Source organism: Miscanthus floridulus, chromosome 1, assembly GCF_019320115.1.
Source record: "Miscanthus floridulus cultivar M001 chromosome 1, ASM1932011v1, whole genome shotgun sequence".
Lineage (NCBI taxonomy): Eukaryota > Viridiplantae > Streptophyta > Magnoliopsida > Poales > Poaceae > Miscanthus > Miscanthus floridulus.
The window spans coordinates 171,083,122-171,155,210 of NC_089580.1; the positions used below are offsets into that span (position 1 = coordinate 171,083,122).

General features: G+C 43.3%; 2 pseudogenes; both read right to left on the reverse strand.

The window, feature by feature from the left end:
• Positions 1-2,847: 2,847 nt before the first annotated feature.
• LOC136467123 (uncharacterized) lies at positions 2,848-45,348 on the reverse strand (annotated as a pseudogene).
• Positions 45,349-47,517: 2,169 nt separating this feature from the next.
• LOC136502106 (uncharacterized) lies at positions 47,518-59,716 on the reverse strand (annotated as a pseudogene).
• Between the last annotated feature and the right edge of the window lie 12,373 nt (positions 59,717-72,089).

The following is a 72,089-nucleotide window of genomic DNA, read 5'->3' on the forward strand; positions in this document are numbered from 1 at the left end:
CTAGTTTAAGTATGTAATCCTTTTTAGGACTATAAATGCTGCTGTAATCTTTCAAACTCTGATGGGCCTTACGGCTTAGATCAATGAAATGAACTAACTAGGTGGGGAGTCTCCCACCCCCCCTCCCCCTTGACACTTAACAAAAACTAGTTTAAGTAGTGCAGATGGATGACATGCCAACAAATTGTGCCCTTTTCTAAATTTTCGTCTAGATACATGAAGCGTTTGTTTCTTCGATGAATGCTGCGTATGTTTGGGAACTTATATTTGAACGATGCAAAAATATGAACATGATGTGCGTGGACCTTTTTTTTCTCGAACATGCAGGAGAGCTGCGAGATTTATGTGGACTTTATGTTAAGAGAATGAACTGTGAACTTCCATGCTAAATGAACGCATTGTGTATTGAAATATAATGTGCTATATGCATGAAAACAATAATTTCAAAATTGTAATCTATAATTAGAATGTAACATGAATGTAATTTTAAAAATACAATCTGAATTTTACACTAACCCTCTATAATATGGCTCTAGCAAATACTCTTGGTTATTGAGAACAACTAGTAATAGTGTTCAAATAAAGCCCCACTGCCATTTTGTGCTAACAACTAAGACTGAAATACACTAGCTACCAATTAGGGAGACCCGGAGACCAATTGGGTGTGACAACTAGGGGCACCCAAACCCAGATATTGGATTGCCATCCCTACAATTGCTATCATTCAAGCATGCATACTACGGGTTCCTATTGAGTTGCATGGAGTTGCCAGTTCAGCCTAAAAGCTTAATCTAGTAAGGAAGGATGGTGGGTAATTCATTTATACTTCAACACTCTCCCTTGTATGCAGGTTCCTCAGGAAATAGAAGTCAGGCATAGTTAATTTTTTTAATGGTGCCTGCCAAGCTTCGAACTAAAGGCCCTAGCCCGAGTACCATTATATTGAGTTTGCATGCACTAACCATTCAAAGCTTAAGCTAGTAGGAAAGGTAAAACACTTCACTTGCACTTCAATAGTTCCAAAACTGATATTTAAGATAGTCACTACCGAAAACAGGATCTTTGCCGTGTGTTGAAGGCACACGGTGAAGCCTAAAAAACACTCGGCAAAGCCTTTGCCGAGTGTTACACTCAGCAAACGGCACACGACGTACACAGTGACGGCAACAATTTATTTGCCGAGTGTTTTTTATTGAGCACTCGGCAAAGACGTTACCGAGTGCTGAAACCAACGCTCGGCAAAAAAAAGTAACGTGACAGCGCGGAGATGGTTACGGCGTGTTTGCCGAGTGTCTAACGGCCTCGGCACTCGGCAAACATGACCTTGTTTGCCAAGTGCCCGAGCCCTAACACTCGGCAAATAATGCATGTTTGCCGAGTGTCCCGGCCTAGACACTCGGCAAATAATCCATGTTTGCCGAGTGTCACATCCCGGACACTCGGCAAAGACTGGCCATTCCAGACCCAGCTTTTGGTCTCTTTGCCGAGTGTCCAGGCACTGACACTCGGCAAACATGCCTTTTTTGCCGAGTGTCATAACGCAGACACTCGGTAAAAAAACCATTTTAGCCCCAGAATGCACAGATTTTTGTCACATGTCCGCTTTGCCGAGTGTATTTTTCATGGCACTCGGCAAATAGCCCTTTTGCTGAGTGTAACACTCGACAATGCTGCCACATATAACCAATTTATTTGGTTCGGTCACAGCCACGTACCACATTCAAATAAACTTCACATCCATCATAGATAGTTCACAATAGGCATCACAGGCAGTTCATATAGATATATCGACCACATCACAGATGCAAATAAACTTCCCAATCATAAATGCAAATAAACTTTAGAATCACAAGTAGGATCTTCACGTGCATTGCGAGCTGCCTCTTCTGACCATCACCAAAGTCTACCTCTAGGAACCTAGAGGATTTACACTTCACACAATACTTTGATTCCGCATGTTCTTTCACTACAAAAAATCCCCTTATACATGACGGTTTACTTTGGTCACAGACATGCGAAAATGTATCACAGTCAACTCATGATGACGATCGCGAAAAACGTCATGTATCCCATGTCATACATTTATTGAACCAAAATGGATCATCATAGGTTGGCTTTTTTATTTGTCATGGATGAACTGGTCATCAATAATAGCAAAAGGCAATAGTGATGAAATGAACCGTCATGATTATGTTACACATGGTTGCTATGTTGCCATGTCATCAGTAGGCTGTTTGTGGCCCATTGTTCATGAGGCCCATGTGTTGTGTAGTTTTTTAGTTTTAGTTAGGCCCATATTGTAGTAGGAGCTATTGGGCTAGCTCAATTACACAATAGAATTAGCTCATTGTGGGCCATCACAAATCAGCAGACATTCAAATTTAAATTGCACCAACTTCAAATTTAAATTGCATCAAATTCAAATTTAAATTGATAGTAAATTCAAACTTAAATTCACACCATTCAGGTAGTCACAGATCACCATAGATCATCATAGATTCATATAATATGCCATCGCATATAAATAGATATAGAGGTCACATCATCACAGATTCGCAGATACATCTAAATATATGCCAACATAGTAACTATCAGTTACATAAGAAGTTTGGCACACCATAGGCTAGGACATGCATCAGACCTTACATCAGTTCATCAGTTCATAGAACATGCATTGGTTCACAGAACTGCACAGGTCGAAGATCATGCATCAGTTCAAACAAAAGACCATGCATCCACCTGTTCATAGACTAACATTGTAGGAAGACAACTTGCCAAAATGCATCCATCACCAAAAGAAGCATCCAACAGCATCGGTGCGCCAGCCGATAACCCAAGACAACCTTACTATTTTGCTTGACATCCTAGAATCATGGACATCAAAGTCTTGATCAGTGCATCAGTGTCAGCTTGCCTTTTCTTCAATTCCTCTTCTTGCTTAACCCTCGTTGTTTCTGATTCCTAGAATTTCTTCATCATTTCTTCCATTTGCTGTTGTTGAGTCTTGATAACCTCCCAAAGATCACTTGATGTTTGTTTCTCCACCACCAGTTCCTCTTCTAGGTCACGCTCACTGACACAAGTACCTTTGCTTCTGGGCCCCACATTTACAAGAAATCTGTTCTTCATAGTTTTCTGAACAAGAGCCTCAGAGACCACATCCGTCGCATCCTTTAGTTCAAGACCATCATCTATAGGTTCATTTAGCTTCTCCACTTCAACCTAGCAGTGGAGGAGACATAGATAGCTAAATGATCATGATATGTGAACCTAATGTATCATCTGGTTATGAACTAAGTATGATTTTACTTACAATAAGAGATTGAACTACAAGAGCAAACCCTTTCTTTTTGCTATAGTGCATCTCTTTTAATAGTTCCAGTGCATTTGGTGGTTCATTTTTATACTTGTCCGCCTGAAAATGAATAGAAAAGGGCACTTTAAAAAACTGTTGTTGATTCTATGTATTTCTAACACAGATAAAAGGTAGTAAACAAACTAAAGTTATAGCATGTTCTAGTGAAAGTGCCATAGCTAATTTTATAGCCCCAAGTTTAGTATGTTGTGACATAATTTTGAAAACCAAGCAACCAGCAGCAGATTTTTGTCAACTATTACTAATCTATGTGGCATAGCTACATACAAAGCTCTCTTAAATATGGAGAGAAGAAAAGACCTGACAAACAAATGACAATACTTGGCATTCAACTTAAAGTTAGTTCATATACAATATCTTGCAATTGAAGCTCAAACAGCATGTTCTAGTGAAAAGTGCCAGTGAGTTGTACTCACCAAATTTACAATCTGCATTTCATAGCTGCAAGAACCAGTGGTCTAATGGAACTGCACTTTGCTTCTATTCTCTTTGTTCTTCTCACAAGTCACCTTTAGCAACACAGTTCTATTGTTAAGCACATATGACATCAACATGATGAGATGGGGAATAGTTGGATGAACTTACCATTTTTTGCTCATTTTTCTAGTGTTCCACAAGTTTATCCCATTGCTCATCAGTCATTGAGGTCACAGGAGATGTTTTGGGCACTAGATGTAGTGGCAAAGCATCAAAATACCTCTTTTTGAGCTTGTAGCACTGCTGGCGAATAGCTTTCTTCATCATAGCCACACATGTTTTTTCATAGGTGCTGCCTTTACATCTATATGAAACTTTGTCTGGTAATAGTAAACAACATTGCCAAATGTTATTGAATACACAATGTTAGTGTTGGAAATAAACAGTGGAAAGAGGCAAGTTTGAACACTTACACCAACTTTGTCTATGTAACCCTTGATGATCTTAGGATGTTTCTTGTACTCCTTCTAATGTGGAAATATCATAACATGGTTCCTTACTGCAATGTTGCACTCAGTTGCAAATTTTGCAGCAATCATCACTGAGTTTGGTCTTTTCTTCCCTGGTTCAATAACCAAAGGAAGTTTGCCTCTCCTTGAGCGAGTCATTGAATCAAGTTCTCTCCCAATATTAGGTCCCCTTATCCAGTCCTCCTCATCAAATGGGTCATCTACAAAGGATAAGCATAAACTTCTAAACTCTGATTCAAGAAATTCACCACTCAGTAATGCAGAAACACAAGTAGTAATAGATACTAGTTAAATATAATCCTATCAACTTATGAAAATTAAAGTTGTTGATTTAACAATAATATCAAAACTTGTGTTCAAGACTGAGCCATTTTTTATTTTATTATGAACAATGTATGAAGTACAGAATTTTAGTCATGCACTAGTGATTAAATTGTCTATCCATGAGTTATCTTAAGCATTGGAGTATTGTTTACACAAAAATTTGGAAGGAGTCTCGCAAAGACTTAAAAGCTCCTAAGATCATGTCATCAAGGAAGCAATTGCATGTAGATCGGAATTAGCTAATTTGAATGCAGCACCAAAATCGGCTTTCTTCAGGCAGCGCTGGCAGATAATGACAAAGGCTATGATCGACGCTAGGACGAAACATGATGGACTCTACAAAAGGGAAAAGATTAGGGTCCAAGTTATCTTAAATTAGGAATGTTTTCTTTTATGTCGGAAAATTGTAACAAATCGTGCTCGAGTAGGATTCATGTTTAGACTCCGGGTATAAATACCAAACCCCGGCTATTGTAAGGGACAACAATCAATCCAATATACAAGTCATTTACTTTTTCAGCTCCGGCCACCCCTTAGGAGTAGGAGTAGAGTAGATCTCAGCGAGTTCTTTAGCAAGTACGCCTGCATCGATCCGGTCGACCTTCACTGCTTGTTGTAAGTACTGTCATGGCTTGTACCTCTGTTCATACGGCTGCATCAATCCGGTCGACCTCCACTGTGGCTCTGGTATAAGTTAGTTATCGATTCTTGCCTAGTTCAAGTATGGCTGCATTGATCTGGTTGACCCCCACTGCATGAACTAGATCAAGGTCAAGTTATCGGCTCTACCTTAGAATGGCAGCCTTTGGTAGATTCATTAAGTTACCGATATTGCTTATTGCTTTTATTATTCATCTAAATTACAACAATATCACTCTGCCTGATTGGGATTGATCTAGATCAGCCTTATATCCTATTTAGCCCATTGTTTGTTAATCTAAAACTGATCTAATCTATACATTAAACGATGAGTTATGTTTTATCGGCTGCTTTACATCAATCTTGATCGTGCATAGCGTGCGGTTAAAGCATGTTGCGTCTTGAGTAGATTTATTGCCTAGCAAAAACTGTTCCATGACCTATTATCATGGCCTATATGATTCTGCCTCACACCCCACTATTAGCACCATGAAGTGGGGATCGTTATTCAGTAGATCTATTCCTGATAAGGCATGACTTTAATTATGCGCTATGCCTAAATTGGCTATTTTAGCTGATATCGAGTGCTTTCATGAGCAGTTCGCATCACGAGACCGTTGAAGTAAAGATAGGTTGATAGATGTGTTAGCCCCATGATCTTATTATTGTATTATGGCCTGCATGATTCTACCTCATGCCCCACTGATATTAGTAACGAGTTACGGTCATCGAGTCTATTGTTATTTCTACGGCCTACATGATTCTGCCTCATGCCCCACTGGTCATTGCGATAGATGACATCTAACATGTTCATTAGATTTATCTTTATTAAATGGTTAAATGGTGTTGAATTGTTTCTTTATATAAAAAAGGGGTTCGGTTGCTTGTAATCATTGGCTCAACATAAACCAATCATTGTTGACATCTTATTGCCATTGATTAATATTTACTCAAATAATGACATTTATCTTGAATGATAACTAATTCTTCTTATACAACCCAATGAGCTTTAACCTATTTATTCTCATGAATATGCTGGAATTGACTATTTAGTCGATCTACTTTCATATCGGCTCTTAGAGCCGCACATTCAGGACTGTTTGGCAACACCGGCAAGTTCTGCCCTTAATTACTGATAAGCTTTCTCTCCTTGTTAATTATAGGGTCAAATTGACTGGCATGTCTTAGGAGGAGTGCGTAGGATCGACCATCCCTACGCTGAAGCTAGGCGGATCTACAGCTCCATCGAGCAGACCCTTTCGGCTTGCTGCGTATGTCCTCAGCATGGGATGAAAATTCTACGTCGACAAGTATCAACCAACCATAATAAATATCCTAATATAATTGACTAATTGAGCCTAGCAGTACTAGGTTGACTTGAGCAGAAAATAACTATAACTTGAACTGATGCTCATGTAGAGAAGCAAAGCATGCACAATTTGACTACAAAGACAAGCTCAACTTGTGGTTCTTCTATGGTACTATGCACTTGCTGAACCATCAGGACAAGCTAAACATGCGAAGAACAAATACCAAGAGCATGACACACCTTTAGAAATGTTGGCACCCTCTATTTCTCCATTTTCATTGACATCATTCATTGTGGCAGCTTTAGAGAGGTTCAACTCAGATTGTATATGCTCATCTCCAGTCAGGCAGCCATTTTGCTCGCCTGCATCAGCTACAATGCAATATAGAATTAGTAATAGTACTTTGGAATGCTGGTTCTACAATTTGAGTTCAATTTGTTATAGGAATGTAGTCATTTAACCTTCCTCTATAGGCTAATTGTAGATTTCAGCTTGATTAGTCACTGCAGTAACATCAACTAGATGATTCTTCTATGACCTTGTGAAAACACTAGGTTGCATCTTAGGATGTGCCTTCTGAACACCTCTCTTGGTAACCTTTGTTGTTGTCTTCTTCTTCTACATAGAACCAATCAAATGTATAGATTGGGAGATAAACATTAAATGCAATGAGCAAGCAATCCACATATTATTGGCACTGATTAATATCTGCTTGTAATTATTTGGTTGCTTGTAATTATTGGCACTGATCATTCGGTTGCTTGTAATTATTGGCTCAGCATAAACCAATCATTGTTAACATCTTATTAGCACTGATTAATATCTGCTCAAATAACGACATTTATCTTGAATGATAACGATTTTTCTTATACAACCCAATGAGCTTTAACCAATTTATTCTCATGAATATGCTAGAATCGACTATTTAGTCGATCTGCTTTTATATTGGCTCTCAGAGCCACACATTCAGGACTGTCTGGCAACACCGGCAAGTTTCGCCCTAAATTACTGATAAGCTTTCTCTCCTTGTCAATTATAGGGTCAAATTGACTGGTACATCTTGGAAGGAGTGCGAATGATCGACCATCCTGGCGCTGAAGCTAGGCAGATCTACAGCTCCATTGAGCAAACCCTTCCCGCTTGTTGCGTGTGTCCTTGTCATGGGATGAAAATTCTATGTCAACACACATTTCTGGCATGCCCGGTGGGACCCCACAATCGTCATGGCGGTTCACAACAATAACGACATCCTTATGCTGCATTATAAAGATCTACCTGATAGGGATAAGGGTATCATCAGCAAAGCTACAGAAGAGTTTCAGAACAAATGTTTGTTGTCCTACACCAAAACACGTGACAACACAATTGTTTAGAATTTCAACTACCAAGAGTTCTGCTACACGGGCAAACAGATACAACTAAAGATGAAGATAGGCATTTCTTTAAGGAAGTTGTAGACAAATCTGTTCATGATGCCATATCAAGCCATAACGAAGCTTTCGTGGACATATTCCACGATGCCATGAGAGAGGTGATTCATGGATTTCTAGGTTGTCAAGGTAGACCATCTTATTACAACATTCTAGATTCATCGACCCAAGGGACTAATCAAGTAGGTACCAGCCATCAAGAAGCAGCATCAGCTGGTAATGGTGATGTTGAGACAGTTTAGGGTTCATCTGAATAGGCTCAAGGAACTACTACAAATTAGATACAATACAATCCTGGACCGTCAGTACAGCATGTGCAATAGCCGACGGGGCAAGGTCAGAACCAGGTGATCAATTTCGGTATATCAGGCCACATACCATCATCGGCTCAAAAAATAGCACCATCAATTCAAAAGATCCATAGAGATATAGATCCTTATGTCTACAATTAGATTTCAAGCAGCAAGCCAGCAAAGGGCCTAGCAGATCGAGATTCCACAAGGGTATCACTATGTCATGGATTATAACACCCTTCACATGATGCCAAATCTAGGATACCAAGGCACATGGGATTTCAATCCATAGATGGGTCAGCAGGTGCAAAGAAATCTAAATTCGCAAGCTGATGAATTACTATTGAGGGTGACTGAGATGATGAAGAATTAGTTCGGTCTAAAGCTAAAAGGGCTAACCTTTTCGTACAAATGCCCATATCCAGAATGGTATGATTTGGTTGCTCTTCCCACAAATTACAGGCTCCCAGAGTTTGCTAAGTTTACTGGCCATAGTACAAGCATGATAGAACATGTCAGTCGGTATCTTACACAATTGGATGAAGCATCAGTTGAGGATGCCCACCGAGTTCATTTCTTCTCCTTGTCCTTATCAGGGATAGCCTTCACTTGGTTTCCATTGCTAATTGGGCTAACCTGGAGAAGAAATTTCATACATATTTTTACACTAGGACTAGAGAAAAGAAGATTACCGATCTAACAACTATAAGATAGAAGACTAATAAATCAGGCACTAAATTTCTTCAGATGTTTCGAGAAATCAGGAACTTGTGCTTCTCCTTAAACTTGGCTGATGATCAACTAGCTGCTTTAGTTGTTCAAGGAATGCTGCCGATGTGAAAAGAAAAGTTGCTAGGACAAGAATTTGATAACTTGGGTGAATTGGCTCAACGAGTAGCAGCACTCAATAGCTAATTCTAGAGTATGCACAGAGATACCCGGTTCCAGAAGAGTACCATAGTAGCCAAAGCTTATGATCCATACTCAATCGATGATGGCTATGAAGATGAAGAAGAAGAGGTTGCTGTAGCTAAATGGAATTGGGGCAAGAAGACAATATTGGTGCCAAATCCTTGGGGAAGAGGAGTTGGGGAGAGCTATGACTTTGATGTCATCAAATTAGACAAGCTCTTTGATTTCTTACTTGAGAAAGGGTAGATCAAGTTGCCCCCTGATCAATTAAAGAATTAGAAATTCTACAAGTTCTGTAATGATACTTCTCATTCCACCAACGAATGTAGAATTTTTTGGCAGCATATATAGAGGTCTATTCAGTAGGGGAGGCTCAAATTTGATATGCCTTGAAAAATGAAAGTTGACGATAATCCTTTCCCAGGAGATCTAAACATGGTTGATGCTGGGCTATTCAAAGGAAAAACTAAGGTCCTAACATCAGCCAAATCAAAAGAAACTAGAGCAGTCGATCCCAAGATGCAAATATCAGCTGACGAGTATAGAGAGATTAGGAGATGTCGTGCCAAGCAAAAGAGCCGATACGAGCAGGGAGAGACATCAAAAGCAGAGATGACAAAGCCATGGGTTATATCTCAGATTCTATTGAATAAGTGGCAATGGTAGAAACAAAAGAATTATCAGTGTTGGTTAAGGGATCAAGCGTACCAGCATCAACTGAAAGAAGAGAGGTATGAAAGGAAACAAGCCGAATTACATTAGAATTGTTCTTTCTTCAGACATTGCTAGAATGAAGGTTTGAAGTTTCCTACCAGACATGACTGTCCAAAATGTAGCAATCAATATTGGGAGTATAGAAAGTCTCAAACCAACCACACGGTCTATCCATGCCCAAAATGCATATCATCATAATAACATAGATCGATGCTTAAAAAATAAAAGTATTCATGATTGGCTTAGGAAAAGAGTTATTCACCAAGACTGGGCTAATTATGAAGAAGGCAATGAAAGAAAGTATGTTTGGCAAGAAGGCCAATGGTGTCCAGGAGGTTTAACAAGGAGCCAGAAGAGAAGGGTGCATCGCCTAAGGAATAAAGAGATGGAACAGGCTCAAGCATCTGGTAAACCTCAAGTATGGCGTACCAAGCAAACAGCCGATAGAAAGCAACCATTTCCTAATATCCAAATAGCTTTTCTGTTGCCATCAGAATTCAGAGCTCCGGCAGATCAAGAAGTTCATTTAGATTTTGATGAATCAGAGTATGAGGAAATAGTTGCCAAGTTAACGGTTGTACAGCAAGCAATATTTGACAAACTAGTCAAACATCGGCACTTAAAAGCTTTATATATGAAAGGTCTTGTTGATGGGAAGTCAATGAACAAGATGTTGGTGGACGGATGTGCTTCTGTCAATCTTATGCCTTACACTACTTTTTGTAAACTTAGCAAAGGACTAGAAGATCTGATGGAGACTAACATGATGCATAAAGACTTTGGAGGTAATACGTCTAAGACCTAGGGGCCAATAAACGTCGAACTAACAATCGGAAGCAAGACTCTGCTCACAATATTTTTCATCATCGATGGAAAAGGGTCGTATAGTTTGCTCCTCGATCGTGATTGGATTCATGTGAACTATTGTATGCCATCGACCATGCATTAGTGTTTGATTCAATGGCATGGAGATAGTGTCGAACTAGTTCGTGCTAATGAGTCTATGAGCATCGCAACAGCCAATCTAGTCTTTTGGGATCTAGGAGACTTCGAATGTTTTTCTAGCAAGTCATGGGAAGAAGGCTTCATTAAGATCAACAATGAAAGCTAACAGCCGATGCAAGCGATCGGCTCTGAGAGTTTGTTTTAGTAGAAAAGTCATGGCTTCACATCGGCCATTGGATTAAAGGAAAAATAAACATTGAGTCTTGGAGATGGATTTAGGCCGACGTATATGAATGCTGAGTCAAAGTGCAAGCGTGATTCAAAGTTAATGGATTTCTTAAAGAAGTTCTGTTTCGCTTAAAAGGACGCTTGACCTGGGTTGATTAATCGTTTGACCTTTGATATGAAAAGTTCAGTGGGGTGTTATCCTAACATTTGATCAACACTAGATAGCTGATTTGTTCTCGGCTCTAATAGCCAATACCAGGAGGGTATCACCTCTAGTTCAAAAAATGAAAATCTTCAAAGACAATAAAAGTCAATACGATATGTATCGCCTATAGAGCAAAAACAAAAAGAAAAAAAGTCATACACATGGGCATTGCAATGAGGCGCATACATGAAAGAACCGGAGTCTTTGTTCATCAGATTACCCTAAGTACAGACTAATCAAAGACCTTGTTCACCACATCCTGAGCGGATGTGATGTCTACTATGGCCTCCGCTGCCATGATGAATTCTTTGAGTAGGTCCTCATGCTCCTCAGGGCCAACGCCCATTGGGAAACCAGTCTCCATGGCATGGAGCTCGTACCCAGTTTGGACTTATGCCACGGTCAGCGCCACCACCACACCATGACGAACGCCGTGGAGGGCAATCTCCCGAACGCAGACCGGGACGTCTTGGAGATGAGCATTGATAGGGGAACCCCATGCATTGATGGCATCCGTGGCTATGTTCGCCACCAGTTGGAGAGACTCTAATTGCACCATCTGAGCTGAAGATAAAGATAATGGAAATCGGAATGAGGCGTTCTTGGAATTTATCTTACCCGCCACCATGGTGTCAGACTCAGCCAGCCGTGCTTGGACAGCGCTGGCCTCCTCCTCAGCCACGTGAAGGGCAGCCTAAGAGACCCCAAGGTGAATCTCTAGTTGGCCGTTCTCCCAAGTCACCTCAGAATAACGATTCTGAGCCATCCTCCACTCATGAAGGTAGCGCCGAGCGTCGTCGCCATTGTAGCAGTCGCAAGAATCCAACGACAAGGTCGACATAGAAGATGTGGCGTTAGAAGGCCCACTGGGCCTAGGAAGAGGACAGAGGTTATCATTCACAACAAACCTGTAGGCAAGTCAGAACTGGTCATCATCATAAACAAAAAAAGTCAATCTCACCTCATGCATCAGAGACGCTGGTTCATCGGCATGTTCTCCTCTGGGATTTCCTCTGCCACGCGCTTGCCTCGGTTGTCTTCACCGGCCATGAGGGATGATTGGATCTACAAAAGGGAGAAGGAAAACTGCTATAGGGTTTCGAATAGGCGGAGAAAGAGCAAAGGAACAGTTGCGAGTGGAGATGTGTTCGAGGCCAAAGCTACCAGCTAGAATTTGAAGACCTAAAGCAAAGAGGCGGATGCCCTAGGACGCTGCAAAAGGCAACCAGCAATTAATGGAAGGTGAAGCGCCACTTCACTAATGTCGATGGGAATTCGGTGTTGAGCAACTGAAGGTAGGAAATCGAAGGGTTCTCTTAATAAAAGCCAGTGTTTTCAGACTTGATTGGATTAGAAGTCTAGGATCAGGCTGTATCAAATCAGCTCTTTAGCCGAAAAAAAAGAAGCGTAATTAAATAACGGAGAGTATGATCGATTCTTCACAAGATACGCGTTGACATGCAGATTTCAAGTCTAGAACGTCATGGGTCGCTCTCAAAATTTCTAAGCCAAATAGCATTAGCTCCCTTAATCTGTTTGACTTCTTCGGCTGATCTAGGGATGCTCTTGAAGATGTACTTATGACAGGTCAATGGCAATGAGACTCTAGAGAAAGCTAGGGATGGATTACCCTTGACAGCCAAAAGCGAGATAGCCGGTATGGTTGCTAATCTGGAGAAACCTTATCGGATCCAATGTTGTGCGCCTGGTAATATTTACATTTTTGGAAACACTGAGAGGAGAAGAGGAATTCAGCAGAGCAATCGAATGGGGAATATTTAAAGGAATATTACCCTAACATTTGGAGTAATACTTGATAGCCAATTTGCTCAGCTGTCAGTTCTAATAACCGATACCAGAAAGGTATCGCTTCTAGTGTGAAGATAAACTCAGAAGGGTAAAAGCCGATACGATACGTGTCTCTCACAGGAGCAAGGCAAACACGAATAAAAGTGGTGCATGAAGTAAAAGGAAAATCATTGGAGACTGATGGAATTGTTTGCTTGATGTCACTTATTACAAGCTATAGACCAGAAAACACTTTATTCACTATATCATTGGACTGGAAGGTTGGGACTATAGAGTTAGCGGTGTCAGAGAAATCCTCGACCAGGCACTCATAATCTTCAGGGTATCCGGTGGCTAGAGCTCCATGGGGAAGAATCCGAAGATCATGGCCGGAGTGAACTTGTGCAGCAGCCAGTGCCATGGCAGCGCCATGACGAACGCCATGAAGAGCAACTTCTTTGACATGGTTTGGGATGTCATACAAGCGAACTATCGAAATGGTGCCCCTGGCATTGACGAATCCCGCTGCATGGTTGTCGATAGAATATCATCGGCAGTCCACCGAGGGGTATCCCATGATGGTAGATTTGTCGGTGGAGGTGCGCGTAATTAGGAACCGGATGGTGACACAAGGCACAGAGACAGCGATTTAAACAGCTGCAGGCCATCTGATCGATGTAATACCCTATGTCCTATATCTTTGGTGTATTGTATTGATCTAGATGACCAAGTAGCTTGATGTAGCCTATCCGCTAGGAGACCCCTACCTCTCCTTATATACTCTGGAGGAGGTAGGGTTACAAGGTAAGTATCCTATTTGGTACTATATAATGTCTTGCGATGCATGCCGAGCGGCGCCATGCACGCCTTGATCTTGTGGGCTGGGCCACCTTCAATGGTGCAGCCCATGTCTTGGGGGCCATACCCCCATAGCTAGTCCCTGAGCCTGATAGTAGGTGACATAGTCATGTGGTGTCAGGGTCATAAAGTAGAAGACTAGCCGAGCAGGCAGCCAGTCCCTAGATGTAGCCTCGAGATGAGAACAAGCACATTCACCGCAAGGTGAAGTGTGCCCACTTAGTCCTTGAGCCTACTGGAAGATGAAGAATGAATCTTGTAGCAGGGTTAAAGAAGTCTAAAAGCTTGACGACATCATCTAACATGCACGTATCAAGACCCTAGACGTGCTGCCCAAGATCAGCACCCTGATCCGAATAGCATGGAGCAGCTTGATAGCACACCGACGAGACGTAGCAAGATCCGAGCACTAAGGAGTCCCCGGCGTAGCCGGCGATGTCCGATCACCTAGGGAGTCCCCGGTGTAGCTAGCGATGATCAAGCGCCGAGGAGCGAGGAGCAAGGAGTCCCCGGCATAGGCAGTGATGACTGAGCACCGAGGAGCGAGGAGTCCCTGGCATCGCTGGCGATGACCGAGCACCGAGGAGCGATGAGCGAGGAGTCCTCGGTGTAGGCAATGATGACCGAGCACCGAGGAGCGAGGGGCGAGGAGTCCCTAGCGTAGGTGGCGATGACCGAGCATCGAGGAGCAAGGAGTCCCCGACATAGGCAGCGATGATAGAGCACCGAGGAGTGAGGAGTGAGGAGTCCCCAGCGTAGGTGGCGATAACCGAGCATCGAGGAGCAAGGAGCGAGGAGTCCCCGGTGTAGGCAGCGATGACCGAGCACCGAGGAGCGAGGAATCCTAGGCGTCGCTAGCGATGACCGAGCACCGAGGAGCAAGGAGCGAGGAGTCCCCGGCATAGGCGATGATGACCGAGCACCAAGGAGCAAGGAGCGAGGAGTCCCTAGCGTAGGTGGCGATGACCGAGCATCGAGGAGCGAGGAGCGAGGAGTCCTCGACATAGGCGGTGATGACCAAGCACCGAAGAGCGAGGAGTCCCCGGTGTCACTAGCGATGACCGAGCACCGAGGAGCGAGGAGTCCCTGGCGTCGCTAGCGATGACGGCATAGGCAGCAATGTCCGAGCACCGAGGAGTGAGGAGTCCCTAGTGTAGGCGGTGATGTTCGAGCATCGAGGAGCGAGGAGTCCCCGACATCACTAGCGATGATGGCATAGGCGGCAATGTCCGAGCACCGAGGAGTGAGGAGTCCCCGGCGTCGCTGGCGATGTCAAGCATTGAGGAGCAAGGAGTGAGGAGTCCCCGACATAGGCAGTGATGACCGAGCATTAAGGAGTGAGGAGTCCCCGACATAGGTGACGATGACTGAGTGTCGAGGAGCGAGGAGCGAGGAGTCCCCAGCGTAGGCGGCGATGACCGAGCACCGAGGTGCGAGGAGTCCCCGGTGTCACTAGCGATGACCGAGCATTGAGGAGCAAGGAGCGAGGAGTCCCTGGCATAGGTGACAATGACCGAGCGCTGAGGAGCGGGGAGCGAGGAGTCCCTAGCATAGGTGGCGATGATCGAGCATCGAGGAGCGAGGAGTCTCTGACATAGGCGGCGATGATCGAGCACCGAGGAGTGAGGAGTCCCCAGCATCGCTGGCGATGACCGAGCACCAAGGAGCGAGGAGTCCCCAGCATCACTGGTGATGACGGCATAGGCGGAATGTCTGAGCACCGAGGAGTGAGGAGTCCCTGGTGTAGGCGGTGATATCTGAGCACCGAGGAGTGAGGAGTCCCCGACGTCGCTGGCGATGACAAGCACCGAGGAGCAAGGAGTCCCCGGTGTAGCTGGCGATGACTCAGCACCGAGGAGCAAGGAGTCCCCGGCATCGCTGGCGATGACCAAACACAAAGGAGCGAGGAGTCCCCAGCATAGGTGGTGATGTCCGAGCACCGAGGAGCGATGAGTCCTCGGCGTAGGTGGCGATGTCCGAGCACCGAGGAGCGAGGAGTCCCCGATGTCGCTGGCGATGTCTGAGCACCAAGGAGCGAGGAGTCCCCAGCGTCACTAGCGATGTCCGAGCACTGAGGAGCGAGGAGTCCCTAGCGTCACTGGTGATGACTGAGCACCGAGGGGCGAGGAGTCCCCGATGTAGGCGGTGAGGTCCGAGCACCGAGGAGTCCTTGGCGTAGGCGGCGAGGTCCGAGCACTGAGGAGTGCTCAGCATAGGCGGCGAGGTCTAAGCACCGATGTAGCTGATGACATCCATGTGGTGAAGTATGCCCACTTAGTCCTCAAGCACGAAGAATCCGAGGGCCAAGGAGTAACTGGCGTAGCTAGCGATGAAGCATGAACAGCAAATAGTCCAATCAACTGGTCGGCGATGGAGTCCATGAACCAAGCGGTCCAACCAGTTGATCAGTGGAGAAGTCCAAGCACCAGGTGGTCTGATCACCTAGATGATGATCCTGCAATACAAACATGTAGAACAGGTAGTACATGATGTAAAAATATATGAACTTCAGAGAAAAAATAGCATATGTAGCTTGGTGATCAGTAGGAGCGAAGATGTATTTATATTTAATATAAACCACCCAAACAGTTAGTGGTAGCTGAGTCTCTAGCCCTAGCTAGCCCATAGTCCATAACGTCGAGCGTGGAGCCCGTGCACGTGTAGGAGGAACAGGCGTGACCAAGGAGCCACTTCCGACCACCCATAACGCAGAGCGTGGAGCCTATAGCACGTGTAGGGAGGAGCTAGAGACAGGGCCATCTCTAGAGGCGTCCGAGCATCAACGTGACTGTTCGAGGGTTCAAAAAATCGTTTGGAGAGCAAATATGGAGAAAATAGTTCGGAGAAATATTATAGCGATATATGAAGATCGGAGAATATTTAGAAGAATATTAAAGTGTGACTTAGCTTTGGACAGAGTGTTTGATCGGCGACGTATGGCGTTATCTGGTCAGCGTTGATGGCGAACACCTGGCGGTTCAGTGAGTTGTTGGTGAAGATGACCTTGGAGGTGGTTCTAAGATCAGATCTGATATCATAGGGGTTGGTGTAGCAGCGATGAATCAGTTATCATGGACCTGGCATGGATCTCCACAAGATTGATGATGAGAATGCGATGTTGAATTGAGGTCCATCTGGCTTGCCCATGGATCAAGCGCACACCCCTACCTGGCGCACCAACTAGTCGATAGAATATCATTGGCAGTCCACCGAGGGGTATCCCGTGATGGTAGATTTGTCGGTGGGGGTGCGCATAATCAGGAACCGGATGGTGACACAAGGCATAGAGACTAGCGATTTAGACAGGTTCGGGCCGTCTGATCGACGTAATACCCTACGTCATGTGTCTTTGGTGTGTTGTATTGATCTAGATGACCAAGTAGCTTGATGTAGCCTATCTGCTAGGGGACCCCTACCTCTCCTTATATACTCTGGAGGAGGTAGGGATACAAGGTAAGTATCCTATTTGGTACTATACAATGTCTTGTGGTGCACGCCGAGCAGCGCCGTGCATGCCTTGATCTTGTGGGCTGGGCCACCTCCGATGGTGCGGCCCATGTCTTGGGGGCCATACCCCCACAATGGTCCGTAGCTAAATGGAGGCTTTCTAGCTGAGCCGATAGATCTAAAGGATTTAAGGAAGAGGTGATCAGGGTATTAGAGGCAAAAGTTTAGAAGAAACAGAAAATTATGGTAAATGTCTTACCAGCGATTTTGGCTTTAGCCTTGGCTAGCCTCTACCGCACCGGGTTAGCCTTAGGGGGTGATCGGCCCTAAACTATGGCCAGAGCCGACTCTACAATAGCGAGGCAGTCGACAAGTTTCTCGCTGGTCTGGTCAATGGAAGAGATCAAGTCATCGTTATCTCTTGGCCTCCTCAGATAGCGGGGAAGCTAGCAACAAATTGGTGATGAGGATGACCACAAAGGCTGAGCAGAGTCAGCCCTCTGCTCTAAAATGATAGGAGCATCACGAGGTGCACCCTCTTGACAATGGATGCGCTGGCATGATGATGCAGATCCATCAAGAGCCTCCTCAGCAGATCTATTGTTGTTCTTCATGTTCTCAAGCCTATGGAAAAAGCAGAAACTATACTAAGGATGCAGGAGGTTTGAGACAAAGCGGGTGGTTTTTTGATCTAGAGCCATGGCCCATATATATAGCCCGGGAAGGCAAGAAGATAGACTTCATTGGGGGTGTAAAACTGAAATCAGGAATAGAAATGAATCGATAATCTGGAAATTTAGGGGACAGATAACAAAGAAATAACAAATTTAGACTTATTACTTCCCCGAATTACAAAATATCATGGGGCGAATATGAAGAATTTACATTGACTAGAGACCGACCCACCAAGACTTCTTTGGATTGAAGGGAGTCCAGATCCCCACAAGGCCGAAGGTCATCATGAACTGAGTCACGTCAGCCCATAGAATTGTGCTAGGAAAAGGGGAAAGGCCACCCAACAGATGCCCAGCTGATTCTCGGTGGCTGGGAAACTATGGGAAAGAAGCCTGTGGCTTTCTCGGTGGGCATTTGGTGGAACGAACAAGGGGAAGGTGTCCACACATTTTAGCCCTTGCAAACACTAGAACAGCTCTACGAGCATGGTGAGAAGACACAGGTGATATCACAAGACTTCTTCTAGCCATAGTAGCTGATCCTCTTACTCGACAAGGTGCTAGAATGAGCGACACAATCACCCTATGCACAAGGATTCTTCTAACCACTCTAGATCTTCATAGTAAAAAAATGGACCATGGAGGGTCCGGTGGAGCTAGAAGCACTCGAGGGAGCAGATGGAAGAAAAACATGGTTGGATTGTTGAGTTGCTCTCACTAGGGTTGGATAAACATTTTATAGCCGGCCCAGAAAGATGAATCCAAGTGTCCGTGAAGTAGTGACGCTCTTGTAATAGTTTTGAGGCATAGGCTCATGAGCTGTGGATGGTGACAAATAGTAGACCCCAGATCAAGATTCTCTGCCCATGACTGTGGACAAATCAGGGATACATACATGATAAGTTTGGAATAAAATTACTTTTATCCCAAAATTGGGGGGCATGTGTTTACACCAAAATTTGGAAGGAGTCTCGTAGAGACTTAAAAGCTAATAAGATCATGTCATCAAGGAAGCAATTGCATGCAGATCGGAATTAGCTGATTCAAATGCGGCACCTAAATCGGCTTTCTTCAGGCAGCGCTGGCAGATAATGACAAAGGATACGATTGACACCAAGCTGAAACATGATGGACTCTACAAAAGGGAAAAGATTAGGGTCCAAGTTATCTTAAATTAGGAATGTTTCCTTTTATGCCAGAAAATTGTAATGAATCGTGCTCGAGTAGGATTCATGTTTAGACTCCGGGTATAAATACCAAACTCTGGCTATTGTAAGGGACAACAATCAATCCAATATACAAGTCATTTACATTTTTGGCTCTGGTCACCCCTTAGGAGTAGGAGTAGAGTAGATCTTGATGAGTTCTTCAGCACGTACGGCTACATCGATCCGGTCAACCTCCACTTCTTGTTGTAAGTACTGTCATGGCTTATACCTCTGTTTGTATGGCTGCATCGATCCAGTCAACCTCCACTGTGACTCTGGTATAAGTTAGTTATCGATTCTTGCCTAGTTCAAGTATGCTTGCATCAATCCGGTCGACCCCCACTGCATGAATGTCGCACCCAATTTTGCAAAGCAAAACCAAGCACTCATATATGTGCGCCCAGGATGTCCAAACACACACATATATCACAAATTGCAGTAGTATCAAAGTAAAGTACTTATTACATCGCATATCTCATCATAAAGTTAAATACAAAGTTTGCTCGAAGGCAATATTATTACAAACACAGCGGAAAAACTAGCCCAACTGCCACAGGGACTCCAACTGGTGAACGTCTTCCTAGTAGTCCTGGACATCCTCTGGAAACTCTTCATATCCATTATCTATTACCCATCCAGGATTTTCATTTGATGTAAAGCAAGTGTAAGCTCACCATGCTTAGCAAGTATAACAAAGGGATCTATGAGGCTCAAATAGGCTTGACACTGTTTGACTGCGGTTCGCAATTTTAGTTGATCAATTTTTAGCAACCTGAATTACTACTTTAATGAACAGCCCCAAATCCCAAGTGGTATTAAAGTATCATCCAGCTTTGTCTCAATTCCCAACCATCCATCATCCACAGTAACCACTAATCTCGAAGGATCCAGACCGCTCGTATCCGTGAGCATGGCTGTTATAATAGGTTAATTATTTCTACAGAAATTGTACATCTTTACCCACCGAGCCATGATTCCCAATGCCGGGGTTCGCGAGACCCACTACACCTCTTCCTAGGAAGTGTGGTAGAGTTTCACTATGAAACCCTTAGCTAGTTGCACTAACAAATCATAGCTACAAAGGAATGGCACATGTGGGCATCGCAGCACGGTGCACACCCTAACAGAAAAAGGAAAGATACCCTCTTACCCCTTACTGGAGCTACAGACGAGCTAGTACAAACTAGATAATAGGTTAAAGTCAGAGCCATTTGACACTCGGGGTTGTACGGTCCCTCCTGGGTTGCCGCTTCAGGATAAAGTCCTTATGGAGAGGCACTAGAGTACTCAACCCCGTACTCTAGCCCCCTATCTGTTGCTAAAAGTTCCATTTTATCACATTGCATATAGTCTTTAAATATGTTTAACAATTACTTCATGTTAAGCGCTGCAGCATCTATCCAAAATGCCTACCCAATAAACCCAGGTATCAAGGATATGTGGTACAATGAATCATCTAGGTAAAGTCCTTAAAGGCAATTCAAATTAAACTCATGCATGAATGTAAGTGGTAGTAGTTCATAGGTAACAAGGGGCCTTTGGGTACACTTGCCTTCCTCAAAGTCGTCCTGGGAGTACTACTGATCCTGCTAGGGGTCCTCAGTCACCTCGAATGGCTCACCCTCTAATCGTGATCCAATCATCAATCAAGCATCATTCCAATCATTACATGCATACAAGATGGAACTCTATTAGAACAGTACACCAAACAGTGAAAACATATGTTGAAAAGCTTACAGATCTGTTCTACGCATTTCTACGAACACATGAGCGAAAGAATCACTCAAATCGGACTTAAAACGTGAAAGTTATGCATGAAATAAGATGTAATGGCAATTCTGTAAATAAACTAACCTATTTTCGAATTAAAATAATTAAAAATCTGAATTTAAATGAAATCTGGACTGGGCTGACTATTTCTGGAAACTTCAGGGACTTGAATGAATAAAAACAGGACTAAATAAAAATTAGTTTGAACTGGACTGGACCGCGGGTTGATTTCTGGAAAAAGCGGGGGCTTTTCTGCAAAACGCGCTCGGTTGACTGGGGTTTGACCCGACGGCTGACCGGGCTGCTGACTCATCGACATGCGGCGGTTGTTCATTGGGCGCGGTGCACCACGCGGGCGTGGGCGCGCTGACGTGGGCGCTGACGCGGCCACGGTGGACTGAGTCCACGGTCCGCTTTGGACCGAACCGGTACTAGCTGATCTGGACCGTTCCTTGATGATCGGACAGCACAGGGTGAGATCCGGGCGATGGCTCGCCGGGGAAGAAAGAAAGGCTGGCGGCGCCATGGCCGGTGCGCCGGGACCTCGGGCTATGGCTCCCTAGGGCGCCAAAATGAAAGCTGAGAGCACGGGAAGGTGGAGGGGCTCACCGTGAGTCGCCTGGAGGGGAACGCGGCGTTCGGGACGAGCTCCAGACACGGTGTCGACGGCGGCGGGGCTCTGGAGAGAGAAAGAGAGCACGGGTGAGGGCGTAGCTGGGCCAAACAGCGCCAAAATGCGAAATGGAATGTACCTACGGGCGCGGGAAGATCTGGTGAAGCTTCGGGTGGCCTTGGCGTCGGCGTTCGCGCTCGGAAGGGGGAGGCTCTCACCGGCGGTGGTGGCTCTCGGTAGCGGGCAAAGGTGGGGAGAGAAGGCGGGGTCGGCTTGGGGTTTTATAGGCCCGGTGTGCGCAGAAATAAGGAAGGGAAGCAGGGAGGGGCTCGGCACCTTCCTAACGGCGCCGATGATTTCCATCGGGGACGCGCCATCGGTGGCCGAAGAAAGGAAAATGCCGGGGGAGGAAAAGGAAACTCGGGGAAGAAGAAAGGAAAGAAGAAAGGACGCTGACCGGTGGGGCCAGAGCGCAGCGAGAGAGAAAGGGAGGGGCGAGCGTCGCGGGTGAAGCCAAGCAGGCCGCAGTGGCGTGCCTTCGCGCGAAGCGGGCCGCAGCGAAGCAGCAGCTGGGCCGCCGAGTTGGTGTGCGCGCGCGCAGGTGGCCAACTGGGCCGCGTGCGTTGCGGGCCGGCGCGGGAAAGAAGCAGCGGGCCCAAGCGAGCAGGTCGCACGGGTAGGCCGCCGGGACAGGCCAGCGGGAGGAGGAGGGGAAAAGGGTCGGGCTAGCTGGGCCAGAAGGTGTCTTTCTCTTTTTTTTCAAATCAAATGTTTGTCAAATTCTATTTTCTCCATTTTCATTTTTAAGCCAAATTCAAATAAGTTTTGAATACAAATTTCAAATCTTCTAGCCCTACACTCAATCAAAACCCATATGACTCGGCATGAATGCAACAAACAAGTTTCTAAACTTATAGTTTATTTTATTTATTCAATATTTATTATTTGGCCTAAGTTAAAAATACCTAGAAAATGTAATAAATGCTAAGAATTAATTGCTAATTTGTGGTAAAAATTTTGGGTGTTACAAACCTACCCCCCTTAGAATGAATCTCATCCTCGAGATTCGGATGGTTCAAAGAGATTGGGATAGTCAGTTCTCAGATCTTCCTCTCTTTCCCACGTTGCCTCATCCACTGAGTGTCTGTTCCACTGAACCTTGCACATTCTTATTATTTTGCTTCTTGTGATTCTCTCCGCTGTTTCCAGGATTCTCACTGTATACTCTTTGTATGATAGATCTCCTCGGATATCCAGTTCTTCCAAGGGTAGTTGTTCCTCAGGTACTCTCAAACATTTCTTAAGTTGCGACACATGGAAGACATCATGAACACCTGAGAGCTGCTCTGGTAGTTCTAGCTGGTAAGCAACTTCTCCTCTTCTGTTAATGATCTTGAATGGTCCCACATACCTAGGTGATAACTTTCCCTTGGTATGAAATCTCTTTACTCCTTTCATGGGTGAAACTTTAAGATAGACAAAATCACCAATTTCAAATGCCAAATCTCTTCTCCTTGTGTCCGCATAGCTTTTCTGTCGGGACTGTGCAACTTTTAGGTTTTGCCTTATTGTTTGCACTTGTTTTTCTGCTAGTTGCAAAACATCTGGTCCAAAGACTTGGCTTTCCCCCGTTTGATTCCAAAACAATGGTGTTCTGCACTTCCTGCCATACAATGCTTCAAACGGTGCCATTTTAAGACTCTTTTGGTAGCTATTATTGTAGGAGAATTCGGCATAAGGTAAACTCTTATCCCAACTTGTCCCATACTGCAGAGCACAAGCTCTTAGCATATCCTCTAAGATCTGATTTGTCCTTTCAGTCTGTCCATCTGTTTGAGGATGGTAAGCTGAGCTGAAGTTCAACTTCGTATCCATTGACTCATGCAATTTCTGCCAAAAATGTGATGTGAACTGTGTACCCCTATCCGAAACAATCTTCTTTGGTACACCATGTAAACATACAATCCTTTCCATATACAACTCTGCTAACTTTGCACTCAAATAAGTTACCTTGACCGGAATGAAATGGGCCACTTTTGTCAATCGGTCAACAATCACCCAGATAGAGTCAAATCCTTTCTATGTACGGGGTAATCCAACTATAAAGTCCATTCCAACTTCTTCCCATTTCCACTCGGGTATCTTCATAGGCTGTAGTAAACCTACTGGCCTCTGATGTTCTGCTTTCACTCTTTGGCACGTGTCACATATAGCCACATGTTCTGCTACATCTCTCTTTAGTCCATACCACCAGTACCTCTCTTTAAGATCAAGATACATTTTAGTACTTCCTGGGTGTATGGAATAGGCTGAGTCATGAGCTTCCCTCAAGATGGACTCCCTAATAGATTTTACTTCTGGCACACAAATCCTTTTACCGAACCATACTGTCCCTTGATCATCCATATGGAATCCTGGGGCTTTACCAATCACTATACGCTCTGTAATATCCTTGATCCTCTCATCACCCATCTGTCCTTTACGAATCTCTTGTTCCAGAGTGGATTCTACCTCTAACTCCATGGTGTTGGCCACAATACCCAAATTCAAGTATTTGAACTCCTCACACAACTCTTCAGGTAGTTGAGTTGTATAGGCCATGTTCACATAACTCCTTCTACTCAAGGCATCTGCTACAATGTTAGCCTTTCCCGGGTGATAGTGAATATCTAAGTCATAATCCTTGATTAACTCAAGCCATCTTTGTTGCCTCAGATTCAGATCTGACTGTGTGAATATATACTTTAGACTCTTATGGTCCGTATAAATCTCACACTTATGACCAATCAGGTAGTGCCTCCATATCTTAAGAGCATGCACCACAGCTGCCAATTCTAGATCATGAGTCGGATAATTTAGCTCATGTTTTCTCAGCTGTCTAGATGCGTAGGCAACAACTCTGCCTTCTTGCATAAGAACACCTCCTAGACCTTGCCGTGAGGCATCACAATAGATAGAGAAACTTTTGGTGAGATCAGGTAAGATGAGCACTGGAGCAGAAGTCAGTCTCTTCTTCAACTCCTCAAAACTGTCCTGGCATTGTTTAGTCCATACAAATTTGGCATTCTTCTCCAACAACGCAGTCATGGGCTTGGCTAACTTAGAGAATCCCTCGATGAATCTCCTATAATACCCAGCCATACCCAGGAAACTCCGAATCTCACTAACATCCTTAGGTGGCTTCCAACTCAACATATCTCTAACCTTCTTGGGATCTACTGCTACTCCTCCATTAGAGATTATGTGACCAAGGAAAGATACTTCTTTTAACCAGAACTCACATTTGCTAAACTTGGCATAAAGTTGATGTTCTCTAAGCTTTTGCAACACCAATCTCAAATGCCCTTCATGTTCTTCTTCATTCTTAGAATACACTAGTATGTCATCAATAAACATGACGACAAACTTATCAAGGTACTCCATGAATACTTTGTTCATCAAATACATGAAGTAGGTAGGTGCATTAGTCAGACTAAAAGACATAACTGTGAACTCATACAGTCCATAGCGGGTCACAAAGGCGGTCTTGGGGATGTCAGTACGCCTTATCCTCAACTAATGGTATCCAGATCGAAGATCAATCTTGGAAAACACACAAGCCCCTTTCAATTGGTCAAATAGGTCATCAATTCTAGGCAATGGGTACTTGTTCTTAATTGTGACTTCATTAAGTGACCTGTAGTCTATGCACATCCTTTGTGTACCATCCTTCTTTTCTACGAACAGTACTGGTGCACCCCATGGTGATGAACTAGGTTGAACATAACCCTTATCTAGCAATTCCCTTAGTTGTTTCTTAAGTTCTGCTAATTCATTCACTCCCATTCTATAGGGTCTCTTAGCTATGGGTGCAGTTCCCGGTAAAAGTTCAATTATAAACTCGATGTCTCGGTCAGGTGGCATACCTGGCAATTCCTCGGGAAAGACATCCGGGTACTCATTTGCTATCCTTATATCTTCTAAGGTTGTACCCTCCAACTGATTAACCCGACAGATTTCTGTAGCAGACTGAGTTGCCACAAACACCACTTCTTCTCCAGTTGAAGTGATAAGATTCACCGAGCTATTACCACAATTAATAACTGCTTTCTGCAACCTTAGCCAATCCATACCCAAGATGACATCGATACCGGTGGAATTTATGACTACAAGATTTGCTTGAAATTCTACCCCCCTTATGCTGAGACTAGCAGCTAAGCATATCCACTCTGCTTTCATTACCCCACCAGGTGAGCTTACTAACATGTGTTTCTTCATAACACTTACTGGAATACTATGCTTCTTTATGAATGTGTATGTTATGAAGGAATGCGAAGCATCAGAATCAAAAAGTACTGTAGCTGAGTTTGAGTTGACCGGAAACGTACCGATCACCACATCCGGTGCCTCCTGAGCTGTTTCAGCAGTAACATGGTTCACCTTTCCCCGAACGTAGTTCTGCTGTGAGTTAGTCTTCTTGGGGCATCTATTAGAGTAATGTCCTGGCTCTCCACAATTGAAGCACTTGTTGTCATTAACTGCATTTGGCGCTTTTGGTGCACCATTCCTCTGCGGAGCATTGGGGGCATTATTCCTCACTGGTACATTATTGGGTTGCTGCTGGCGCTGAGCTGGTGCCTTGAACTGCTGTTGCTGCTGCTGTGCACGCTGCTGCTGCTGGTTGCGGTTGAGACCTGTCTGACCTTGATAGCGCTGCTGAGGTTGAGTTTGTTGAGGGTTGGTATGGAAGCGAGAGTTGCTCCCAGATTGCTGTCCTTAAAATTTTCTCTTCTTGTCCTCCATCTGGTGGCGCTTGTTCTCAATCACTAAAGCTTTGTCCACCAGCTGCTGGAAGTTAACAAAGGTATGGGACAACAGCTGGTATTGGAGACCATCATTCAAGCCCTCCATAAACAGCTCCTGCCTCTTTCCATCCTCATCTACCTCAGTAGGTGCATACCGTGACAATTGTATAAACTTGTCACGATATTCAGCAACAGTCATGCCCCCCTGCTTGAGAGCCAAGAACTCCTTCTTCTTCAGCTTCATCAGTCCCGCAGGCACGTGATGAGTGCGAAAGGCACTGCGGAACTCAGCCCAAGTGATGGGATTAGCTTTGGTGCAGCCGAAGCGGAATGAGTCCCACCAATCCTGTGCAGCTCCCTGCAACTGTCTAGAAGCATATAAAACTTTCTCCCTATCATCACATTGGGCAATCTCCAGTTGCCTCTCTATGGCACGTAGCCAGTCATCAGCTTGGAGTGGATCGACAGAGTGCTTGAATACAGGTGGGTGTCCTTTCAGAAACTCTCCCCTCTTATCCCTGACATGAGGGGGTGCATTTCCATTCCCTTGCCCCATGTTCTGCATGTTCTGGGCCATCTGCTGAAGCAATTGGGTCTGCATCATCATCAGCTGCTCCATGGAGACTGGGGGTGGTGGTGGCGGTTCCTCGCCTCCCTGGTTGTTCCTCCTGGTGTTCACCATCTGTAGAGGCATCATATAAGTCTCACACGTCCAAGCATATAACTCTTACAAGATACTGGTGTAACAAGAGTAGGTGTAGACAAGAGATATATGTAGGGTATGCAAGAAGATATTTGTTCTAAATTTTTCCAGCGAGTTGGATAGCAGCAGTGCTGTAAAACGAGCATATCTCAGTTTCTGTTTATCATACGATTGCGTAGCATACCTTTCTGGAAAGCTTATGAAATTCTCTACAACTTTCGTTTAGAATACTTTTTCAGATTCCAACGTTTATTTAGTCAATTCAGACGATAAGAAGTACTGTTCTGGAATCCTGACAGCACAGAAACCTCGACTTACAACAGTTGTATCTCACAATTTATACTAGCTATTGAGGTGATTCCAGAGCTGGAAGAAAGATGTTGAAGTCTACTTATCTCCATAAAAATTTCATGACCTTTGAGTATCTAGATTGTGAGATATGAACTGATAAAGACAGACTGTTCCGAAAGATACAAAATGGACAGCATGATAAAACGAAACCCAACTATTTATTCATAATATTCCTAAACCTTAACCTTAACTAAATGACCGTGGACATGCCCACAAGTCATCACAATCATATCAAAGATCCAAATCAAACATTATTCATAATGATAAACATCCAACCATGCAACTAACACTTGTCCAACCATTAAAAGAAAGAAACTAAATACTCTCTCGCGTGGCTACACGTGCTTATTACATATTTTTAAGACTCTCCTATGGGTACGAGTCGATGGTGGTGCTGGTGCTGGGGTCTCCAGACTCTCCTCTGGTCCTCGGGGGTGACTGAGCGGGTACTCCTGAATCTTCCACATCTGGACCTCCCAGCTGTTGCTTCAGTGTAGCGTTCTCATGAGCCAGCTGCATGTAGGCCCTCCCCATGACGTCGAGCTCGTCCAGGGCCTGATCCAAGTCAGTGTGGGTCTCAGCCAAGCACAACAGGGTAGGCCTCAGCCTCAGGTTCGCCTCTCCAAGTGGTGTAGTGATGTTGCACGTAGACTGTCCGCTTCGACGGCGGGGAAGATAGCGGTCATCCTCCTAGGTGATGTCGTCGAAGTGACGGTCACGGTTGACCATCAACGCCTGTCGAGCTGCATCCCTGATGACGGCCGAACGTGTGAGCCGTGCAGTGGTGGCGTGGTGGATGTAGCGCACCCGAGTCCCCTCTCGGATGTACACTTCTGTCTCCTAGAAGCCGGTGTAGTCGGGGTGGCTCCAATGCTCCGTCCTGTACTGAACAGTGCCTCCAGGGTGGTAGCGATGCACAAGTGCGAGAAGCCTAGGGTGGTAGTAGCCATCACCCTCCAAGTCGTAGTGGATCTCCGCAATCCATCCCTGAGCCAACGGTGCATTGTGATCATCATCATTGTCATCATCCCCATCGTCTCCACCGTCTCCATCGTCTCCATCGTCTCCACCGTCTCCACCATTACCCTCATCACCTCCATCAGCATCAGAATCATCAGAACCATCTCCATCATCGGGGTCACCTGCTCTGTCCTGGCCACCTTGTTCCTGTACTTCCTCAGGATCTTCCTCAGACTCCTCTATCTCAATGGGTCCCTCAAACATGGGTCCCTCCTCTGTTTCTTCATCCATCGGATCCTCCAACAAGTCCTCCAGAGGTTCCCCCATGGGTACCTCCACAGGTGGTTCCTCCTCCTGGTTCCTTAGAGCTTCCACCAGATGTGCCGAGACACGCTTGCCCAAAGTGAACCTGGTCCTCCTGGTGGGCATCAGAATGGTCCTCTTGCACGCGGCCAGCTTGGTACGAGCCATCTATAAGAATGAAAAGGTTGAGTATTAGAACAAAATAATTTTTGGCAATAGATAAAGAACAGAATATAAGCAAAAATTTTATAGCAAATTAAAGTAGTAAAATAAAGATAATGTGATCCTAGAAACGTCCATTTCTAACTAGGTTGTTCGTCCTACAGTCAGTTATAGCTCTGATACCAATTTGTCGCACCCAATTTTGCAAAGCAAAACCAAGCACTCATATATGTGCGCCCAGGATGTCCAAACACACACATATATCACAAATTGCAGTAGTATCAAAGTAAAGTACTTATTACATCGCATATCTCATCATAAAGTTAAATACAAAGTTTGCTCGAAGGCAATATTATTACAAACACAGCGGAAAAACTAGCCCAACTGCCACAGGGACTCCAACTGGTGAACGTCTTCCTAGTAGTCCTGGACATCCTCTGGAAACTCTTCATATCCATTATCTGTTACCCATCCAGGATTTTCATTTGATGTAAAGCAAGTGTAAGCTCACCATGCTTAGCAAGTATAACAAAGGGATCTATGAGGCTCAAATAGGCTTGACACTGTTTGACTGTGGTTCGCAATTTTAGTTGATCAATTTTTAGCAACCTGAATTACTACTTTAATGAACAGCCCCAAATCCCAAGTGGTATTAAAGTATCATCCAGCTTTGTCTCAATTCCCAACCATCCATCATCCATAGTAACCACTAATCTCGAAGGATCCAGACCGCTCGTATCCGTGAGCACGGCTGTTATAACAGGTTAATTATTTCTGTAGAAATTGTACATCTTTACCCACCGAGCCGTGATTCCCAATGCCGGGGTTCGCGAGACCCACTACACCTCTTCCCAGGAAGTGTGGCAGAGTTTCACTATGAAACCCTTAGCTAGTTGCACTAACAAATCGTAGCTACAAAGGAATGGCACACGTGGGCATCGCAGCACGGTGCACACCCTAACAGAAAAAAGGAAAGATACCCTCTTACCCCTTACTGGAGCTACAAACGAGCTAGTACAAACTAGATAATAGGTTAAAGTCAGAGCCATTTGACACTCGGGGTTGTACGGTCCCTCCTGGGTTGCCGCTTCAGGATAAAGTCCTTATGGAGAGGCACTAGAGTACTCAACCCCGTACTCTAGCCCCCTATCTGTTGCTAAAAGTTCCATTTTATCGCATTGCATATAGTCTTTAAATATGTTTAACAATTACTTCATGTTAAGCGCTGTAGCATCTATCCAAAATGCCTACCCAATAAACCTAGGTATCAAGGATATGTGGTACAATGAATCATCTAGGTAAAGTCCTTAAAGGCAATTCAAATTAAACTCATGCATAAATGTAAGTGGTAGTAGTTCATAGGTAACAAGGGGCCTTTGGGTACACTTGCCTTCCTCAAAGTCGTCCTGGGAGTACTGCTGATCCTGCTGGGGGTCCTCAGTCACCTCGAATGGCTCACCCTCTAATCGTGATCCAATCATCAATCAAGCATCATTCCAATCATTACATGCATACAAGATAGAACTCTATTAGAACAGTACACCAAACAGTGAAAACATATGTTGAAAAGCTTACAGATCTGTTCTACGCATTTCTAAGAACACATGAGCGAAAGAATCACTCAAATCGGACTTAAAACGTGAAAGTTATGCATGAAATAAGATGTAATGGCAATTCTGTAAATAAACTAACCTATTTTCGAATTAAAATAATTAAAAATCTGAATTTAAATGAAATCTGGACCGGGCTTACTATTTCTGGAAACTTCAGGGACTTGAATGAATAAAAACAGGACTAAATAAAAATTAGTTTGAACTGGACTGGACCGCGGGTTGATTTCTGGAAAAAGCGGGGGCTTTTCTGCAAAACGCGCTCGGTTGACTGGGGTTTGACCTGACGGCTGACCGGGCTGCTGACTCATCGACACGCGGCGGCTGTTCATTGGGCGTGGGCGCGCTGACGTGGGCGCTGACGCGGCCACGGTGGACTGAGTCCACGGTCCGCTGTGGACCGAACCGGTACCAGCTGATCTGGACCGTTCCTTGATGATCGGACGGCACAGGGTGAGATCCGGGCGATGGCTCGCCGGGGAAGAAAGAAAGGCCGGCGGTGCCATGGCCGGTGCGCCGGGACCTCGGGCTACGGCTCCCTAGGGCGCCAAAACAAAAGTTGAGAGCACGGGAAGGTGGAGGGGCTCACCGTGAGTCGCCGGGAAGGGAACACGGCGTTCGGGACGAGCTCCAGACACGGTGTCGATGGCGGCGGGGCTCTGGAGAGAGAAAGAGAGCGCGGGTGAGGGTGTAGCCGGGCCAAACAGCGCCAAAATGCGAAATGGAATGTACCTACGGGCGCGGGAAGATCCGGTGAAGCTTCGGGTGGCCTTGGCGTCGGCGTTCGCGCTCGGAAGGGGGAGGCTCTCACCGGCGGCGGTGGCTCTCGGTAGCGGGCAAAGGTGGGGAGAGAAGGCGGGGTCGGCTCGGGGTTTTATAGGCCGGGTGTGCACGGAAATAAGGAAGGGAAGCAGGGAGGGGCTCGGCACCTTCCTAACGGCGCCGGTGATTTCCATCGGGGACGTGCCATCGGTGGCCGAAGAAAGGAAAACGCCGGGGGAGGAAAAGGAAACTCGGGGAAGAAGAAAGGACGCTGACCGGTGGGGCCGGAGTGCAGCGAGAGAGAAAGGGAGGGGGCGAGCGTCGCGGGTGAAGCCAAGCAGGCCGCAGTGGCGTGCCTTCGCGCGAAGTGGGCCGCAGCGAAGCAGCAGTTGGGCCGCCGAGTTGGTGCGCGCGCGCGCGGGTGGCCAACTGGGCCGCGTGCGTTGCGGGCCGGCGCGAGAAAGAAGCAGCGGGCCCAAGCGAGCAGGCCGCGCGGGCAGGTCGCCGGGACAGGCCAGCGGGAGGAGGGGAAAAGGGCCGGGCTAGCTGGGCCAGAAGGTGTCTTTCTCTTTTTTTTTTCAAATCAAATGTTTGTCAAATTCTATTTTCTCCATTTTCATTTTTAAGCCAAATTCAAATAAGTTTTGAATACAAATTTCAAATCTTCTAGCCCTACACTCAATCAAAACCCATATGACTCGGCATGAATGCAACAAACAAGTTTCTAAACTTATAGTTTATTTTATTTATTCAATATTTATTATTTGGCCTAAGTTAAAAATACCTAGAAAATGTAATAAATGCTAAGAATTAATTGCTAATTTGTGGTAAAAATTTTGGGTGTTACAATGAACTAGATCAAGGTCAAGTTATCGGCGCTACCTTAGAATGGCAGTCTTTGGTAGATTCATTAAGTTACCAATATTGCTTATTGCTTTCATTATTTATCTAAATTACAGCAATATCACTCTGCCCGATTGGGATTGATCTAGATCAGCCTTATATCCTGTTTAGCCCATCGTTTGTTAATCTAAAACTGATCTAATCTGTACATTAAATGATGAGTTATGTTTTATCGGCTGTTTTACATCAATCTTGATCGTGCATAGCGTGCGGTTAAAGCATGTTGCGTCTTGAGTAGATTTATTGGCTAGCAAAAACTGTTCCATGACCTGTTATCATGGCCTATGTGATTCTGCCTCACACCCCACTGTTAGCACCATGAAGTGGGGATCATTATTCAGCAGATCTATTCCTCATAAGGCATGACTTTAACTGTGCGCTATGCCTAAATCGGCTATTTTAGCTGATATCGAGTGCTTTCATGGGCAGTTTGCATCACAAGACCGTTGTAGTAAAGATAGGTTGAAAGATGTGTTAGCCCCATGATCTTATTATTGTATTATGGCCTGCATGATTCTACCTCATGCCCCACTGATATTATTAATGTGTTAGGGTCATCAAGTCTATTGTTATTTCTATGGCCTACATGATTCTGCCTCATGCCCCACTGGTCATAGCGATAAATGAGATCTAACATGTTCATTAGATTTATCATTATTAAATGGTTAAATGGTGTTGAATTGTTTCTTTATATAAAAAAGGGGTTCGGTTGCTTGTAATTATTGGCTCAGCATAAACCAATCATTGTTGACATCTTATTGGCACTAATTAATATCTGCTCAAATAATGACATTTATCTTGAATGATAACCGATTCTTCTTATACAACCCAATAAGCTTTAACCAATTTATTCTCATGAATATACTGGAATTGACTATTTAGTCGATCATCTTTCATATCGGCTCTCAGAGCCACACATTCGGGACTGTCTGGCAACACCGGCAAGTTTTACCCTAAATTACTGATAAGCTTTCTCTCCTTGTCAATTATAGGGTCAAATTGACTGGCACGTCTTAGGAGGAGTGCGAATGATCGACCATCCCTGCGTTGAAGCTAGGCGGATCTACAGCTCCATTGAGCAGACCCTTCCGGCTTGTTGCGTGTGTCCTTAGCACAGGACAAAAATTCTATGTCGACACATGTTTCTGGCACACCCGGTGGGACCCCACAATTGTCATGGCGGTTCACAACAATAACGACATCCTTAGGCTGCATTATCAAGATCTACCTGATGGGATAAGGGTATCATTAGCAAAGCTATAGAAGGGTTTCAGAACAAATGTTTGTTGTCCTACACCAAAACACGTGACAACACAATTATTTAGAATTTCCACTACCAAGAGTTCTACTACACGAGCAAACAGATACAACTGAAGATGAAGATATGCATTTCTTTAAGGAAGTTGTAGACAAACTGTTCGTGATGCCATATCAAGCCATAACGAAGCTTTCGTGGACATATTCCACAACGCCATGAGAGAGGCGATTCATGGATTTCCAATTGGTCAAGGTAGACCATCTTATTACAAACATTCTAGATTCATTGACCTAAGGGACTAATCAAGTTGGTACCAGCCATCAAGAAGCAGCACTAGTTGGTAATGGTGATGTCTAGACAGTTTAGGGTTCATCTGAATAGGCTCAAGGAACTACTGCAAATCAGATACAGTACAATCCTAGATCGTTAGTACAGCATGTGCAATAGCCGATGGGGCAAGGTTAGAACCAAGTGATCAATTTTGATATATCAGGCCACATACCGTCATTGGCTCAGAAAATAGCACCATCAATTCAAAGGATCCGTAGAGATATAGATCCTTATGTCTACAATCAGACTTCAAGCAGCAAGCTAGCAAAGGGCCCAGCAGATCGAGATTCCACAAGGGTATCACTATGGCATGGATTATAACACCCTTCACATGATGCCAAATCTAGGATACCAAGGCACATGGGATTAGTAATAGTACTTTGGAATACTAGTTCTACAATTTGAGTTCAATTTGTTATAGGAATGTAGTCATTTAACCTTCCTTTGTAGGCTGATTGCAGATTTTAGCTTGATTAGTCACGTAGTAACATCAACTCAATGATTCTTCTATGACCTCGTGAAAACACTAGGTTGCATCTCAGGATGCGCCTTTTGAACACCTCTCTTGGTAACCTTTGTTGTTGTCTTCTTCTACATAGAACCAATCAAATGTATAGATTAGGAGATAAACATTAAATGCAATGAGCAAGCAATCCACATATTAAAATTTGACACTATGGAATAACTAGCACCTTATATGATAAACTAGCAAGTGTACACCCCAACTCCATCTCTAGTTCTAGGCCATCATCACTAAAAGGTCCTTGTGTGGTTTTGGTAATTGACAACCTAGGTGGACTAATTGTGTTTATGTGAGATACATAGGTGATTAGTCCACAGGTACATATGTGTGAGCAACATATGCCATGAAGGTGAAAATGGCTTGGAGATGTTGCAAAGCTCACACATGTGATGATGAAGGAGCTCATTGCACATGAGACATGACATTGAGTCATGTGATCAAGGTGGAGAAGATCAAGACAAGACTTGGCTTGATGGACCAGTTGCAAGCATGAAGGGCAAGTCAGAGGCTTTGGAACGATGGACCGCGTGGCAGTGAAGCTTGAGCAAGACTTGGCACCGATGGACGAAGGCAACGGTGAAAAGCAAGTGAAGTCAAGATTGATGAACCAATATGATCACATGATGATATGAAGTGGATCATATCATTATTGATCGTGTTGGTGCATGTGCTGCATCAACATTGGAGGAGATGGAATGGAATACGCAAGGCAAAGGTATAACCTAGGGCATTTCATTTCACCAGTCATAGGTGTGTAGAGAAGTTGATGACCGGGTTTAGGATAGATGGCCGTACTATCAAGAGGAGCAAACTTGTTTGCATATCAATCATCTATGTGCCACTCAAGTGATCAAACTTTGCATCATCACTAGGATTGAGTGGCGTGACTAGTAGAGTGGCTAACCCGTTGGGAAATGATTGTGAAAAGCTAACACACATGCACATGGTGGTGTACACTTGGTGGTGTTGGCACATTTACAAAGGAGATGAAGTTGGAGTTGATGTGGATCAACTCAGTGAAGAAACAGAGATGAGAAAGGTCCCACAGAGTGGACCGGACACTAGTCATGTAGTGACCAGACACTGGGTTCCAGCGTCCGGTTAGTAGTGGCAGTCAGTGGACAAGCATCGGTCTTTGACCGGACGCTGGCGCTGGAAGTGACCGGATGCTGATAGGGTGCGTCTGGTCAAGGTGATGTGTGATGACATAGGCAGTGTCTGGTCCTGTTGTCGGACAAAGCAGTGTCACTAGAGAGTGACCGGATGCTAGGGCTACGTCCATCCGGTTGGGGTCGGTACCTTACTATAAACGACCGGACGCTGAGAGTCCAGTGTTCGGTCAGTTGAAGCTGCTACATTTGGTCAGAAGATGACCGTTAAGATTGGAAGAATGCCGTTGAACGCAGGTGACACGTGGCTGTCATTGGGCGATCAGACGCTGAGGTCCAGCGTCTGGTCGGCCTAATTTTTGCCCAGTGAAGGGGTAATGGCTAGTTTAGCCCTTAGGGCTATAAATAGAAGTGGCCTTCGGCCATGGCTGTAGCTAAGCACCTTGGGGGACTTTGTGTCCATGCTTGAGAGTGCTTAGGATCCCTCTATCTCACACATACTTGATAGTGATCATTCGATTGTGTGAGCGAGCGATTCTAGTGCGATTGCATCATGAGGTTGCATCAAGTGGCACTAGGTGATCAAGTTGCAAGCTGGTGGTGCTTGTTACTCTTGGAGGTTGCCACCTCCTAGACGGCTTGGTGGTGGTCTCCATTGAAACCCACAAGAAGCTTGTGCAACGCTCCGAAGAAGTGCTTTGTGAGGGGCATTGTGCTCGCCCCGCGGGAGCCACGAAGAGTAACTTTAGTAAAGCGTGTCATTGAGCTACCCTCACTTCTGGGGTAGGTTCTTGCGGCGCTCGACATGTGGGCTTGGCGGGTGATGCCAATTAGCCGCCAAACCACCAAGTGAGCGATCGACACAATGGGGACTAGCGTGTTGGCAAACACGTGAACCTCGGAAGAAAAATCATTGTGTCAACCTTGTTCTTCCCGTTGGTTTGCATCTCTATTACACAAGCTTGCGATTACTTTCATATACATTGAGCTTATGTTGTTGCTTTTGTAATTAGTTAGCTTGTGTAGCTTGCTAGTTACCTTCTTGCTTGTGTAGCATAGAAGTAGCTCCCTTGCATGGCTAATTTGATTTGTGTAACCTTGTTAGTCATATTGCTTAGTTTGTGTAGCTAAGTAATTGCGCTCTCTAATTTGACATTGATTGCCTTATTATTGAGCATTGCTAGTGAGCTTAGGTGGCTTTGTGCTTTTGCTTACTAGCATGTGTAGGAGCTCCGTCGTAGCTTAAAGTACTAGTGGCATAGGTTTGTGTGACCTTGCTTCTAGATTTGGTTAGGAGAGCTCTAGCTAGCCCGGCACCTTTGTTGCTTGATTAGTATCTTTGCAAGGTGCTAGTGAACATAGATAGAGGGGTGCAGTCTTGGCTAGACCGATAGTTTTAATTCTGCACTTTTTTCGGTTAGCCAACATGATTAAGTTTTAAAAAGGACTATTCACCCCCCCCCCTCTAGTCGCCATCTCGACCCTTTCAATTGGTATCAGAGCTAGGTCTCTTATTTGTGGTCTTCATCGACCCGAGAGGATGGCGGCTTATGGGCTAGATGTTGATTGTCCACACATTTTTGATGGCACACACTTTACACGATGAAAAATTGGATGATATGCAATTTTAAGTTTATTTGCCCTCAAATGTGGTGGATGATAGATGTAGGCTTTTCTCATGTGTTGGATGAAGATAATCTAACTCAAGCACAAGAGAAATGCCTAGATCTCGACATCTAAGCTACTAACATCATGTATAGATCTTTGCATGATTGTATATTTGGAGAGATCATTGACATGAAGACCGCCCATGAGATTTGGAGTTATCTCAATGAGAAATATGGGACAGTCTCTGATGATGATGATGAGTCCAAGATGGAGGCACATGAGTGTTTTGAGCATAACCACAATTTGGTGATTGTGGAAGTTTGCTCCACCTCATGGTCAAGTGAAGATGATAATGATCATATCACAAGATCACTTGACAAGATTGATGATGCCACAAGTGATGCCAATGATGATGCTACTCCATGCACACTTGATGGTGATAATGATGGATCATGCTCAGGCTATGAGAGTGATGTTTCTTCAAGCTCTCCAACAACATCACATTGCTTCATGTCACAAGGTGACACTAAGGTATCTAATGCAAATGTGATTGATCTTGATTCATATGAGGAGCTTCTAGATAGATATGGTTGCATGATCAAAGCTTTAGAAAAAGAGATGACTAAAACCAAGAAATTGAAAAATGAAAACTCTTTTCTAAAGAACACATGTGAACAACAAAAGCATCTACTTTATGTTACTACTTGTTCACATGAGGAGCTAAAATTGGCTCATGAGGAACTTAGTGTTGCTCATGATAACTTGGTACAAGACCATGCTTTTCTCACTATGAAGATTTCTAATGGAAAAACTAAAACTAGTGAGAGCTCATCACATAGGTCAATTGATCAATCACATATTGTTGCTAACCCTTGTGATATAGGCAAGAAGCATGTATCCACCTCTTGTGATGATTTATTAGATATGCCATGCTCTTCACAATTAGATGCTTGTTCTACTTCTATAGTCTTGTGAGACTAACATTTTGAAGGAGAACAATGAGCTCAAAAGTGAAGTGAAGAAATTGAGCAATAAGCTAGAGAGGTGCTACAACTCTCAAGTCACCTTTGAGCATATGTTGAAGGATCAAAGAAACTTTGGTGACAAGAGTGGAGTCGGCTTCAAGACTAGCAAAGTCAATCATCAAGAAAAGCTACAATGACATAAGTGGCATTGGCTTCAACAAGAGCAAGATCAAGGGTAAAAGATGGGGCAAGAGAAGATATGAAAGAGAGATGAAGAAGCAAGAACAAGAGAAGCTCTCTCATTTCATGTGCTTCAAGTGCCGTGAAGTGGGACATCTTGCAAATGGTTGCCCCAATGAAGAAAAGCTCAAGTTGAAGAAAGAAGAAGAGAGGCTAAGGCATGTGAAGTGCTTCAAGTGCCGCACTTGGGGTCATCTTATCTCAATGTGCCCAACCAAACAATTGGTGAAGCAACAAGTAAAGCCTCAACCAAAGCCACAAGTTGAGCAAGAGAAGACACCCCAAGTTCAAATCAAGATCAACCATGAAGATGGTGGTGACTTGATGATAAAGAAGAAGAAAACAAAAAGGGGGTGGAAAGGCAAGGCATCCAATGCAAACTCAAGATGCCAAGATGATGAGCAAGAATGAAGATGAGAAGAAAGATTATGCCCACATCAAGTGCTTCAAGTGTGGAAGTATGGGACACTTTGCCTCTAAGTGTCCTACCAAGCTTGAGAAGAAGGCTCAAGCAATCCATGAGAGGCAAGGCAATGAGAAGCGCCACATGAGCAAAGAAGAGAAGGCTCAAGCAAAGAGAAAGTGCTACTCATGCCAAGAAAGGGAACACATGGCATATTCATATCCCCTAGGTGACATTTCTAAGCCTATTTCAATTGTGATAATAATGTGCTTAGAAAGGATGGCAATGGTACCTCATTGGTTGCAATTGCAAAACATCCTGCTATTCATACTAAGGCTACACCTAAGTATGTTGCTCCTAACTTGAGAGGACCCAAACTTGTTTGGGTACCATCAAAAAGTGGATGATTGTTTGTAGGTACCAACGGCATTGGAGGCTTGGTTCAAATGATATTCATCTTGTTGATCATGTAGTTGAGCCAAGTATTGCTAAGTGATGATCATTATCCCAATGCCATGACAAATTGAGTGAAGTCCAAATGTGCTACAACATACAAGTGTCAATTTCAAGTTGTTGGTAATTCATTGGATATATTTGATGACTTGAAAATAATTGAGTTGAAGCTTGTTAATTGGATAATCATGAGCTAACCAAGGTATATCTCTTGTTGATCATTTCATTTGGATGCATATGAGTTGATTGAATTGGATAAATATGCAATGTTGCTTGCTATGAGATGATTGAATGGATAATTGATTAGTAGTCAAGTTTGGATTGATTTGTGTTGGATAAATTCATGAGATGACTTTTAGTAAGTGGTTTGAATAGATATATATCTTATGGAAGTATTCAAACAAGTTAGTTTCAAGTTTGATTCACATTTGATGAAGTATAGCTCAATTGTTGAAATCTGTCCTATAATTGAGAATCTGAGCTAGCTGTGATCTTAGCCATATTTGAGTAACCAAAACCTATTGGATTGGCATAAAAATTGGTGTACATGCCCTAGACTTATGGTATAAGATGTTGTACAATTTTCATGAGAATTAGATAAGAAATGCTTTGGTTTTGGAGTAGATCTTGTCAGCTATAGTGCAGCAGTTTTCAGCATGTAGCAGTGATGGAAGAATTGATATATGGCAGCAATCTAGAAGTCAAATGTAGCTCAAATTTTTACAGCTGCTATATAACTTAGTAATGCACAACTCCACCAAATTTTGTGGTATTTGGATTTGTATTTTGGGAGATATGCTTATTTCTTAGAAGGGTACAAAATCTGTCAGGAAAGTGACAAATATTGGATTGATCTAGAGTCACTTTGATTGAAAGGTCCTCAAGTTGGAAATATGTTTACAAGTGTTTGAGATACCTAAGTTTGGTTTTGAGATGATCTAGAAGCATGACAAGATATGAGTACAAGGCCATTTGATTGTGGAGTGTACTTTGCACACCTTTGGTACTCAAGATGAAGATCAAGATCAAACTCAAGTTGAAGATGAAATTTAAGTTCTAGATATGATTTGAGATCATTTGGTAGAAAGAAAAGGACTTAAACAAGAAGAAAGAAAAGGACTTAAATAAGGAATCAAGGTTACTCACCTAAGTTAAGTCCATCACTTGGATCAATCAATCAAGTCATTTCAAGTGAGTATCAAGAATGATTCTTGGAGAGAGGTCACTTCTCCCTAGTGTAGGGGCTTGCCGCCTATGTGTAGGTGAACCAAGTATGGTACTTGGAAGGCTAACATGGAAGTGGTGATCCGAGGAACATTTGCGATGCTTAGTTGAAGCAATCAAAAGGGTTGATCAAGAAAAGCAAGCTACACCCAAAAGAGAGCTAGTCATGATATTTCAAGTGGTATTCTTAAATTGATATTCTCATGCAAGTAAAGATCAAAAGATAAAGCAAGCCAACCACAACAAGAAAGTGCACTTGATCATAAGTGGTATTCATTTCATATGGGTGAAGAATGAAATTCAACATGGTATCTATTGGTCTTCACCAAGCTTATAATTGGACTTCACATTGCTATTAGGAGTAATGAATTGGAATCTATGTGACTATCCTCTACTCCAACATAGCAAAGGTATCATTGTAATGATGCATGATCATTTCATCCCTTACTAGTATGTGGTTAGTGCATATAGTACATACTTCATAGGATCATGCATAACAAATGAAATGTTTAAATTCATAGCCTACCACTATTGTTTGAATGATTACTTGATCTAGTGGTTAGTAAATGAATTTATTCATGAGCTAGTAAACCCAAGTACTTGACTCAATTTGGATTGCTAACAAGTGACAAGTACAACATTGGCAAGATAACCCTTGCAAGAGGTGTGAAGAAGCTTGTCATTGGTTCAAACCAGACTTAGGAGCTTAGGCAAATCAATTTAGTTCAAGTCAATCATAGAAGCTCATGATACTGATAAGAGTACAAGCACAAGACAACAATGCAAATGGATATCTAGTTTGTTTATTTCAAGTGGTATCTAGACTCAAGTATTTCATCAAGAATCTACAAATGATGTCTAGATCAACTCACAAGTGATATCCTATAAGTGGTACTCATAAAGATAGCAAATGTTCAAGTAAATGGTCTTTATTGATAAATCCAACAAGTGGTTCCATACTAGAAGATTCTTTCAAGTGGTATCTACTTCATACAAGTGGTATTACATCTATATATGATATCAACCATGAAAGACGATGGTTCCACAAGTGATCCTCAACTTTAAGTGATCATCAAATGAAGAATGCATCCCTCACCTACAAGAGCTCAAGTGTATCAAATGGATGACCCATGATATCACATAGGGGGAGGTGTCCCACAAAATGATATCAAGATCAAAAATCTTATGTGTGGTATCTCAAGAAGCCCTACACAAGATACAAGTGGTACAAGTTATAAATGGTATCTACAAGTGGTGTCATTCCAACAAACAAGTAATGTCCATCAAAAGTGCAAGATTCAAGCATCAACCATCTACCCCAAATGTATACCTTTGCATCAATAAGAAGCTCACCTTTTATGGAAATTGATGACAAAGAGGAGAGATTGTACAAAGATATGAAAGCTTTGAGATTGAGATTGTACAAGGGGGAGAGATAAGATATAAAAGCTCAAAGAAGTAGAGGTTGGACATGGACATGGACAAAGAGGGAAGCAACTATTGAAGAAAAGAGATGGATCAAAATTCTTGGACAAGAGAAGCACACAAGTAGGGGGAGCAAGCTCATGAACTTTGATTGATTGCATTTGATATGTGCATATTCATGTGCTTGCTTGCATTGCATAAGCTTTCAAATTCAATATGCATGCTTGTGTGGTGTATGCTAGTTATAGAACTTGAATGATGATTTAATAACTAGCATGCATAGGATGATAGCAAGACACTTGGTATGCTTTAATGCTAGTACCTTGCTTTTAATGTTGATCTCATAAGGTATCTAGTGCTTTTATTTCCAAGTGATATCTAGCTAACCATGGTGCTAAGGATGAACTTAAAGGTGTAACTCTGATTGGTACATGCTTCAAAGGTTTATTCTATACACCTTAGCATCATTTGGTAGTAATTACTCTCCCACAATTTTAATCTATGCATATGTGCGACCTTCAAATCAAACACTCTAGCACATATGTAGGGGGAGCTAATACTAACATCTCGGGTTTGTGGTACTTGTCCAAAATCATTTTCACATGGTAAAATTGCTTGGGCAAGCAACATGAATCCAAAAGAGCTTAATGTCTATATCTTTGTAGAGTTGTCATCAATTACCAAAAACGGGGAGATTGAAAGGTCCTTATGTGGTTTTGGTAATTGAGTGACAACCTAGGTGGACTAATTGTGTTTATGTGAGATACATAGGTGATTAGTCCACAGGTACATATGTGTGAGCAACATATGCCATGAAGGTGAAAATGGCTTGGAGATGTTGCAAAGCTCACACATGTGATGATGAAGGAGCTCATTGCACATGAGACATGACATTGAGTCATGTGATTAAGGTGGAGAAGATCAAGACAAGACTTGGCTTGATAGACTAGTTGCAAGCGTGAAGGGCAAGTCGGAGGCTTTGGAGTGATGGACCGCGTGGTGGTGAAGCTTGAGCAAGACTTGGCACCGATGGACGAAGGCAACGGTGAAAAGCAAGTGACATCAAGATCGATGAACCAATATGATCATGTGATGATATTAAGTGGATCTTATCATTGTTGATCATGTTGGTGCATGTGTTGCATCAACATTAGAGGAGATGAAATGGAATGCGCAAGGCAAAGGTATAACCTAGGGTATTTCATTTCACCAGTCATAGGTGTGTAGAGAAGTTGATGACCGGGTTTAGGATAGATGCTCGTACTATTAAGAGGAGCAAACTTGTTTGCATATCGGTCATCTATGTGCCACTTGAGTGATCTAACTTTCCATCGTCGCTAGGATTGAGTGGCGTGACTAGTTGAGTGGCTAACCCTTTGGGAAATGATTGTGAAAAGCTAACACACATACACATGGTGGTGTACACTTGGTGGTGTTGGCACATTTACAAAGGAGATGAAGTTAGAGTTGATGTGGATCAACTCGGTGAAGAAACGGAGATGAGAAAGGTCCCACAGAGTGGACCGGACACTGGTCACGTAGTGACCAGACACTGGGTTCCAGCGTCCGGTCAGTAGTGGCAGTCAGTGGGCAGGCGTCGGTCTTCGATCGGACACTGGCGCTGGAAGTGACCGGACGCTGATAGGGTGTGTCCAATCAAGGTGACGTGTGATGACATAGGTAGTGTCTAGTCCTATTGTCGGATGAAGCAGTGTCATTGGAGAGTGACCAAACACTAGGGTTGCGTTCGATCACGTCCGACCGGACGCGTTCGGTCAGGGTCGGTACCTTACTGTAAATGACTAGACGCTGAAGGTCTAGCGTCCGGTCAGTTGAAGCTGCTACATCTGGTCAGAAGATGACTCTTGAGATCGAAAGAATGCCATTGAACGCAGGTGACATGTGGCTGTCATCGGGCGACCGGACACTAAGGTCCAGCGTCCAGTCAACACGACCGGAGCGTCCGGTCAGCCCGATTTTTGCCCAGTGAAGGGGTAATGGCTAGTTTAGCCCTTAGGACTATAAATAGAAGTGGCCTTCGGCCATGGCTATAGCTGAGCAGCTTGGGGGACTTTGTGTCCATGTTTGAGAGTGCTTAGGAGCCCTCCATCTCACACATACTTGATAGTGATCATTCGATTGTGTGAGCGAGCGATTCTAGTGCGATTGCATCATGAGGTTGCATCGAGTGGCACTAGGTGATCGAGTTGCAAGCTAGTGGTTCTTGTTACTCTTAGAGGTTGCCACCTCCTAGATGGCTTGGTGGTGGTCTCCGTCGAAGCCCACAAGAAGCTTGTGCGACGCTCTAGAGAAGTGCTTTGTGAGGGGCATTGTGCTCGCCCCGCGGGAGCCACGAAGAGCAACTTTAGTAAAGAGTGTCATTGAGCTACCCTCACTTCTGGGGTAGGTTCTTGCGGCGCCCAACATGCGGGCTTGGCGGGTGATGCCAATTAGCTGTCGAACCACCAAGTGAGCGGTCGACACAATAGGGACTAGCATGTTGGCAAACACGTGAACCTTGGGAGAAAAATCATCGTGTCAACCTTGTTCTTCCTGTTGGTTTGCATCTCCATTACACAAGCTTGCGATTTAGTTAGCTTGTGTAGCTTGCTAGTTACCTTCTTGCTTGTGTAGCATAGAAGTAGCTCCCTTGGGTGGCTAATTTGGTTTGTGTAACCTTGTTAGTCATATTGCTTAGTTTGTGTAGCTAAGTAATTGCGCTCTCTAATTTGGCATTGGTTGCCTTATTATTGAGCATTGCTAGTGAGCTTAGGTGGCTTTGTGCTTTTGCTTACTAGCATGTGTAGGAGCTCCCTCGTAGCTTAAAGTACTAGTGGCATAGGTTTGTGTGACCTTGCTTCTAGATTTGGTTAGGAGAGCTCTAGCTAGCCTGGCACCTTTGTTGCTTGATTAGTATCTTTGCAAGGTGCTAGTGAACATAGATAGAGGGGTGTAGTCTTGGCCAGACCGATAGTTTAATTCCACACTTGTTTTGGTTAGCCAACGTGATTATGTTTTAAAAAGAACTATTCACCCCTCTCTAGTCGCCATCTTGACCCTTTCAATCACTTAGATGGCCATGGTTGTTAGGCTCATCCTCACCATTTACTCTGAAGCAGAGTTTTCTGTTTCCTTCTGCTACTGGATTTCTAGGGAAATCCTAGTGTTTGCAAAAAGTCTAGCTAGTATAGGAAGTCCTAGTTGCCGCATCTTTGCGTTGTTGCGGAAACTCTTTCTCATCCATTGAAGTTCATAGTCAGTAAGCGGAGGATCTGCATTAAGAAGGAATAAAGAGAAAATTAGCGACATATTTAAGCATCCAGTTCACATCAGCAACCAGTTCACAACCAGACAAAACATTTTTAACATCCAGTTCACATCAGCAAGGCCACAAGCAGCAGTCCTTAATCTATACAAGGATCCTCTGCTACTTGCTATACATATCTTAATCTATACAAGGACATCTTATTTTTATTTTCCCTTCACATAAAAAAAATTGGCACCCATCATATATACCAATCAGACAGAGCATATCTTTGGAAGAAAAAAGAAATCAAAGCAACCTTCCTCAGCACTTTGCTTCTTTCGCATTTCACTACACCACCAAGTACAGCCTGATCTAAGAGGCAGCAAAGAAAACTAATAGCACTAAAAGATGGTGGCAGGAACAAGGATGTTAAGAAACATAGCACCACCCCACCAACCTTGAACCCACCATGGCAATCAGACTCTCTGAACCAAGAAACACAGGCATCTTAAACTCAGATAGGGTTCTAATCACCTGTAGACATTATCACTCAGATAGGGTTCATAGGAGCATATCTAGGTGACCCGATACTGTGTAAGCAAGATCATCGAAAATAAGGATGCAGGAGAGACACTTTGCCTGCAAATTGGTTTCCCATCTGTGGCCTCTTCACTAGTTTTCTGCCCCTCTTCTTTGGTGACATCAACATTTCTATAGGTACTCCAGGAGAAGAGGAAGCGGTGGCTGCGGGATGGCAGAGCGGTGGTGGCTGTGGGACGACAGACGATGGGGCCACTGGTTGCGGGACGACAGATGGTGGGGCATAGGGTTCTGGGGCGAGATTTGGAGGATTGGGGGGATTTGGGGGTGGTGTTGCCTGCAAGACGGTGGAGCTCGATTAGATAGGGTGCTGCAATATTACCAAAATTGCCTCATCATTTCCTTTGTGTGATGGAGTGTTGTCTAGGCGGGTGGGCCAGATTGGTAAATTCGCTTGCCAAATTGTGGAGTGGGGAAGGCCGCTACTAGCAAAAATTTCAGGGTACATGCCTACACTGTTTAGAATGCCCGCCGAAACATTCAGGGTGCTTCTTTTTTTCTTGAAATGGGCCTTATATATTTTTTGTAGCTATCAAGATATTAAAATAGTGCACGGTAATAACCAAATTTGGATTACTATATAAACTTGCTTGGTATTAATTGTATAAATTTGGTCAAATAAATTGTTTAGGCTGGTAATGTAAATAAATCACTACTACCCCCTCTTATGACAAGTAATAGTACTTAATAGCACATATTAAGCCCAATAATCTATATAACTTTGGAGCTCTCACATGTATTTCTACAAAGGCTACATTTTACTTTGTGGTATGTGCCACATGACCTATAGTGATCGTTAATGATTTGAGAAGTGTTCGCCTCGAACGTATCTTGCTTATAGGGTTTTGGTGGTGATTATGTATATATAGTCAGTACCAAATAACTTGTACTAATCCCTAAAGGTTCTCTACCTACGTAGATCAATCAACTCCATCGTGTTATGCTATATAAGGCTGATTTTTTGGTGACTAGCCATTGATGTCTGTATATATAGTACTCCTTGAACATATCATACTCTACACATCAATCAGCTATTGCTTATATTTCTCCACCGGCCACATTTGACTTTGTGGTAGGTGTCACATAACCTATAGTAATCGTTGATGATTTTAGAAGTGTTCGACTCAAATGTATCTTTCTTAGGGTGATTTGGTGTTGATTTTATATATAGTAAGTACCAAATAACTTGTACCAATTAAATTCCTAGAGGTTCATCTCTAGCTAGCTAGCTAGATCTCAATCGAAATTAGGGTGACTACCCAATGCATGTCTAGTAATCGCATAAGATGTTCTACATCGATAACCAACTCCATTCCAAGTTAGGATGATTATACGAAAATAGAGTGATTTTGTAGTGACTACATAGTAAGCACCAAATGTACATCAAGATATTGTGTATGTCCTATATTTAAGAATATGAAATGACAGAAATTCTTGAAATTTTGACAAAATTTCTTTGAAATTCAAAAAGGTATGAAATTTGGTCAAAATCTCGGCCAAATTCTACTCCTTAGTTTATCACCACTCTGTCTTCAAAATTCTCTCGGCCAAAAGGATGTTGTGTAACGAAATGATATTCTTTTCTTTAAATTTATTTTACTTGCTAAAATTTGTTATTTTATCTGTATAATGAAATTTGGTCTTCAAACTTGCAAAATCTGTACCTTTTCTCACTTGAACTGGAGTACATGTGTGCAAAAACTGTGTGGATTACATGATGAAAACAGAAATGGTCATAATCCAAATAGGGGCAGCTTGCAATACTAAACAAGGAAATTATAGACATAATATAGTCATAAATCCAAACAAAAATGTCTTGTTGTTTCCAAATATGGGTTCTTAACTCTATTACTAAACAGGGGAAATATTATAATAATAATACATGACAAATGATCAGATCACTAGTACAGAAACTACTCATCGTCGCTATCTACTTCAATAGGGACATCTTCTTCTTCACTCTAGTACTCCATCAGTGTGTAATCCTCTACCTCATCACCCTCTTCATCTTCACTAATAGTCTTTGATTGATTTTCCTTTGTAAGTCGAGCAACCTCAGCAGCATCAACAAGAGGGCTAGCCTCATTAGCCCTATTCAAAGGCATGTCATGTAACATCTCAGAAACTTCTGGTCTTCTACCAGTGTCCACAGCACATGTCTGCTCTTGATAGGGTGCAGCAGTGGATACGACACCGTCTATTTCAGACACATTGTACAAATGACGATGCTTAAATGTCTAGACGATCCGCCAATTCGTTCCATTCTTAATATCTGGCAAATAGAAAACCTATGTAGCTTGAGTTGCCAAAATAAAATAGTCTTTCTTGTACCACAAGCTACCAATATTGATGCTTTTACAAAATCCATCATCCCTTACTGCAGTATGCTTACCATCCAATTTATACCAGCCACATTTAAAAACAACAATAGTTCTTTTTGTACCATCATCCTTGGTGTTGTACTGTAACTCAATAATCTCATTCAATGTACCATAAAAATCAATCATCTCACTTCTGTATGCACCTGCACAGGCCACCCTAGAGTTTTGTGTCTTCTTGTTTTTGTCACGCTCGACGGTGCAGTACCACACACCATTGACAACACATGTGGAGTATGATCTTACTCTAAGGTCAGGGCCACAAGCTAGAGCAAATATATCATCATCTACCTCCTCTGATGCCTTCAACCTCCACACCTGCAAAGGGAATGTCTTAGCGCCAAAATAATTATATACAAGATAACTAAAAATTTAGGATAACAATAAGATACTAACATAATTCCTGAACCAACTCCCAAATCCCTACCATGTCCTTCTTTCAAGATCTGCAGCAGCCACCCCTACTATTGTTAATTCATCTTCAAACATTCTATAACTCAAAAATAAAAAAAATCAGTAAGTTGCTAATCTTAAAATCATTAAGAAACAGATGTAATATACAAAATATAGATTTAAGAACATACTTTATGTACTTCTTGGCATGATCACAATTATGGAGAACATACCAAACCAACTTATCAAGTTCCTCAGAGTAGGAAAGATCACATGCACCAATAAGATTGACACTGTGCCCAAAAACATCAGCAATATAGGCTGATTGATATGAAAATCCAACATTTCTTGGGAGTCGATTAAACCTTGTCTCTACATCATCCATATATCTCGAGCAAAATGTGAGGGCTTCATCTACCACATAAGCCTCTACAATTGAGCCTTCTAGGCGTGCCTTGTTCCTAATAGACCTCTTCAAAGTATACAAGCGTCATTCAATTGGGTACTGTTGATGCAAAAGTGGATCTACAAACACAAAGGGCTAATACCCGAATCGATATCCAAAGCGTGCTAGTCGATTTGACCTGTTAATCGACAAGGATGAAGATACGAGCACTTTGGTCCTGACAACAGCGATACGCCCGGAAGTCACGGCCAAGAGGTACTCACGCGGAACTCGAGAATCACCGAAGGTCGCACTGAAGCGATGCAACTCGCCGAATCAATGAGAACTCATAAAAAGGAAAAAATATGCAAATTGACGAAGTCGCAGAAAAGTAAGTAGATGCAAATAGGAGTAAAAATTGGTTTTGATATTGATTGATTTATATTACATTGCCCCTCAATCTATATTTATACCCTGATCTAAAGAGACATAACCAAATATGACTAGGACACCAAGTCCATATCTAAGGAAACACGTGACTCTTACATGAATCATACTCTAACAAATATAGAAAAGGAAATCAACTCCTATCTATTTCCCTATCTGCCTCAATTACGATGGAATTCTCACCGACCTCCTTTCCATCGGCATACTTCCTGTTTCATCAGCAGTAGTTTTCAAGCCTTCCTTCATCGGCATCGACAATAACATCTCCAACCTTATCGGCAACGCCCGAGTCTAAATCAACCTTTCCATCGATCACCACCATTCATCGACAACCATCTTTACAAGCTGATTTTCATCAACTGTCAGTGTATACAGTAACTTTTCTCCTGCCGATTAGCCCACTCTGATCATTTTGACACGTGCAAAAAACGGTGTCAACACATGCCCCCAATTTCAGAGTATAAAACCATTAATGCTCCGAAATTTACTCCAGATAACGTTTGCCTTCGCCCAATTACCGTAACTCATCCTCCAAGCCAAAACTTGATCTGTTATCAAATCTAATCAAATCTAGTCCTGATTCACGCACCTCAGTAAATATCGCACAATTTCCAACCACTCTTGCCCTGATTATGGTTAAGATACCAAAACAATAATCCATCGGCAAGATCCTAACATAATAATGCCGCCATTTTCAGAATTAAAATATCCTGTACCGAGATCTCTTCCAAGTCATGATTACTTGCCATCAAATCATCTGTACAATCCCTTGATTATCATGCGAATAGTTACCATATCCATCTGAACCACCTCGACCCACATGCGCGCGGCATAGAGACAAGTCCAGAATACCCCTACTCCAAGCGGCTTATAAATAGATTTCTCCGGAACGCTCATCTTCTACCCTCAGACTCCAATCTTTGGCATTCTCTCTTTCCGGCGGCGACTCCGACGAACAATTGCGCGACCTCAACCAACAAGAACTTTTCCCCAGCATTAACCTCAAGTCTCTAGCTTGTGCCCCCATCTACCTCAAGATAATGGCAATCAACTTCAACGTCCCTGCGGTTCGTTCTACTTCCATTACTTTTTACCTCGATTCCTCTGGTCTTTGCGAGTTCATACAGTTGGTAATTTTTTCTCTTTTTCTTTGTTCTTCGGATCCTCTAAACTTAGGAACTTCGCAACAAATTAGTTATTCCAACCGATCAGCTGCATTTCCAATGCCTAGGACCAATGGGCAACCCAGATCCAACTGATCTGATTAATGCAGAGGTTAACAGAATCCCTTTTAGAGCCCAAAATTTCTCTCTGAATTTATGGAAAGATACATTCCGATCTTGGCCCAAAACCACCAAAGGTTGGAAAGATTGGTACTTGAGGGTCAACAGGTTGATGCAAGTACACTAGGCAGAACGGAAGCTAGACCAATGCATTAGGCTATCCATTGCCAATATGCAAAAGAACGAGTCAATGATGATTGCAGCTGCTTACTTCTGGTCAGACATAACAAACACTTTTATGTTTGGACATGGCCCCGCTACTCCCACACTTGCCGATGTCTACATGCTCACTGGCTTGGACATTTCAACTGCCGATGAAGGCTCCATCTATGGCAAAAAATCTGAATATAGGGTGAATACCCGCAACATCAGCGGTTGGATGGGATACATTCAAGAATGCCAGAGGACCGGGACAGTTAACCAGATGGAACATGCCACATTCTTGAATATGTGGTTAGAAAAATTTATCTTCTATGGTCGATCAGTAGGACCAACCAACGCCTTCCTCCCCGCGGCTGAACTCTTGGCTAATGGTGTAAGGTTCCCTCTTGGCCGATACCTTCTGAGCTCCACTTATCATCTTCTTCATCAAGTGTCTCAGAAACTTTTGCTTGGTGAACCCATCGGCAACTTAGGAGGCCCGTGGTGGTTTATCAACATGTGGCTGAATGCCCATATGCACAAACATTTGCAATGGGACTTCTTTGCCCAACAATTCCCACGAGAAATTGTTGAAGACCACGTGCTTGGGGATGAGGAATCAGCAACATGCTCACCCCTCAATTTTGGTGAAGCCATAATTGTCCTCCCTGGAACAGAGGCCAATGAAGACCAGATCGGCAGATTCTTCCAAAGCTTCTACAATGGTCTTTCTCATGACCAGATGGGCGATCGATCTCATCGGTCAGATTTGTAAATCCCCCCTCCCACCTCTCCCCCACAGTTGGTTTGCACGGTTTGCACGGAGAGGTTGGTTTGCACTAGATATGTTCCCTCTGTGCAAACTGTGCAAACCAACTGCGGGGGAGAGGTGGGAGGGGGGATTTGCAAAAGTGTAATTACGCCCGCTCCTAATCACACTTTTGCAAATCCCCCCTCCCACCTCTCCCCCGTAGTTGGTTTGCACGATTTGCACGGAGAGGTTGGTTTGCACTAGATATGTTCCCTACCAGGAACAGACTGATTTATCCGATATGGACCTTCCCAATTAGGAGACCACTTTCCAAACTTTGAACTTTTAGTCCCAATTGGTAAAATCAATTTCCAGACCAGATCTCCATCGGCAAACTCCTTTACCTTCACCTTTTTGTCATACCATCTGGCTACTCTTTTCTTATTTTCTTCGATGCTAACTAAAGCCCTTAACCGATGACCTGCCACATCTTCCAACTCATCCTTCATAAGAGTATCATAATCATCGGCTATCAGCTGATTTTGAGAACGTATTCGCCTAGAGCCAGTTTTAATTTCCCAAGGCAATACTGTGCCGTGTCCATATACTAACTAATAGAGCGTTACTTTGGTTGCACCATGACATGACATCCGATATGACCACAAGGCTTCATTTAATACTGTATGCCACCTCTTAGGATTTTCTTTAATTTTGCGCTTAATGAGTTTGATGATCCCTTTGTTAGAAGCCTCGGCCTGACCATTAGCTTGAGCATAATATGGAGAAGAATTTAAAACTTTAATTCCCATACCTACAGCAAACTCATCAAATTCTCCCGATGTAAACATAGTACCCTGATCGGTAGTGATAGTTTGAGGAATACCAAATCAGTAAACAATATGCTCTTTCACAAAATCGATCATATTAGCCGATGTCACCTTTTTTAAAGGAATTGCCTCAACCCATTTTGTGAAATAATCGGTAGCAACCAGAATAAATTTATGTTCTTTGCTAGATGGCGGATAAATCTGACCGATGAGATCGATAGCCCATCTCCAGAACGGCCAAGGTTTAATTATAGGGTTCATAGCCGATGCAGGCGCTCTTTGAATATTACCAAACTTTTAACACCCCTGACATCCTTTAGAATATTTAAAACAATCTTCAAGAATAATCAGCCAATAGTATCCATTCCTTCTGATCATCCACTTTATCTTGAAAGTCGATTGATGCGCTCCACACACTCCTTCATGAATTTCATCCATCAAGCTTTTTGATTCATCACTGCTAACACATCTGAGTAAAACTCCATCTATAGTTCGATAATATAATTCATCATCGAGGAGCACATACTTGGTAGCTTGGAACCTTATATGTATTTCAACCTTTTTATATGGATCCTTTAAATAATCGACAATCTCCTTTCTCCAGTCATCGGTATCGACTGCCGATGTTAGCACTTCCTGAATAGGCTGATACCCTGAAGCATGCTGAGCTAGTCGATTAGCCTCTTCATTATGCAGTCGAGAAATATGTTCAAGACGAAAATCTCTAAACCCTTTCAACAATTACAAACATCTTTCATAATACAAAATTAAAAACTTCACTTCGACATTCATAAATCCCAGCTAATTGATTTATAACTAGCATAGAATCACCAAAGATTTCAACAGCATCGGCACGTATCTCCTTCAGCAATTCTAACCCTTTTATCAAGGCTTGGTATTCAGCCTGATTGTTTGTCGATGTAGCAACAATCGGCAATTAAAACTCATACTTCCTTCCTTGAGGTGAAATCAACACAATGCCGATACCTGCTCCTTCACCACATGTGGACCCATCGAAGAAAAGTGTCCAAGGAGCAACCTCCAGAGAGTCCACTGTATTACAATGCTGAGTGACAAAATCAGTCATAACCTACCCCTTAACTGCCTTAGTCGATTTGTAACGTAGTTCAAATTCTGATAATGCTAAAATCCACTTGCCGATTCTACCACTTAATATCGGCATCGACAGCATATACTTGACTACGTCGTCTTCGCATATGACCGTACATTCGGCAGATAACAAATAATGTCTTAATTTGACACAAGAAAAGTATAAACACAGACATAATTTTTCGATGACCGAATACCTTGTCTCAGCATCCACTAATCTTCTGCTCAAATAATAAATAACACGTTCTTTTCCTTCAAATTCTTGAATAAGAGCTGAACCGATAACGGTATCATCAGTTGACAAATACAACCTGAAAGGTTTCCCGTGTTGAGGTGGAACTAGCACTGGAGGATTTGTTAAATATTTCTTAATTTCATCTAGGGCTAACTGTTGCTCAGCTCCCCATACAAATTTCTGATTGGCTTTCAATTTAAGTAATGGACTGAAAGCCTTGATCTTACCCGACATATTAGATATGAATCTTCTAATGAAATTAATCTTACCAATCAAAGATTGCAATTTAGTTTTATTGGTAGGAGCAACCACCTTGTTAATTGTATCAATAGACTTCCCACTAATTTCGATGCCCCGCTGATGCACCATAAAACCCAAGAATTGACCTGCCGATACACCAAATGCACATTTATTATGATTCATCTTCAATCCATGCTTCCTTGTGCACTCCAGTATCTTTCGTAGATCGGCTAGATGTTTTGTGATATCTCTAGACTTAATCACTACATCATCAATGTAGATCTCCACTAATGTACCGATGTATTCATGAAAAATAAAGTTCATAGCTCTTTGATAAGTAGCACCGGCATTTTTCAAACCAAACATCATGACTATCCACTCAAACAACCCTACATGACCTGGACATCTGAAAGCAGTCTTGGGAATATCTTCTTCAGCCATGAATATTTGATTATAACCTGCATTACCATCCATGAAGCTGATAATTTGATGTCCGGCTACAGCATCAATCAACAAATCAGCAATCGGCATTGGATAGCCATCCATTGGTGTGGCTTTGTTGAGATTCCTGAAATCAATACAAACACGAAGTTTTCCATTTTTCTTATAAACAGGAATCACATTAGAGATCCACTCTGCATATCAACACTGCCGAATAAACTTTGCCTCAATTAATTTAGTTATTTTGGCCTTAATGTCAGGAAGTATATTAGGGTTGCATCGACGCGCTGGCTGCTGATGTGGCCGAAATCTAGATTTGATAGGTAACCGATGTTCAACTATCGATCGGTCTAATCCAGGCATCTCAGTATAATCCCAAGCAAAACAATCTTTATACTCTTTTAACAAATCAGTTATTTGCTGCTTACACTTGGAATCTAACTTAGCACTAATAAAAGTAGGTCTTGGCCAATCGCCATCACCAATATCTACTTCTACTAAATCATCTGCCGATGTGAACCCTTGACCTAATTTTCCATCATCGGCAAACCTATCCATTAAAACTCTTCTTCAGAACCGACTGCTTGGATCGGTGGAATTTCATAATCAACAACTCTAAGGAACTCTTTTTCCCAAACTTCTCCTGATATGCATTTAGTTCGCTCATAAGTATCTGATTCTGCCGATGCGATGATATAAGAAGAATCACCAGGGACAAACTCAATCTTATCCCCAATCCACTATATGAGGCATTGATGCATTGTAGAAGGAACACAACAATTAGCATGAATCCAATCCCTCCCTAGAAGTAGATTATATGCACCCTTGCCATTAATAACAAAGAACGTCGTCGGTAAGGTTTTGCTGCCGAAGGTCAATTCAACGCATACTGCCCCTTTAGCCGGTGACACATTGCCTTCAAAATCCTTCAGCATCATATCGGTTTTGGTCAAGTCTTGATCTCTCTTACCAAGTTTCTGATACATCACATAAGGCATAATATTAATCGCAGCCCCTCCGTCGATAAGTATCTTAGATACAGGCTGCCCATCAACTCTGCCTTTCATAAATAAAGCCTTAAGATGCTGTCTCTCGTCATCGGTAGGTTTCTCAAAAACAGCCATCATTGGATCTAGTGTCAATTGAGCTACTTGATCAGAGAGAACAACTTCTTCCTCATTATCAGATACTGCCAAAAACTCCATCGGCAACATGAATACCATATTAACATCTGCCGATGGACCCTTATTTTTGTGTTTTACCTGCCACTGCTGATGACCGGACCTCTCATTGGAGGAATTTTCCTCTTGGTATAAATCCTCCTGATGCTCACGTTGCATCCTCCTTTTCTATGTCTTTGTCAGACCCTCCGGGCACCATCGAGGAAACTTGGTTTTCCAAACCAACTGATAACAGGTCCCAGTTGATTCTACACGGCATATATTAGGGTCCCTGTAGAATATTTCTTCATCGAGAACTCTTGCGTTTGCCATCTCCTCAAGCTCCTCTTGATTCCTTGGAAAATATCCAGCGCGTTTACCAAGCCTTTCATGTACACTAAGTCTGCCCCCCAGCCGATCATGCACTGATGCTCTGCCTCTAATCGGCTCATTGATAAATAAACCCTGATTGCCAGGTTGAAACCTCCTTTCTGACTGATTGACCCCATAATAACCATTGCACTCAGGGCAATTTTCAACAGTTGGTAATTTAATACCTTCTTCCCAGCAATGGATGAAAAACAGGCACCTCCAATGATCTTTATGCCGATACCATTCTTCCCGACGTCTCTCTTCTTGCTGTTGCTTATATCGGTCCTTACGCTGATGCCAACCCTCCTGCTACCTTCGATGGGTAATCACAATGCCAGGTCGAGGAGGGTTTTTGGAACTACTGCTTTCTCCTAGCAAACCCTTACTTTTTGCATCATCGATAGTTATCCGATGTTGGGGATCCACTGATGCATTTTTCTCAGTAGCCTCTGACATCAATACCTTGGTCTTCCCTTTGGCCTCCAACATATTTGCTGAAAAAGGGTGTTGATCAATTTTCATCGGCTTCTGGGCCTTGGAAGTACCAAACTTAATTCTCCAAGATTCAATAGCCGATTGTAACTGTTGCCTGAACACCTTGCACTCATTTGTACTGTGTGAAGTTGCATTGTGCCATTTGTAGTACAAGATCTTCTTCAACTCTTCTGCCGATGGGATCATATGATTAGGTGACAGCTTAATTTGGCCCTCTTGAAGCAGAAGATCAAATATCTTGTCGGCCTTGGTGATATCAAAGGTAAACTTTTCTGGCTCTTTCTGACCAAAGGGACAAGATATCGGCTTTTTATTCTTAACCCACTCAGCTAAGCCGATAACTGGTTCTTCATCAGAATCAGAATCTCCTACTTCTTCAACAAATGATACTTTTTTACTCCAATTCTTTTTAGGTTCAAAAACCCTAGTATCTTGATCAGAGATCCTTTGTACAAGATGACTGAGGCTTTCAAACTCCTGAGAAGCATATCTGTCTTTAAGATGTGGCAATAACCCTTGGAAAGCCAGATCGGCAAGCTGCCAATCATCCAGCACTAGGCTGTAGCACTTATTTTTTACATCTCGTAGCCTTTGCACAAAGCTTTTTACCAATTCATCATTACGCTGTCTCAATTTTACTAAATCGGTAAGCTTCTTTTCATGGATTCCAGCAAAGAAATACTTATGAAATTGTTTTTCTAGATCAACCCAAGTAATAATAGAATTTGGTGGTAATGAAATGAACCATGTAAATGCCGATCCAGACAAAGATGATGAAAATAATCGAACTCTTAATTCATCTCTGCTAGCTGCCTCTCCACATTGAATAATGAAGCGATTAACGTGTTCCATTGTTGATGTTTCATCTTGCCTAGAGAATTTAGTGAAATTTGGTACTTTGTACCGATTTGGGAGAGGAATTAAATCATATGCAGGAGGGTATGGAGTCTGATAAGAATAAGTATTAACCTTGGGCTTTATCCCAAACTGATCCTTCATAATTTCTGCTATCTTATCGGCCCAAAAAGCATCAGCCTCCTACTGATGAACTGGCTGAATTTCTACCAGAGGTGCCTGCTGATATCCCTCCACATATCTTTGTGGCCCACGATCTCTAGCAATCGGCATATTTGCCGTTACTTGTGGTCCATTAACCTGTTGGAAAGGATTCATCGACTGAGCTACCGATGCTTGATTCTGGAAACTAGCTTGCATATGACCTTGTTGAATCCCTGCAACCTGCTGATTTTGCTAAACTGTATGTTGAACAGGTAACTGTCCTGACCAACCACTATTAGAACTCATCGGTACAAAACTTACCGATGGCTGGTAATTTGCTGATATTGTTGGATAATTATAACCAGCTTGAGGCATGAACTGAACCCCAGTTTGACTCATAGCAGGGGCTTTCTGCTGCATCGGTAGTAAGCTTGCCGATGGACTTGAATTGGGTGTTTGAACCAAAGACATCTAGAAACCTCCTGGAGTTGGTTGCACAGTAGTTGCTATGGCATATTGAGGCACTTGAGCCATCGGCGAAACAGCTGATGGTATAGGAGCTTTTCCTACTGCATCAAACACTTGAGATAACCCAGGATTGAAAGCAGATGACTCTGGAGGCATACCATATCCCCACCAATTAGCAGGAATCTGGCTATTCTGAGACACAGGACCTGACATAGCTGATGCCGATAGATCTGTATTAAGCTGAACTTGTCCTCCTGGTAGTACCGGATCTGATCGTATCAGTGTAGATTGAATATTAGGTAAGCCTGCCGATACTGGAGGAGAAGTAACTTCTATACCCACAACGACCGAGGGAGCCGATGGAGTATTGACAGATGCTAGCTCTGGTTGGTGATAGGCAGGCCCAACATAATGCGGTGACGCTTGTCCTTCTTTGAGAGTTCAAACCATAGCATTATGAACAGTATTGGATAGCACATTGGAATGATTAATCAAAGCATGATTTACTGCAGAATTAACCATCTCTTGAAGCTTACCAGGATTGGAGTCAAAGGTAACCTGCCGAGGCAATGGCAAATCTTGCTTCTAGATGACTTGTCCACTCTTGTTCAGGCTAAACAATTTCAGACAAAGCTGCCTGTATTCTTCTACAGCCTTTTCCATAGCCTGCCTCTGCTCTTCCTTAAGATCTTCTTCTGATACCGCGATAATGTTCCCTGAATTGATCTCGGGATTGAACATATTGATCGGATTGATTTGTCCCACCGAGCGTGCCAAAAGATGTGTTGATGCAAAAGTGGATCTGCAAACACAAAGGGCTAATACCCGAATTGATATCCAAAGTGTGCCAGTCGATTTGACCTGTTAATCGACAAGGATGAAGATACGAGCACTTTGGTCCTGACAACAGCGATATGCCTGGAAGTCACGGCCAAGAGATACTCACGTGGAACTCGAGAATCGCCGAAGGTCGCACTGAAGCGATGCAACTCGCTGAATCAATGAGAACTCATAAAAAGGAAAAATATGCAAATTGACAAAGTCGCCAAAAAGTAAGTAGATGCAAATAGGAGTAAAAATTGGTTTTGATATTGATTGATTTATATTACATTGCCCCTCAATCTATATTTATACCCTGATCTAAAGAGACATAACCAAATACGACTAGGACACCAAGTCCATATCTAAGGAAACATGTGACTCTTACATGAATCATACTCTAACAAATATACAAAAGGAAATCAACTCCTATCTATTTCCCTATCCGCCTCAATTACGATGGAATTCTCACCGACCTCCTTTCCATCGGCATACTTCCTGTTTCATCGGCAGTAGTTTTCAAGCCTTCCTTCATCGGCATCGACAATAACATCTCCAACCTTATCGGCAACGCCCGAGTCTAAATCAACCTTTCCATCGATCACCACCATTCATCGACAACCATCTTTACAAGCTGATTTTCATTGACTGTCAGCGTATACAGTAACTTTCCTCCTACCAATTAGCCCACTCTGATCATTTTGACACGTGCAATAAATGGTGTCAACAGGTACATCCACCCGAACTGCATAGGCCCATGGAGGATGGACTCATCAGGCAAGTGGACAGCAAGGTGAACCATGACATCAAAAAAAGTAGGGGGAGATTTTCTCAAGCTTGCACAATATGACATGTATTTTAGTCTTCATTTGAGCCAAGACATCTTTGATAAGTTTTTGGTTGCACAATTCCTTAAAAAATTTGCTAAACTCAACAAGTGTTTGATATATATCATCATCCAACAGCCCTCTCACCCCAGCAGGTATAATCCTTTGCAACAGAATGTGGCAGTCATTAGTTTTCAGGCCTTGCCACTTGATTGAGTCAGCATTTAAGCATCTTTGTATATTTGAAGCATATCCATCTAGAAACTTGGCCTCCTTTAAGAAATTACAAAATTCAATCTTCTTTGACTTGGACAACGTATATTGAGCTTTGGGCATGTCATATGAATCTCCACTATGATGTAATTACAACTCCTTTCTAATTTTCAAATCAACCAGATCAAGCCTTGCATTAACTGTGTCCTTTGACCTCCCTTTTATGTACAGAATGGTACCAAGGAGGCTTTCACACACATTTTTTTCAATATGCATGACATCAAGATTGTGTCTAAGCTTTAGAGATGGCCAATATGGTAAGTCCCACAAACAAATCCTTCTACCCTAAATTGGCACACAATTCCCTGAACGCTTCCTTTTCTGTCCTACTCTAACATCTCTAACCTTTTCTAATTCTTCTAGCAGCTCTTCTATGGTGAAAGTGTAACACCCCTGGTGTTTAGCTTCCACATTTGCACTGCATTTCATGAACACGAGCATCATGCATCCATTCATGAACTTATAGCACATGAAACATTTGCAACATTTCTTGTGTTTTTCATTGTTTCAGTACATACCTTGCTTGATCCTTGTGTGACCAATGTGTGGTGTGGTTAATAATCATCCTAAGTAACTTAGTTACACCTAGAATGTCATTAGGAACAATGTTCATGTGGATCATTTTAACTAATTAAGTTTACAAGTCATGGTTGACCAAATTGGACCCCTAGAGCTCCTGTGTTTGACTGTTTTAAAAGTGTAGCTTAGGATGTTTGCATGTCTGAGCAACCTAAAGCAAAGTTGTTGAGGATTATATAAGGAACAAAAGTTATTTTATGGCCATCTCATGAAAATGTGCACAACATGTTCAAAAATGGTCCACAAGTCAGTTTTGAGATCTAATTTGAAACTCTGAAAATTTTCTAAGTGTTGTAACTGAGTTTCAGTTTCATGACCTCAACTTTGGCTTGATATAACTCGTGATCCATAGAGAATTAGCTGTTGATTTCTAAATAAAAGTTGTAGCCCTACTATAGCTCTACAACTTTCATGTTCATTGTTTCTTCTAACTCGTCTTGGTTTAGGAGTTAATCGGTGTTAAACTTGCCCTGTCAGTCGGCACCTTTGAGCTCTGAATCGAAAAAGTTCAGACATCTACAGTGTTCACCGATTCAGAAACCAGCCGACGCGTGGTGACACCCGTCGCCGGCCGTCTGACCGCGCGGCCATGCGCCGCGGACGCCCTGGCAAGGCCAGCCACGACGGGCACACTAACACGCGCCTGACCGACCAGTGCACCAGCTCAATTTTTCATTTCGTCGCCCCACAGCGCGCTGCAAGCGAGCTCAGCCGCTCCGCCATTGTTGCCGCGAAGCTTCGCCGTCGCCGAGCTCGCGAACCACCACAAAAGCGCGACTACCATCTCGCCAATGACTCCGCCGTAGCCTGCTCTACCTCCTCCACCTATTAGCCGCGCCATTTGGGTCTCGGTAAGGGCGCAGTGCCGTTTTCCACCACCGCCGCCATGACAGCGTCCTCGCCGGAGATGAGGCCGCCGTGGTCGGGCTAGCTAGGAGCCATTTCTTTCACGATAATTGCTTCCTTGAGTTTCCCCGCGTGCCGTGGAGCTCGTACCGAGCTCTGTGGAGCCAGCCGTGGCTTGCCATCGCCGGCAGCTCACGTCGGAGCTCTGCCGTGCCGCCATCACCGGCGACGAGCCACCCCGGATGAACCATAGCTTTAGCTAGTAGCACCAATCGGTTCCTCTCCTCGCGTAGAGCACGTAGGTAGCCTTGGTGTCGCCGGAGTCCTCGCCGTCAGCGAGCAAGACCACCGCCGCGCCATCAAACGCCGCCTCCTCTGTTTCGTCTCGCTGACGGGTGGGGTCGGCTGACGACCGGGTCCCACACGTCAGTGACTGTGTAGTCATAGGGCTAGTTCAAAAATGCAGTTTTGAATACTGATTTGATATTTTTGTATCTCCTGTTTTGTAGATCCAATTTGAATGGTTCCAATTTTGTTAGACTCACTGTTAGGTCTAGTATTTAAGAAAAATATATCTTGAGCATATTATGTAGAAATTTTGGGTGAATTAAATAGGAACTTGAAATGTGTTTTTGAATGCATGCAAACTTGTTTAAATCATATCTTGAGTTTCTGTGATCCAAAAATTATGAAATTTTGTGGGTAAGCTAGTCTTGTATAGTAGAAGCTCTGGTTAAAATTTGAGAGTCATTGCATGTGTAGTTTTTGAGTTATAGATTTTCCTTTGATCATTGGTAGATACTTGGGTGAATTTTAGTAAATTAATTATGAATCCTATGGCCATGAAACTTGGTAGGTAGTATCTTGGTACCTTAAAGATGCTAGGAAAAATATGAAATCTGTTGCTTGACACTTTTCACTAAGGTTTCCTAATTATGCCATTTTAAGCCATTCTGTCTTACCATTTTTGTGTAGGCTGTTGTACTTACTAAAATGGTGTGAAATTTTTATGGTAGTCTACTTGGACCATGTAGGGTCTACTGTAATTTTTGTAGATTTAATGGTGTAGCTTTCATATATGTTTACTATTTCCCCTAATTAATTAAATAAATTAAGAAATGCATTAAAAGAAATGTTTTGGTGATGGGCACCCTACTTTCTGGTGTTCTTGTGATATGTGTGATATATCGGTAAAGTTAGTTTTGTCCAATTAAGTGTTTATATCATAAGTTAATAATTAATTGTTTGCATCATGTCCCTCTGGACAGATCTGGGGACTTTAGAAAGCTCTCCATGATAATTTGGTTTTCTGTGAATGAGTTGAATACAAGAGTTGTAGATAAATTAGGTAGCTAGCTCCTGTAAAAATTTGAGGGCATTTGGCCCAGTAGTTTAGAAACTACAGCTGTTTAAAGTTAGGTTGCAGATTTTGCTTATTCTCTGCCTTGTGAGGATAGAATTCTGTTGATTTATGAATTCGACCTGGTAAAGGTTTGAATCATGCTTTGAGGTCTGAAATTGTATTGTAGAAAATTTTATAATCTTTCCAGATTATCTTGTTGCATATCATTTGGATTTATAAATCTTCAGTTATGACTAGTTTACTGCGCCACTACATAGTATTCATTTTTGCTGAAATACAAACGCTTGAATGTATGTTGTTGCAATGTTCTCGTTGATTGTTTAGGGGTTAGCCTAACTTAAGAATATGCTTAGGTGCAGGTGCTAGGTCATTAACGGAAGATGAGCAATTATACCTTAGGTTGTATAAATGTGGTAAGTGAAAGTGATTTGAATAGGGCTTAAGTTGGAATATGCAAACTACAGCGAACATGTGCATTCCCCGAGCATCCCCGACATTCGTACATGTGCATCCATGACATTTATCTTGCGCATTCATGCACTAGGTGTGCCGGAGGGAGTGACGTTGCTGGAGTTCGAGGGAGCCAACCAGGAGGAGGAACCCGAGGTGCAGGAAGCCGACGAAGCAGTCGCCGCGGAGGAATTGCCCGAGTGCCCTAACCATCAGCCTTCCTCATTCCTGAAAGGCAAGCCCCGGAGCATATTAAGCCTCCTATGTTTTCACAAATACATTGAGTATCTTTTATTGTTGATGATGCATTAAGTATAGGAATTGGTTGGAACCAATTGCTGCATTATATATATCCTTCCTTGTCCAGATATCGCACTGAATCCCATTTAAGTCCAGGACGGGTTAAATGCTTAGCCATGCTTAGTGCGGTAGAAGTCAGGTGATTTCCTATCACCTGCGAGCTTTAGGATGAGGTGGATCACGGTTGGCTATATTTGCTATCGTGGAAAAGAACCATGTAAATAATGAATTAAGACCGGGCGGGGTCTTGTGTAGGTTTGAACATAGTGACTCCGTCTGAGTCGTTTAAGGACCGATACGCTGTACGTCCTCATGTCATGTTGAACGTAGCCTAACACTTAGCTGGCCGGATAAGTCGTTCCGACCGCGAAGCCTAGTAGCTCGATTCAGGCCGGGAACGCGAGCAGTGGCGGCACTCTGGAGGTAGTAAGGATGTGCGGAGAGCCATTGGCATAAGTCCAAGGCGGGTTAGAGTCCCGAACAACCTTGGCAGAGTGGTTCTCTGAGAATGCCGATCTGTTCGGACCCGCGACTCCTGAATTGTACCAAAGGTGACTTGTTGCGACCCTGATGGGGGAAGCAGGGTTTGTGTTTAGGAATACCCCTCTAGCTGGATAGGAATCGATTTGAATCGCCGTCTCTCCCGGATAGTGAGAACTTGACTGAGCAGCGGCAACATAGATTCAATTAATTTAACGATATGGTTAAATGGATGATGATAAGGTTGCCACAATGAATACCTGATATGGTTATTAATGTTTGCACCCTAATAAAATGATTGCTTAGTACAGGTGCTAATATAGATGACAGGTTAATGGCTAAAAAGTTACTGCTAGTTCAGGTTAAGAGTTGATCATACTACTTGTGCTTTTCTGCAAAGAGAAAATGTCAGCCAGCTCCACTACATTAAGCTATGCATAATCCTTGGTGTCATTTGTTTGGTTTTCGATGGGTAAGTCTAGCTGAGTACATTCCCGTACTCAGGGTTTATTCCCTCTTGTTGCAGATGACCTCCTATATCAGGGATTCTGCAAGTATTGTCTCCACCCGGTGGGTGATGAGGACTAGATCATGGGCATGATCTCCTTTCTCTTATCTGAATGCTTTTGCGGTCTGTGATCAGCGAACCAGTATGTGTATTTGAACTCGGTGTGTGAGTTAAACTATTTGCTTCCGCATGTTTTACAAGACTTGTTTTGTAATAACAATGACTCTGTGATGATGTAATCTATTTGCAAACATCTGTGAAATGTTGTAACGTACGATATGTTATGTTGGATTACTGTGATCTTGGTTGTATGCAAGTTGGTTTGAAATCCTTCGAGATTTCGGTTGACTACCGGGTTTATATGGGCTCAAGTTCGAGAATTTGATCGTTCCGGTGATTGTTTTTGTACTTGTGCTCTTATAAATTGGTCGGTTCCGTGACAGCTGGTATCAGAGCTAGATTCAACATTAAACATGTCTTACGGCTATTTAAAACAAAAAGCTTTTGTCGTTAAAATGGTTTTCAAAACTTATAGTTATATATAAGTGTTCAAAAATCAAAATTTTTATGGTATACTGGTGATCACATCCCTTATAGCCCACTTAAGGACTTCTAGGTGGCTTATATATAATTACTAACTGGGGGAATTGATTGTTTCTATTTCGTCGTCCATGCGGCGTGATATTGCATGGGTGCCATTCGTTGAATGGTAATGTATGGATCAATTGCCTCTACGCTAAGGTAAGTGTGAGTTGAGAGAGCATGACCGTCCAACCGTCGGTCTAGGGGAGAGCTAGTTGTGGTTACTGGAGTATTTACATGTTGCATACATGTATATATGAAAGTACTTAATTGTGGGTACATTTGTCGGGTAGTTTGGATGCCGAAGTATATATATCGGGGGATGTATATATGGAAAGTATCTTAATACTGTTTGTGTAATTAGCATTATATCTTGTTGGGTTGGGCTGCAATGAAGTTTTTCTGCAGGTACGCTAACAACGCACCGTGTAGATCGACTAGTTATCGCTAATTGAGAGAACGTATGTATGCCACCGTATATTCCGCTAAAGCTTAAATTTTCTTAGGTTTGTGAGGACGTACGGAACGAGCATGCATCATATTCACTCATGACATTCATATTGCATTACTCCCTCCCTTATAATTGCTTATCCCAAGTTTAAAGTGAAATCTCTCGGCAAGAAGTTTGAAGGAGAGGAATACCCAGAAGAAGTCCAAGGTGTCTCCAATGTGGACAGTAATCACTTCGACGAGTAGTTTGTTAGCAAGTCTCACTAGTTAAGTGTTTGCAGTCATACTTGTGAAGTACCTCAATTCGCTCCCTTCGGGATGCGTATCGTAATGGAAGTTTAAAACTTGTCATGTTAGAATGCACTGCGTATGGCGCTAGTAATCTACTTGATGATGTGGTGATTGGGGAATGAATTATTGCCTCTGTTTATTGTATGAAGCTTTCATTCTCATCAGTAAATTCAGTTTGGCACGATTATATTGTTCTTCTCCAATGTGCTGACATCATCAATAATTACTGGTTGCGCATTGTGCAGATGCCTCATACTCGTTCCACCGGTGTGAGTGATGATGATGATCTTCTGCCACCACCACCCACACCAACGGAACTAATAGTAATGCTTGCGGAAGGACAGCGCACTATGGTCGAGGCCCTCCGTACGATTGCGAATCGTGATGGCCATGGTCCACGCCAAGGACTGGATCCAAATCAGTACAGTGATTTCAAGGATTTTCTTGACACGAAACCCCCAATCTTCAAGGAGGCTGAGGAGCCTCTACAAGCGGATGAGTGGTTGAATACTCTCGAGCAGAAGTTCCGTCTGCTCCGCTTGACTGAGGTGCTAAAAACTGAGTACGCATCGCACCAACTTCATGGGCCTGCTGGCATTTGGTGGAGTCATCATCGGTCCACTATGCCTGCTAATGCCCAAATTACATGGGATCAGTTCAAGTCTGCTTTCAGGGGAAATTACATTCCTCCTAGTCTTATGGCGATCAAACATACAGAGTTCATGAAGCTGACTCAGGGAAACAAGAGCCTGAACGAATACCTGCAAGCTTTCAACAACCTTGCAAGGTATGCTACGGAGTTTGTGGACACAGATGCCAAGAAGATTGCAAGCTTCAAGCGGGGACTTAGCCCCAAACTGATGAAGACCATGGGAAATTGCAAGTGCGCTCATTTTAATGAGTTTGTGAGCGATGCTTTATTGCAAGAGAACAACAATGCTGTGTACGCTGCTTCAAAAAGTCGTAAGAGGGCCTATGAGGCGGGTGCCTCACAATCTAAGGCTCCCGTCGCACAAAGGGCTCCATTCCGTCCTCCAGCATTAGCCACCAAGTTTCGCCCCCCGCAGAAGAAGAATCCCGCCAAGACTGGGTTTCGCAAGGCATTTACAGTTGCTCTTCCCAAGGGCACTACCAGTCAGGGCAGTTCCAGAGCTCCACCAAGCAACATGCCATGCTGGAATTGCAATAAGACAGGCCACTGGGCAAGGGAATGCCCTTACCCTAAGAAGAATAATTACCAGGGTGGTCGTCAAGGACAAGTGAACCACACTAATATCACTGAGGTCCCTTCAGGTGAGGTAGTGACTGCCGGTAAGTTTTTGATTGACCAACACCCCGCAGTTGTACTATTTGATTCAGGTGCTTCGCATTCCTTCATTAGTCCATCATTTGCATCCAAGTTTATGCAGAAAACATATACTGTTGAGGGTGAGGGTTATTGTATTAGGGCTGCCAGTGGTATTATCCCAACCAAGCTGGTAGTTGGGGACGTACAATTTGAGATAGAGGGGCGAAGTTATCAGGTTGATTTGGTAGTTTTACCGGGGCTAGGTATCGATGTGATATTGGGAATGAACTGGATGAGCCGTCATGGAGTGCTTATTGATACGTCGACTAGTGTAGTCATGCTCAGAGATCCTGGTAATCAGGAGGGTTTTCTAGTACAGTTACCCAAGGACATCAATCTTTCTTGCACGACCAATGCGGTGCAAGCAAAGTCTCTGGCAGATATCCCTGTCGTGTGCGACTTTCCGGATGTTTTTCCCGATGATTTGCCTGGATTGCCCCCGGATCGAGAAGTAGAATTCAAAATAGAGTTGCTTCCTGGTACAGCTCCCATATCTAGAAGGCCATATAGAATGCCTCCCAATGAACTAGCTGAACTCAAGACCCAGTTGAATGAACTACTACAGAAAGGCCTTATCCGCCCTAGTTCATCTCCGTGGGGGTGCCCAGCCATCTTTGTGAAGAAGAAGGATCAGTCTCTACGCATGTGTGTAGATTATAGACCCTTGAATGCAGTTACAATTAAGAATAAGTACCCTCTGCCACGCATAGATATCTTGTTTGATCAGTTATCTAAAGCAAAAGTCTTTTCTAAGATTGATTTGAGATCTGGGTATCATCAAATCAAAATTCGGCCTGAGGATGTCCCAAAAACTGCATTCTCTACAAGATATGGTCTGTATGAATACCTTGTTATGTCTTTTGGATTGACCAATGCCCCCGCACATTTTTCGTATCTGATGAATTCAGTGTTTATGCCTGAGTTGGACAAATTTGTGGTGGTATTCATAGATGATATCCTGGTCTATTCTGAGAATGAAGAAGATCATGTTGAACATTTGCGGGTGGTTCTTACTAGATTGCGAGAACACCAGCTGTATGCAAAGTTCAGCAAATGTGAATTTTGGCTTCGTGAGGTACCTTTTCTTGGACACGTGTTGTCCGATGGTGGAATTATGGTTGATCCCACCAAGGTGCAAGAAGTATTGAACTGGAAGGCTCCCATCTCGGTGCACGAGGTTCGAAGTTTTCTGGGTTTGGCTGGCTATTATCGTCGCTTCATCCCGGATTTCTCTAAAATAGCCAAGCCTATGACTCGATTGCTGCAAAAAGACATGAAGTTTGTCTGGACTCCTGAGTGTGATGCGGCTTTCCATACCCTGCGAACTCTTCTAACATCGGCTCCGGTTTTGGCACAACCGGATATCGAGAAACCTTTTGATGTGTTCTGTGATGCATCAGGTATTGGGTTAGGAGGTGTTCTTATGCAAGAGGGTAGAGTCATCGCTTATACCTCTCGCCAACTTCGGAAGCATGAAGTGAACTATCCAACGCATGACTTGGAACTCGCTGCTGTTGTTCATGCGTTGAAGGCCTGGAGACATTATCTACTTGGCAATGTGTGCAACATCTACACTGATCACAAAAGCCTCAAGTACATCTTCACTCAACCAGAGTTAAATATGCGTCAGAGAAGATGGCTCGAGTTGATCAAGGATTATAACCTTCAAGTGCACTATCACCCTGGCAAGGCAAACATCGTCGCGGATGCCTTAAGCAGAAAGTCTCATTGCCACTCGTTGATTGAGAGTGATGTCCATTTGTTAAAGCTCCTTCATCCTGCAGTCCTGCACAACATCACTGTCAGTTGTACTCTACAGAGTCGAATTATCGAGCTACAGAAGACAGATGCAGGAGTGTTTCACATCAAGCGCAAGATGAAAGAGCAAGAAACCAAACATTTTCAAGTCGATGAGGAAGGCGTGTTATGGTTCAAGGATAGGTTGGTAGTTCCGAAGGATAGAGAGCTCAGAAACCAAATCATATCCGAAGCTCATTCCTCTAAACTATCTATTCATCCTGGTAGTAGTAAAATGTATCATGATTTAAAACCGCGATATTGGTGGACCAAAATGAAGAAAGAGATAGCCGCTTATGTGGCTAGGTGTGACACTTGTTGTCGGGTCAAGGCTGTACACATGAAAGCTGGATTACTTCAGCCACTCTCTATTCTAGGTTGGAAGTGGGAAGAGATAAGTATGGATTTTATAGTTGGACTCCCTACCACTCAGAGGAATTTTAACTCAATTTGGGTAATTGTGGACCGACTGACCAAGTCGGCACACTTTATTCCTGTCCGCATAGACTTTCGTCCAACCGACTACGCGGAGTTGTACTTCAACCAGATAGTCCGACTTCATGGGATCCCTCGTACTATTGTCTCAGATAGAGGACCACAGTTCATTGCTCGCTTTTGGGAGCACTTACATGGATTATTAGGGACTAAGCTCGTACGAAGTTCTGCCTATCATCCGCAAACCAATGGGCAAACTGAACGGGTGAATCAAATCTTAGAAGATATGTTGAGAGCTTGTGTCATCTCGGCTAAGGGCTCATGGGAAAAATGGTTGCCCCTAGCTGAATTCTCGTACAATAATAGTTATCAAGAGAGCATAAAGATGGCACCGTTTGAAGCTTTATATGGCCGGAAGTGTAGAACCCCGTTGAACTGGGTAGAAGCCGGTGAAAGGAGATATTATGGAATTGATTTCGTTCAAGAAGCTGAAGAACAAGTCCGTACTATCCAAACCCACATGGCCGCAGCTCAAGCTAGGCAGAAGAGTTATGCTGATCGACGTAGGAAACCTATTGAGTTCGAAGTTGGAGACTTCGTTTATCTGAAAGTCTCACCTATGAAGAGTGTCCAACACTTTGGTGTGAAGCGAAAGCTTGCGCCGAGATATGTTGGTCCATTTGAAATCATTGGACAAAGTGGTAAAGTGGCGTACAAGATTCAATTACCTCCTGAGATGAGTGCTATCTTCAATGTCTTTCATGTATCCCAATTGAAGAAATGTCTTCGCGTCCCTGATGAGAGAGTTCCATTAGGGGATATCGAGTTAAAATCTGATTTGACCTTTGAAGAAAAGCCGGTTCGAGTGATTGACACTCGTGAGCGAGTGACTCGGAGTCGGGTAGTCAAGTTCTATAAAGTCATGTGGAGCAATCAGGGTAGTGAACGCGATGCAACGTGGGAAAGGGAAGACTATTTGAGGGATGGTTATAAGGAATTCTATCAACAATGGTACGCTTTTCAAATCTCGGGACGAGATTTTTATAAGAGGGGAAGGCTGTAACACCCCTGGTGTTTAGCTTCCACATTTGCACTGCATTTCATGAACACGAGCATCATGCATCCATTCGTGAACTTATAGCACATGAAACATTTGCAACATTTCTTGTGTTTTTCATTGTTTCAGTACATACCTTGCTTGATCCTTGTGTGACCAATGTGTGGTGTGGTTAATAATCATCCTAAGTAACTTAGTTACACCTAGAATGTCATTAGGAACAATGTTCATGTGGATCATTTTAACTAATTAAGTTTACAAGTCATGGTTGACCAAATTGGACCCCTAGAGCTCCTGTGTTTGACTATTTTAAAAGTGTAGCTTAGGATGTTTGCATGTCTGAGCAACCTAAAGCAAAGTTGTTGAGGATTATATAAGGAACAAAAGTTATTTTATGGCCATCTCATGAAAATGTGCACAACATGTTCAAAAATGGTCCACAAGTCAGTTTTGAGATCTAATTTGAAACTCTGAAAATTTTCTAAGTGTTGTAACTGAGTTTCAGTTTCATGACCTCAACTTTGGCTTGATATAACTCGTGATCCATAGAGAATTAGCTGTTGATTTCTAAATAAAAGTTGTAGCCCTACTATAGCTCTACAACTTTCATGTTCATTGTTTCTTCTAACTCGTCTTGGTTTAGGAGTTAATCGGTGTTAAACTTGCCCTGTCAGTCGGCACCTTTGAGCTCTGAATCGAAAAAGTTTAGACATCTACAGTGTTCACCGATTCAGAAACCAGCCGACGCGTGGTGACACCCGTCGCCGGCCGTCTGACCACGCGGCCACGCGCCGCGGACGCCCTGGCAAGGCCAGCCACGACGGGCACACTAACACGCGCCTGACCGACCAGTGCACCAGCTCAATTTTTCATTTCGTCGCCCCACAGCGCGCTGCAAGCGAGCTCAGCCGCTCCGCCATTGTTGCCGCGAAGCTTCGCCGTCGCCGAGCTCGCGAACCACCGCAAAAGCACGACTACCATCTCGCCAATGACTCCGCCGTAGCCTGCTCTACCTCCTCCACCTATTAGCCGCGCCATTTGGGTCTCGGTAAGGGCACAGTGCCGTTTTCCACCACCGCCGCCATGACAGCGTCCTCGCCGGAGATGAGGCCGCCGTGGTCGGGCTAGCTAGGAGCCATTTCTTTCACGATAATTGCTTCCTTGAGTTTCCCCGTGTGCCGTGGAGCTCGTACCAAGCTCTGTGGAGCCAGCCGTGGCTTGCCATCGCCGGCAGCTCACGCCGGAGCTCTGCCGTGCCGCCATCACCGGCGACGAGCCACCCCGGATGAACCATAGCTTTAGCTAGTAGCACCAATCGGTTCCTCTCCTCGCGTAGAGCACGTAGGTAGCCTTGGTGTCGCCGGAGTCCTCGCCGTCGGTGAGCAAGACCACCGCCGCGCCATCAAACGCCGCCTCCTCTGTTTCGTCTCGCTGACGGGTGGGGTCGGCTGACGACCGGGTCCCACACGTCAGTGACTGTGTAGTCATAGGGCTAGTTCAAAAATGCAGTTTTGAATACTGATTTGATATTTTTGTATCTCCTGTTTTGTAGATCCAATTTGAATGGTTCCAATTTTGTTAGACTCACTGTTAGGTCTAGTATTTAAGAAAAATATATCTTGAGCATATTATGTAGAAATTTTGGGTGAATTAAATAGGAACTTGAAATGTGTTTTTGAATGCATGCAAACTTGTTTAAATCATATCTTGAGTTTCTGTGATCCAAAAATTATGAAATTTTGTGGGTAAGCTAGTCTTGTATAGTAGAAGCTCTGGTTAAAATTTGAGAGTCATTGCATGTGTAGTTTTTGAGTTATAGATTTTCCTTTTATCATTGGTAGATACTTGGGTGAATTTTAGTAAATTAATTATGAATCCTATGGCCATGAAACTTGGTAGGTAGTATCTTGGTACCTTAAAGATGCTAGGAAAAATATGAAATCTGTTGCTTGACA